This window comes from Carassius auratus, chromosome 2 (genome assembly GCF_003368295.1).
Source record: "Carassius auratus strain Wakin chromosome 2, ASM336829v1, whole genome shotgun sequence".
NCBI lineage: Eukaryota > Metazoa > Chordata > Actinopteri > Cypriniformes > Cyprinidae > Carassius > Carassius auratus.
The window spans coordinates 6,842,386-6,914,474 of record NC_039244.1 but is presented as its reverse complement, the minus strand read 5'-3'; the positions used below and the strand labels follow the sequence as shown (position 1 = coordinate 6,914,474).

The 72,089-nt window shown below is 39.6% G+C and overlaps 2 protein-coding genes across 3 annotated transcripts in view; both read right to left on the bottom strand.

Moving 5' to 3' along the window:
• LOC113114420 (phosphotriesterase-related protein-like) overlaps nt 1-681 on the bottom strand; it is a 5,101-nt gene extending 4,420 nt beyond the window's left edge. The window contains exon 1 of the mRNA XM_026281359.1: nt 627-681. The gene's annotated coding sequence lies outside the window, so the exon portion shown is untranslated. The remainder of the gene's footprint in view (nt 1-626) is intronic.
• A 16,360-nt stretch (nt 682-17,041) lies between these two features.
• LOC113114403 (matrix metalloproteinase-16-like) lies at nt 17,042-43,213 on the bottom strand. Of its 2 annotated transcripts, none has more exons than XM_026281340.1 (10): nt 42,647-42,766; nt 34,776-34,924; nt 32,286-32,405; nt 30,660-30,979; nt 22,207-22,368; nt 21,076-21,293; nt 20,858-20,996; nt 19,914-20,064; nt 19,689-19,804; nt 17,042-18,260 (listed from the first exon to the last, which is right to left on the bottom strand). In XM_026281340.1, exons 1-10 carry the CDS (start codon nt 42,764-42,766, stop codon nt 17,896-17,898), a joined length of 1,860 nt encoding a protein of 619 aa, XP_026137125.1. In that variant the 3' UTR covers nt 17,042-17,895. The 2 variants fall into 2 exon arrangements, with proteins under 2 accessions (XP_026137125.1, XP_026137132.1); XM_026281347.1 differs by having other exon boundaries at nt 17,896-18,260; nt 30,675-30,979; nt 42,647-43,213.
• Between the last annotated feature and the right edge of the window lie 28,876 nt (nt 43,214-72,089).

Below are 72,089 nucleotides of genomic sequence, written 5' to 3'. Positions count from 1 at the left end.
TGGGGTTTAAATTTAGTATATTTACATTTATGGACAAAACGTTCCAAGAAATAACAGAAGTTTATACAAAACTCCCAAAAAGAATGTGTTTATAACATAAAAAGAAATCTCATATATATATATATATATATATATATATATATATAAAACATATGCCCACTTAAGATCATAAAAAAGGTTGTTCCAATAAGAAATGGGCTTAGAATTAGAAGTAACAAGGTCCAAAAATAAAGACCTGATTTTGTGATTGGATTGTTGAACTGAGAGGTTTGGACTTTATGAGTTGATTGAAGAATAACGTTACAGACTGCATTTAATGCAGTTCACCAAATACGGAATACACGAGTAAATTTAACTTGCAATGCATTCAAACTAATGCACGTGCCGTCGAGATTGTTAACAGTTCAATATAACCATGTAACGTTAGACGTATTCACATCTAACAAGAGATTGAAATTCTGAAATTATACAGAACTACTACACAGACTGCAAGACTTCCTCGTTTAAAACGTTCGTGGCAACAGATGTTCAGCATGCAATGTAACTAGCTGCTATTTTTCAATCAAACAACGTTACGCAGTTAGTGATTCAAAATAAATAATGAAGGATAAAGTGAGAAACAAGACCTGCAGGCAAGTTCAACTTCCAATTTAGCACTGATAGCGGAGCAACAAGGTCTCGCGATTTTATGTATACATCGCGAGACCTGATACTTGATCTTTAAACTGAAGGAAACTGAAGTTTTAACACCGAAACAATTAAATTAATAAACAATTAGATTATTAAGAATGAATGCAGTACCTCTAATTCGAAGATGTGACTCGTTCGCCAGTTTTTATTCTTTGAATATGTTAAGCCACGCCCCCTTTCTGTTCACTTGCATTTGTGAGAAGTGTACTTCATTATATAAGGGCTCTGTGTGGAAATCTGGACTCGAAAAATACACCCTCACTCGAGTGAGTGCTTTAAGCAAACACAGCATTTGGAAACTATTTATTGTTACGAAGCTGAAAATCCAGTAGGCGACTATTTTTGTGATAGGTTATATGTGGAATTATTAAAAAATAAATGTTGTGCTTCCATGAGAACCGCATGGTAAAAAAAAAAACAGCTTAAGCCAGCAAGAAAAGAAAAGAAAAAAAAAAAAAGAAAGAAACATGATAAGGCTACTATAGTGTACAATGGTTACCATAATTTATCCATGCGCTAATCATACTTTAACCATGGTATTTTGTGGTTAAACTGTGATATTATAAAATGTAATGTAGGGATGTAGGGATATCATAAATCTTGATAAGTTTTATTTGTTATTAGAATCACAGCAAGTGAAGTCAAATCAAGTCAACTTTATTTGTATAGCACTTTATATAATACCGCTTGTGTCAGTGCTGCTTCACAGTGTTAAGAAGAAGAAATGTGCTGATACGACAGAAAACCGTAATTTCACTATGATTTCAATCTTTAATATGGCTTAAGTCAAGATATCAAGGTTACATTTTCACAGAATATTCTTTATGAAGGCTGATCCATATTTCCATATTGAGAAAACAATTTATGCAACAAAATGCACATGCAAAGCTTGATATAACATTTGATCTATGATTTTAAAGTGGCATGTTGAGCTGTGATACATTTTCTCTGTGCAAGTCTAATCTAACTAATAGTGACAGCCCCTGGGGAGTTATCTGACCGGGATTCGTGTACAAAATTAGTCCTGAGAGAGAGCAGGAAAGACTATTAAATATCAACCCACTGCACATTGCCAAACAGCTGTGGGCTTTCTAATGACAGTTTTAATTTATCTCCTGTGAAATATAAAAAGCCTGTTCTCACTGTTAGTAAAATATTTATTATTAATCAGTAATCTGATTTTTATTAATCTTGATTTGGCTTGTTATTAGTCTTATTTGGCTTTCTCTCTATACCTTTTATAATCAATTAACAAGAAAGCAATACACCATTTATGATGAAATTACCTCCACAGACCTTGTTGTCAATATTGTTTCTGACAGTGTACAGCCACAAAAATATATAATATTATTTTTAAAGATGTTGTTCAGCTGAACAATGGGCCAGATCAGCCATGCACTGACTCTTGTGATGTGAATTTATTCACAGAATATTCTAGATTTACTTGATATATCTGGTCCAGTATGAAGACCCCAAGACCTTATCAAAAGCAAATGGATATATAAATAGATAGATCATCCAAAAATTACAATTGTCATCATTTACTCATGCTACTTTTGTTTATATAAAAAAGGAGGTATTATTATACATATTTCTGTTTATTTTTTTATTCATTACATGGGGTTCAGTGTTGGACCCCAACAGGGCTGGGAAGGTTAAGCTTAAGCTTAAATCCTCTCATAATTAGGGTGAATTCAGGTAAAGTGGGCCACGTTTTATTAAATGTGTCATTTTGATTATCAGAAGGAAACTTTTATTTTCTTTATCACATTAGTTCTCTTTACGGTTCAGTTGTAATATTTTAATTTAAATTCAGTTATTATGATATGTTATTTAGAATGTAGGCCTACCAATAAATATTTTGAGGCCATGCACTTGCAACATGATCAAGGATGAGACGAAGCAAGAATCCATATGCAAGCACAGTTTAATTGACAAAAGCACAAACACAGAAAATTCAGACCTGAAACAAGGAGTAAATCCATAGAAGGCCATCAGGAACAAGAACACATGCAGGAACAATGACCAACAAATGACAACTGATCACAGGGATATAAATACACAGGTTAAGGCCATGTCCACACGTACACAAATCTTTTTAGCAACTGAGTTCTTCCTTGAAAAAAATATTTTGAAAAAATCTGTCTGCATGAAAACCCAAACACGTGCCTTGATGCACTGTCAAGAGCATGCCAAGCCAACAGGTGGTGATATCCATTTAGACAAACTGGGCAAGCAATGCTTAAATATCATACAAGATGTTCATATTTTATGAACAACCTTTTAATGTAGAAATGAAAATATTATTGTTAAAGGACTTACTTGAGGCAAGGATTTATTAAGGGCAAGTGTATTCATTCATTGAACAAAGTTAGTTGACAAGTTGTTCCATGTTATAGTTAGTAGAATGTCTAAATTGGACTTTCAAAAAGTGTAACCATTTAATTTATATTCTGATATTCTGTGCATACACACTGAACATAGTACAGTCAAACTTAAATGGCCCTTAAATTACCTGAATAAACCATCTATGAGATGATGTGATTTAACAAGCAAAAGTTTTATCTTTAAAGTGTTAGCTCCTTTGTACATCTCTTAAAGCTCTCCTAAAACTCACATTTATCATCACTTTGAGGCCAGTTTATATTTTCTGACCAATGTCTGTATCTCACCTGAACAAATAAATCATTTGTTTGGTGGATAAATATTATCTGGACACATCTTTGGAAGCATCAGGCAGAACATTATTCAAAGCGGACACGGATCTGCAGCTTTGGGTGTGAATTAGTTCAACATAATTTCTCTATTCTGCCTGATAGACTGTAAACCATTACAGTTTATGCAAATCAGAGATTCTTTGGCACAAGATTCATATCAGCGTGTGGTTCTCTCATAACACATCTGAAGTGTTGAGAGAGGAGTTCAATTTGTGCTGTGCCAAAAATGCTCTGGATACATTCAGGCAGAAGCTTCCTTGTACATTTGTGAGAGAAACAGGCCAGAAGAAAGCCCTTTTTTGGCCTTTTAGGTCTTTGAATAATTAACAAAACTAAATGTAAGTATTCAGTTTAAGAATGTCCTTTTGTCCCACGCTATTATGCTGTAGACATGAATTAAACCTTAAATGAAGGTCACCTAACTTTGTGTGTGTGTGTGTGTGTGTGTGTGTGTGTGTATAAGTTTGGATACACCTTCTCATTCAAAGAGCTTTCTTTATTTTCATGAATATGAAAATTGTAGATTCACACTGAAGGCATCAAAACTATGAATGAACACATGTGGAATTATATATGGAATTATATACATAACAAAAAAGTGTGAAACAACTGAAAATATGTCATATTCTAGGTTCTTCAAAGTAGCCACCCTTTGCTTTGATTACTGCTTTGCACACTCTTGGCATTCTCTTGATGAGCTTCAAGAGGTAGTCACCTGAAATGGTCTTCCAACAGTCTTGAAGGAGTTCCCTGAGAGATGCTTAGCACTTGTTGGTCCCTTTTTCCTTCTGTCTGCGGTTCAGCTCACCCTAAACCATCTGGATTGGGTTCAGGTCTGGTGACTGATGAGGACAGGTCATCTGGCGCAGCACCCCATCACTCTCCTTCTTGCTCAAATAGCCCTTGATGCCTTCAGTGTGACTCTATAGTCATGAAAATAAAGAAAACTCTTTGCATGAGAAGGTGTGTCCAAACTTTTGGTCTGTACTGTATATATGTGTGTGTGTGTGTGTGTGTGTGTGTGTGTGTGTGTGTGTGTGTGTGTGTGTGCGTGCGTGCGTGCGTGCGTGCGTGTGTGTGTGTGTGTGACGAGTGGGGCAGGGCCGAGAGATGTGGGAAAGAGGAGTGAGGCCAGGTGTAGTGATTGGAGATGAGCTACACCTGTGACCCACCACCGGTCTTGAGTCCCACGTAGGAGATGGAAAGATAAAAAAAATCTGGAGCGACGACCGTGAAGGACGAGAGAGGACCACGCCTGGGCGTTTAGTTGTGTTTTGCTTTTTATTTGAGCGCACCAGTCGTCCGTGAGGGGCTGGTGCGCTGTTTTGTGTTTATTTTGAATATTAAAATGATGTTTGATTGTGCGCCGGTTCCCGCCTCCTTCTTCCCGATGATTATGGAGTTTTTAATATTATTACAATATGTATATAAACTTGCTTTTTTTACAAAAAAGAAGGAAAATGTTGTATACCAGTAATCATTCCAGTTCAGTAAAAACCTGTGTGATGTTTTCAAGGACATTAAAACAAAACGAAAAAAAAAAAACCTGCCCTCGCTTCTGTGAAACAGACACCTGTTTGAATGCTACACATCAACTGACTAAAACAAGAATACTTTAGTTGTTCAGATGTTAAAGGACAAAAAGAGGAATAATCGACCCTAACATAAAAGGTACTCACCCTCGGGCCTTTCAGGATATCCGTGTTTATTTCTTCTTTGGAGCAAATTTGGAGAAATTTACCATTACATAACTTGCTCACTGATAGATCCTCTGCAGTGAATGGGTGCCGTCAGTATGAGAGTCCAAGCAGCTAATTAAAACATCACAATAATAATAATAATAATAATAATAATAATAATAATGATAATACAAATTATTATTAAAAATAAATAAATAAATAAAATTATTGTGGTTGACTGTCATAAATTTAAAAGTCAGCTGGTTAGTTGGATGAATTGTTTGGATGAGTTATTTATTTATTATTAATTATTATTTTTGTTTTATGCTATATATATATATATTCATTGATGAGGACACTCTTTTTGAAATCTAAAAAATGCAGAAAGTTTTCTGTGATGGGTAGGTTTAGGGTAATGGGATAGAAAATACAGTTTGTACAATATAAAAACCATTAGACCTATGGAGAGTCTTTGTATACCACATATACCAAAATTTTGTGGTGGAGGATTAGAGAATTGGGGCTGAACACCTCAGCAACCACATGCAACACTAACAATGCCATAATCAAAAGCAGTTAATTGCATAAACAAAAATATGTAATTCCATGTACATACTGTTTTGTTCAGTTGACTTTATCAGCCAACTGGTTAATGGTTATTTTCAGTGGTTTGATAAATCTTGACTATAATAAACATGGGTGTGAAATAATTTCCCAACTCTAATGAACAAAAGAAAGGTGGATACACTATATAAATGTAAGGAAGTCAATATTAAACAGGGGTTTGTTTCCCAAAAGCAACTATTGTTGTAAGTTCCATCATTACCGAGTTCAATGGAACTAAAAAGCATAGCTAACTATGCTTTTTGTATACACACCCCAAAACGTGTTTCACTCACCACTTTAGAAGTCACCTGACTGCAGTCTTTCTGAAAAAGTGCTGCTCATCTGCATTAGGGCTCTCATTACTGCTGCTGATGTGATAATTCACTCCGCTGCATGTTGTGGGGGCAAAGCAGAGTGACAGCAAAGAAGTATGAAAAAGAACTGAACGCACCTCATTCGCCATCGCAATCTCCCAGCAAGACCTCTGATTAATTTATGGAGAACCCTGCTCTCTCAGTGTGGGCTCATGACTTTGAAGGATAGGGATGAGAAATGGTGCTTTGCATCTCAATTTCAAACCTCAGAAGAATAAAGCACCCACTGTGTTGATGACAGATGTTAACATCTTGAGTCTTTGGAGAGATAAATGTCAATGACTTGTTTTATTCTTTTGTTCAAATATGAAGTAAAAACAGAAAACATGCAGCCTCAGGCAAAAGCTACATTTTCTGTTCTGCTATTAACATTTGTTACTTTTGTTGATTTTCATTGACTATCTTCATATAAAGCTATATAAAAGGGATAGTTTACTCTGCCTCATTTCATTCCAAACCTGACTGATTTTGTGTGTGTGTGTGCGTGTGTGTGTGTGTGTGTGGAACATAAAAAGATATTGTGGAAAATATTCTATCTTATTACAGTGGTTCACGGTGACAGTAGACATTTAGAGTATAATATCTGGAATATTATCTGTTTCAAATAAATACTGTTCTTTTGAACTTGCTATTTAATTAATATTATCACTGTTTGCTATTAAATATGAAGCAGAACAACTGTTTTCAAATTTAATAAAACAAATTAATTTCTGAAGGATCATGTGACACTGAAGACTGGAGTAATGGCTGCAGGGAATTTGCTATCAAAAAGAATAAATTACATTTTAAAATATATTTAAAATAGAAAACGTTAATTCTAAACTGTAATAATATTTCACAGTATTACTGTTTTTTTCAACCCCAAACACAGTAATACAGGTTAATACAGTACTTTTGACAATTATACTATAATAATGCAATCTGCATACACACAAAAGAATAAAGATGCTTTGAGAGGCTCAGTTTCAAAGTCCATTTCAGTCCTATCAAATAGCCTAATTCTCCTCCAAATTGTGGAATCTCTCAAATGCAGAGTCCCGCTGGGATGTGATTTGACATTTATGCAGCATAAGCTTTCATCCAGCACCCATTTATGAAATGCATTTACTGTTAACTCATGCACTGTTTCTCAAATCTCTGAAACTCTCAAATTTGAAGAAAAGCTCTGGGCAAATCCAGAGTTGCTCTGCTTTTTCCTGTTGAGGTTTTATGAACAAAAAGGGCTTGAACAAATGCTCAGGGAACTACTTCTGATATATGCTTTTATAGGAAGATATTTACTTTTTTTTTGCAAGGTTTGGTGATAAGCAAAGAAATTGCCTGTTGCTTCATTTGAATCACCAGCGGAAAACGTGGAATACAATCAAATAAACATGAGAATTAGAGAAGACAGACTACAGAAATAATTAAATGTTTCAAATGGGCATTAATATTTATTCAAATAAAATTTTTCATCTATTTTTTTTTTATGCCAAACGTGATTGATCGTGCAGTAAAAAGTGGGAGAGAAAATGATAGAATGGCGTCATCTGCTGGTTCTACTCAGTTACTACATATATGTTTTAGACTGCAAACAGTGGGATTATTGACATTATTGATCTGTGTGATTCTGTTATCTTATTAGGTTATTATAAAATTATCCTACAAATATCTATGTTTAAAACAAAAATAACTGGAAAATTCAAACAGCTGTTAATTTTCGTCTTTGTAGTTGTTGCAGCATCGATAAACCTCTGTGACACAGTCAAAAACCTTCTAGCCATGAGGAGAACACTGACGGTCCAGGTTTTTTTATTTTTATTCTATGAAGATACTCTTTTCAACTTCTACACTACTTCAAGATTCTCTGTAAGCTAGTGCACTCCACCAATATGGATAAACGATTTTGATGGCATCACCCTACACTTCAGCTTCTTGTCAAATGTCCTGTCCAATCAAATGCTTTTGAACAAATCAAATCAAATGTTTTTGGGGCAGACCTGACCTGTTGAAAGGAGATGGTCTCTTGGGGTGGTGCTGCTCTTTCTCTAGAAATATGGCACATAGTTTTAGAGTTTGATTAACTGGGGCCCAGGCCAGGAAGCAGACAGACTGGCTAAACTGACCGTCTGATATTAGTGTCTATTTTAGTAAATGGTAATCATTTTTTTCACCCCTTTTTATTAAAAGCTGCATGTTAAACTACATAATCATGGAAATTTATGCAAATGTGTCTTGCTTACCGCTAATGACAGGTTAACTAAGAGACTCCCAGCAAGTCATGGGGTAAAAAAATTACGCTAATTATAATTTTATATGAAATAAATAGCATTATATGCAAATAAGTGTCTAACAAAGAAGATAAATCTCTCTCATGCTATGTATGTATTAATAAGGCTTTGTATTTATTTATTTATTTTGCTATGTCACACCATAGGACAAATTTATGGCAGAGTTAAGTAAAAATGTAAAAAAAAAAAAAAAAACAAAAAAAAAAAAAACAAAGGAAAGAGTGTAAGATTTGACAAAGTTGGTAATCCTTTATACAGATATTTAGAGGGGTCATATGATGCGATTTTAATTTCCCTTTCTCTTTGGAGCATTACAAGCTCTTGGTGTCATGATCGGTGTTACAAGAAACACTGCGAGAGAACCAATTGCAGGTAAGTCATTTATTAAAGGGTAATCGAACGGGGTAAACAGTCCAGCCAGGGTCAAAACCAGAATATCCAAACATGAAAACAAGACAAGGAGACAAGGCAAGGGTAAGACTGAATTGACGGACATGAATAATCTTAAGACATTAAACAAGGACTCCGTCACACAGACTCAGACAGACCGGGTATAAATACACAGAAGGTGATGAGGGAACTGGAGACAGGTGGGGAACAATCAATTAACTCAAACAAGGAGGAAGGTGACCAAATAAGGGAACAGGAAGTTGATAAGGTGACAGACACTGTGGGAAAGGAGGACACCTAGTGGAAACCCAGGGAACACAACCCAGACACTGTGACAGTACCCCCCCCCCCCCCCCCTTCTATGGAGCAGCTCCCAGATGATCCATGACATACACAAAACAGAGACCAGGAGGGAGGCGGACAGGTGGAGGCTTGGGGGGGGGGGGGGGGGGATGGTGGGGGACGGAGGGCCAGAAAAGAAAAACATGGGAAACAGGCACCAGAAGTGTAAACACAAAACAGGGAGACCAGGAGGGAGGAGGATCGGAGGAGGTTCAGGCGGAGGGACGAGAGCCCCCCAAGGCGGAGCAGACCTCCGTGCGGCCGGACCAACGGGACGACGAAACTCTGGTAATCCCCTGGTGTCCTTACTGGACTCCAGAAGGTCGGTGCTGGCCTAACTCTGCTCGCGAAGATCATTGGTGACTGGCATTTGTTCCTGAAGACCATCGGTGACTTGCACTTGTACATGAAGATCCTTGGTGACTTGTATTTGCTCATGAAGATCAATGGTGACTTGCCTTTGTTCATGAAGATCACCGGTGACTTGACTCAGTCCTAGAAGATCACCCGTGACTTGACTCTGTCCTTGAAAATCACCAGTGACTTGACTCAGACCTTGAAGATCACCAGTGACTTGACTTGAATCTGAAAGGTCAACGGTGACCAGCCTTGTATCTGGAGAGTTCATGGTACCTAGCACTGACTCTGGAAGGTCATCAGTGACTAGCCCTGACTCTGGAAGATCAGCGGTGATTAGCCCTGATTCTGGAAGATCAGCTGTGACTAGCCCTGACTCTGGAAGGTCATCGGTGACTAGCCCTGACTCTGGAAGGTCATCGGTAACTAGCCCTGATTCTGGAGGGTCCACGATCACCTGACTCGACTCTGGAGAGTTCACAGGAACCTGACTCATGTCTAACGGGGGTCAACAGGAACCTGACTCGTCTCTGCAGGGTCAACAGGAACCTGACTCTGCTCTGGAGAGTCAACAGGAACCTGACTCGTCTCTGGAGAGTTCACTTGAACCTGACTCGACTCTGGAGAGTTCTCTTGTGCTGTGGTACTGGGCTGGCGGCCATCTTGGGTTGTGGCGCTGGACTGGCGGCCATCTTGTCTCGTGACACTGGGCTGGTGGCCATCTTAGGCAATGGGGCTGGGCTGGTAGCCATCCTGAGCAGTGGTGCTGGGCTGACGACAACCCCAACTGAAGAGACCGGAGTGGCTGGGACATCCCACGGAAGCCGATACTGCAGGTAGTGCACAAATTCCCAGAATTCCAGTGTCTCTAACTGTGCCATCTCCTCCTGAGACACTGGGTCATCCAGCCCGCCATTAAAATAGTCCTTTAGGGCCGCATCGTTATAACCCATGCCCTCGGCCAGGGACCAGAACAACTCTTGGCGGAGGGCGGTCAACCGAAGATATTTGGTTCTCCGCTCCGCCATCTTGGCTGGGGAATGGAAAAACAACAGACCGCTGGTTCCTACTGTGACGGAGTCCTTCTGTCACGATCGGTGTTACAAGAAACACGGCGAGAGAACCAATTGCAGGTAAGTCATGTATTAAAGGGTAATCCAAAGGGGTAAACAGTCCAGGCAGGGTCAAAACCAGAATATCCAAACATGAAAATAAGACAAGGGGACAAGGCAAGGGCAAGACTGAATTGACGGACATGAATAATCATAAGACATTAAACAAGGACTCAGTCACACAGACTCAGACAGACCGGGTCTAAATACACAGAAGGTGATGAGGGCACTGGAGAAAGGTGGGGAACAATCAATTAACTCAAACAAGGAGGAAGATGACCAAATAAGGGAACAGGAAGTTGATAAGGTGACAGACACTGTGGGAAAGGAGGACACCTAGTGGAAACCCAGGGAACACAACCCAGACACTGTGAACCTTGGTGCATGAAAAAGTTCTGTAAAGTTGCAAAGACTAAAGTCTCAAATCCAGAGAGAAATTCTTTATCAAAGTTAAGACTCTGCCACTCCTCCCTAAAACGGCTCGTTTTTAACATGCCCCCAAATGTTTGTCACAATGTGGAAATATTTGCAGATTTCTGCCCAAATGTTCACGCAAAGAAAGTGTTGAAGTACCAAGGCGGAAGCAAAAACACTTTATTTGGCCTTTTCGAAAGTAGATGCATTTTTAAGATTATTTACAACAGAACAGCAACGCATTTTATGAACGACCATTTCTTGAACCTAGGAGAGGAGGTAATTCTGACTTTGCTACGATGTTATGTGTGTGTGTGTGTGTGTGTGTGTGTGTGAGAGAGAGAGAGAGAGAGAGAGAGAGAGAGAGAGAGAGAGAGAGAGAGAGAGAGATAGAGAGCGAAAGAGAGAGAGGTAACTCAGTGGAGTCAGCTGTCTTAAGCGTCCGTGGCTTGTGTACTGCAAACACATATGAGCTTCATCACTGTGTCTGTCATGCCACTCTTTCCCCCTTTTGGGCTTGAACTGATGGTAAAACTAAGGACAGTATTAAATGTCTTTACATTTATTTTGAAAGATGAAGCTTGCGATTATGAAAAGGGGCATTACATTTCTGATTGTGGTGTTTGGCCAATCACAATGCACTGGGTCAGTTGGCCAATCAGAGCAAACTGTGCTTGTCAGAAGGAGGAACTTTGTAGAAACAGAAGGGGGGGGGCATAAAGGACCTACAATAATGTAGAGCATTTGAAAAATAATGGGTTTTCTGAACATTAAAGCATGTCAACATATTCTGTTACACCAAATACAGAAAATAATGATCTTTAAAAAAGCATAATATTACCCTGTGGCGGGGGAGACGTGGTTTAGCGAAGTCTGCAACGGGAGAGCGAGTGAAGAGACGAGCGGCGATAAGTGGTTCAGGTGAGAAACAAGTAACACCTGGATCTCGTTTCAGTGATTGGCGTGGGGAACTGGCATTTAAGGAGCACGACAGCCGGCGAAGTGTGAGAGAGACGGGGACTCGTCAGCGTGGGAAACTGGAGAGCGGTCGAGCCAGACAGACGCAGTAGCAAAGCCGAAGTGCATTTAGAGAGTATGCGCACCTGCCGCGCTTGTTTATTTTGTTGCCTTTTAGTGTATAAAGAAGAAAGTCTCTCATGAGCCCCGTACGCCGACTCTGTTCTCCTTCCTCTACCCTGATTGAACCATCGTTACACTGGTGCCGAAACCCGGGAGGAAGGAGAGCGTTCACCATGCAGACTCCGTCAGCTACATCAGCCTCGCCATTTGCGGACATCATTTCATCGCTCGCGGGCCTGCACCAAGAACACCACCAGGCCCTGCTGGACCTGTGGGCCGACCAAGACCACCGGTTCCAGGTGATGATGCGGGTCCAGCAGGAGGACCGCGAGCTGGTCCGGAGCTTGCTGGACCGGGAGGGTCGAATGGGGACGGCCTCCCCCAGCGCCCCGCCCCCTCACATGCTGCTCACCAAGATGGGACCCCGCTGACAACCCGGAGGCTTTCCTCGACTTGTTCAAGCGGCGGAGGCATGTGGGTGGCCGGTGGGCAGCTGGCCCATACGGGTGATACCTCTGCTGTCAGGGGAGGCCCAGAAGGCGGCCCAACAACTACCCGTCCCGAACCTCCTGGTCTACGCCGACCTCAGACGAGCAATCCTCCAGAGGGTGGGCCTCAGCCCAGAACAACATCGCCAGCGCTTCCGGTCGCTGGAGCTGGCCGAGGCGGGCCGACCCTTTGTGTTGGCGCAGCAGCTCCGGGACTCGTGCCGCAAATGGCTGTTGGCTGGGGACGGCGACGCCGAATCCATCATCAACGCGGTGGTACTGGAGCAGTTCATCTCCCGCCTTCCAAAGAAGACCGCCCAGTGGGTCCAGTGCCACCGCCCGGCGTCGCTGGATCTGGCCATCCAACTGGCGGAGGATCAGCTGGCGGCGTGCTCCGGGGTCGGCGAGCCCCTCCCTGCTGTCTCTCTCTCTCCCTCTGTTTCCCCCTCCCCCCCCACTCCGAAATCTCTTCCTCTCCCTAGGTGCCGTTGGGTGGGGCCACCGAGGGCTGCGCCCCACTGGAGGGTGGCGATGGAGCCTGCGGCCGGGGCCCGAGGTCCCGCACGAGGGATGGCCGCTCCGGCGACAGGGGAGTGAAGACCCTCCGGCTGCTTCCCCACGTCAATCCCCTGAGCCACTTCTTGCCACTAGGGCAGCGGGGAGACCCGGGCCAGCCTGCTGGTGTTGCGGGGATCCGGGCCACTTTGTGGACAGGTGCCCGATGATGGAGGTGGGGACACTGGTCCAGATCCCGGACGACCCGCAGGCTGCCCCCGATCAAACCGAGCTGTACAAAATACCCGTGAGTATTAAGGGGGGTACCTATCAGGCTCTGGTGGATTCAGGTTGTAACCAGACCTCCATCCATCAAAGCCTGATACAATCTGGGGCATTGGATACGGGCCACATGGTTAAGGTGAGGTGTGTGCACGGGGATATACGGGAATATCCATCAAAAGCCATAGGCATTAAATTTCGGCGCCATAAGCATAGTGTGGAGGTGGCCGTTAGTCCGCGCCTCCAGCATCCGCTAATTTTGGGGACGAATTGGCCAGCGTTTCAGCATTAACTAGGGTGTTTGACAGCGGGTGCCGTCGGGGTAAAGAACCGGCAGGGAGAGGGCAGGGAGAGCACTCAGGTGGGAGAATCTTTCCCGGAACCTAGCGGGGCGGTCTCAGTGGAACCGAGCGGTGTGGCGAGGCTAAACCTTGCCGGCCGTGATGACTTTCCCCTGGAACAATCCCAGGACGAGACGCTGAAGCATGCCTTCGAGCAGGTCCGCTCGATCGCGGGTCCTCCACCCTGAGCGTCCGCTATTCCACCCGTATTTTGCCGTTATTAAAGACAGGTTGACCCACGACGCTCAGACAAATGAAGATACAACCCAGCTGTTAGTACCGCGGAGCCGTCGGGAAATGCTTTTCCAGACGGCGCATTGTAATTCTATGGCAGGGCACTTAGGAGTAGCAGCAACACTAAATCGTCTAACGACCCAATTCTTTTGGCCGGGCATTCACGAGAACGTGCGCAGGTGGTGCTTGTCTTGCCGGGAATGTCAGCTGGTAAACCCACCGGCCATTCCAAAAGCGCCTTTGCACTCCCCTATTCTTCTAGTGCAGGTCCTCTTCGAGCGAATTGGTATGGACCTGATCGGGCTGTTAGAGCGATCCGCACGGGGACACCGTTTCGCGTTAGTCTTAGTGGATTACGTGACACGGTATCCTGAAGCAGTGCGCTCCGCAACATCTCAGCCAAGAGTGTGGTGGATGCCTTGTTTCGTTTAATCTCCCACGTGGGAATCCCAAAAGAGATTCTCATGGAGCAGGGCACCGCATTTATGTCACGCACGTTAAACGAATTTTACGAATTATTGGACATTAAAGCGGTGCGTACCAGCGTACCAGAATGTGGACCTCCTTCAAACGTACAACTTAATTTTTGAAACTTTGTCCATGTTTAGCATGGGAATCCAACTCTTTAACAGTGTAAAAAAACTCAGTATGCATGAAATAGCATTTCACCCCCCCCCCCTTTAAAAATAAATAGATACATAAATAGGCAGTGCAGTATCTGCACAATATTGCAGTGCAACAGGATGAATTTAAAAATTATATTCAAAAGTATATATTCATATAGACTACTATTCAAAAGTTTGGGGCCAAACTTTTTTGAAAGCTATTAATAGCAGAGCTAAGAAGTGTTTCTTGAGTAGCAAATCAGCATATTAGAATGATTTCTGAATCATGTGACACAAAATATTTTAGGATAATAAAGAGTTATTTTATGGGGAAGTCGTGGCCTAATGGTTAGAGGGTCGGCCTCCCAATCGAAGGGTTGTGAGTTCTAGTCTCGGGCCGGACGGAATTGTGGGTGGGGGGAGTGCATGTACAGCTCTCTCTCCACCTTCAATACCATGACTTAGGTGCCCTTGAGCAAGGCATCGAACCCCCAACTGCTCCCCGGGCACCGCAGCATAAATGGCTGCCCACTGCTCTGGGTGTGTGCTCACAGTGTGTGTGTGTGTGTGTGTGTTCACTGCTCTGTGTGTGTGCATTTCGGATGGGTTAAATGCAGAGCACAAATTCTGAGTATGGGTCATCATACTTGGCTGAATGTCACTTCACTTTCACTTAAAGTGAAATAATGACAGACTTCTTTCAAAAACATAAAAAATATCTTACTTTCCCTAGGATCTTACTGGTCTATTATGTTCCCCCTTAAAACATAAAGCGATATTACAGAGACAATATTTTCATGAGTCAGCAAAATGATTAAATATATAACTGTTTTATTATATCTTCCAAACAACCTTTCATGAATCTCAGTGATAAATTACATGTTAATGTCTTATGGTTGCCTGGTACATTTCGTTAACTTCTCCATTAGAGTTCACAAGAATGATTCACACGCCACATCTGATGATATCTTATTATTGATGTACTGTATAATTTGCCTTTCGTATCCGTAATAAAGACACTACATGAGATATATATACAGCATGTTCAGATACAGATCCAATACTCAAAGGTATAATGGGGCATATTCTTGAGATAATCTCCTGTTAAAAATGAAAACAACAGTTCACACATGGAAATTTATGTGCACGTCTCATGATTGTGCAACTGGAAGGCTGATGCTGATGGCAAGGTGAGAAACACCATAGTTCATCATAGATCAGTTTATAAAATGAAAAATAAAACAAGGCATATGACAATATACATCACTCCACTTCCAAAAAACACTCGATGACAACATTTGATGTGTTTAGTGATGACCATGCTAACAAACATTTTTGTATGGAAAGCATTATTTTCAACATAAATAAGCAGGAAAGCTATTTCTCTGATCGCAGTATGCAATATAGCTCAATATTGCTCCCATCACTTCCTCTAAACCTAACCCTAGCCATATTTTTTCCCTAAAATCAGAGGCAAATGATGCACCTAACCCTGGTTGCAAGCCTAAAACTGACAGTTCCTGAAATGTATTACTCAATTCTGATTGGTTGATTGGAATGTTGTTGTTTTGTTGTTGTTGTTGTTGTTTGTTTGTTTTGTTTTCAAGATCAAGGAACATTGGTACTTGGTGAAATCACATTCACCAGTGATATAAAATAATTTAAACTATTTATATTCAAATTTTAAAATAATGATGTGAAAGATAGAAATGCAATACGTGATACAATTTTGTACGTTTTATTTCCACTTGAAATGTTTTGGAACATTTTCTCTGTTTTGACAGCTGAATGATTGACAGTGAGGTACAACCCACTGAAGAGATTGTTTTATGCCCCACTGCATCTTTTTGATTTGTGTCAAATTAATTACGGTTAATTTATTGCTTAACGTTTACTTCCGTTTTTATCATGTACTGTACTAGGGTATGTGTGCAGTGCACATCTCGTAATTTCATTAGCATAGTATGCACATACTGTATGCATTCAGTCTGATTTTTCAAACCTTGGGCCTGTCCAAATACCCACAATCGCAGTCTTGGCCACTTGAGAGCATGTGCACTTCGAAGTGGTATTTGATGCTCATGTATCATGTTTAGAAACTCACTAAGGAAACTTATTAGTGTGCATGTGTCAATCACTTGTATTTATGCACAATAATGAATGGAATATGTTCAGCTGTACACATACGCTAAGCTTTCATGTAAAAAATGACTTTACACCTCAAAGACGATCTTATATTTTGGGTTGGTTCTCCAACACTGTCAAAATAAGATGCATGATGGTGCTGATAATGTAGCTTCATAAGCTAAACCAAATCTCAAAAGCTAAATTTATCCAAAACTTTATCACAGTTCTATTGCGTCCTTGAAAGCACAAGCATTTTGTTGAGGAAATGCAAATCTAGTCTTCATATCATTGCAAACTTCTAATATCAGTGTTTTTTATATACCTTTAACATTTTCATGTTATTTTTAAGGTTGATAATTTTTTTATTCTTACTGAAGTTTCATTAGGCATCAAATGATTTGATTGGAAGCGATTAACCAAAAGTCACATTTTCTATGCTGCAGCTTTGGAGTCTTTATAAAATGCAACAGTACAGAATGTGGACAGCAGCCATACAAACATTTTAAATTAAACTTTTAAACAGTAATTGGCACTTTAAATCTTACTGCAAATTTCTGTCATTCAGTAGTGTGCAAAAAAACTAAATAAAAAACAACATGATAAGCAAATGAGGAAATGGAAAGGGGTCACATTCACACAGGTGTATGTACAATAACACACAGAAAAATAAACTCAATATGTGATTAAGGCATTCAACGAAATATTGCATGTAGCCCCAATGTTATATGTCAAGGTCCTTTTGATATCCAAGCAGACAGATCCCATATAATCTGCAGATGAATGCAGCCAAATGTAACTCAATAATGATCGATAAGCTAGTCATCTCAGAATATCCCATGAGAATGAAGCAATCCTCTTTGGACACTAAGGGCATATTTGGTTTGGGTTACAGTTTTTCAACACAAGCAAGTATTTCGGAGTGACACAGATGATTCAAACCTTATAGAGTATCTAGATCAGCAGTCCAATGATAAATAATTCTCAAATCAATTGAAAAGTTGATAATTATGGTTTGTAGAGTAACAGTTTACTCCCGCATATGACTCTAGGAACCAAAATGGCCGCCCAAAGCCACACAGAGTTCCAAAACCATACAAAAACAACACATTGCCATCTTCGAAAAGCTGACAGTGGGAACAGGAAGTTGGCATGCTGTTCATTTATGTCGTTCTTCGTGTCTGCCCACAAATACTGACACAAAGTCAGTGTCTCAAGATAAGCACATTTTTTGACCTTCGACAGGATTTTAAAGATGGAAATAGTTTTAGCAGAAAGAGTGGGAGCTTTAAATCTCAGACCCACTCCTGCATGGATCGCTTGCAGTACAGTATGTGCCGCTGTGTATCCTTCCTCTTGAAGCGGAACACGGTGTAAAGCAACACCATCATGCACAGAGCCAGGACACAGGGGATGGCGATAGCCACCGCTTTCTCTGCTCCACCGCTGCTCTCTAGCTTGAGTACGATGTCAACGTCATCAGTGTCATATTGTGGAGGTTCCTCTTCCTGTGGAGGGATCCAATCCCAGTCAGGGTCGGTGGGTAAGCCATCGCAGCCCATAAAATCACGCAGGATAGACCTTGGGTACCCTGGCTCCACTCTCAGCCGCTGGTTGTTGAACTTCCAATACTCCTTCCCCTTGTAGAAGTATGTAAATCCTTAGGAGAGAAGGAAGACAGCTCATGTTGAACAGTGCATACTGGAAAACACACATAGTGTTATTCTTAGTTCAAGAATTTTAAGTCTAAGCAAGAATGTGTTCAGTTTCAACTATTTCTGCCATTTTATATTTTTGGTTAAGAATAAGAAACCCTTCTTCCGATACTTTCATTCCAGCATAAGAAAACATTTCTGGAATCTGCATCTGAAATAGCATGTATTTACACAGCTTATGTGTCTCAGAGGGGACATGGATGCATTTAAACTGCAGATACAGATGTATTAATAGGCCTCATGTTTAGTTTTTAACACAAAACATTGAAAACTGATATTTGAAATAGTTGAAACATGAAATAAATGGTTGAAATGTGAAATTTGTGAAATTTGCAAGTGATTGTTAACGAGTGAGTCATTGAGATTCAGCCGATTCAATCAAACGGCTGATTCATTCAGAAACAAACCATGTGTTAATGAGTGAATCACTGAATCATTTATTCAACAAATTCATTGAAAAAGCTGAATCATTCAATAAGGAAATACTGTCCATTGCTCAGAGACGCAAAACAGTGCTGTGATCTGTTTGGAACTAGCAAAATTTAGAGAAGAAAAAACAAGCAATATTATGTCTAAAATGTAAGTAATTTATTGCTTCACTGAACTTGCATAAAATGATTATTGAACGTGTTCATGCATCTGCGGAAACACAGCACTCTTTTTGTAAACTAGGCCTACATAAAATTATATAAATATAAAAAGCATACAGAAGGATTTTTGCTGTCTACAATTTAGAATGCTTGGAATTTTGAGTTTTAATAGACTAATAAATCAATGTGCATGTACTCTGTGTGGTTGGTGATATTTGGTGGCACATCATTACAACAAGACTTACCATATCATCACAGACAATGCTGTATCACACACCCCTGACTCGGCTTGAGTGGGAAATGAAATCATCCACGGCTGTGCGCACACTTGTTTGCACTTGAGTCTATGAGTCTAACTAGCAAACACCAGACCACTGATTCATCAAACCTGCTTTCCTGCAGTCTGTGTTGATCTGATTATTTTGTAGTAAGTAATGAATACACTTTGGGGAAATGTATCAGAGTAAAATCATACATTTTATTTAGGAAATGTAATGGAGTAAAAGTAAAAGTTGCCTGAAATATAAAAACTCATGTAAAGTACAGATAACTCCCAAAAAATACTTAAGTACTGTAACAAAGTATTTTTAATTTGTTGCATTACACCACTGTACAAATGCATATGTGGCAATTAATACATCTGAGTTCAAGCATTGTAAAGCTCAATGGCTACATTTCAAAACTAGGTTTCAAATTTTCAAAACTAGGTTTGTAGAGTGCAAATTAGTTTGGGGTCTTTTGCAAGGCATCGCATAGTAAGCTAGGATAATTTCAATGTCTCACCATTTTCTTTGTCCACAAAAGCTCCCTGTGGAGAGTCTGGGATGCCTTTCCACACAGTAATAGGTTTTGGATATCCAGGGTCCATGGTTCTCATATCCTCATTGTACCTCCAGTATCTGTAACGGTAGAAAGAGAAAAAAACGTCTCAGACATTATGAAACAGTCCAGTGAAAGCGGTATCCACTGGGTCCTATTGTACACCATAGTTTAAGCTATAAAACTGACCTGTCCCCTTTGAAGAAGTAGGTTTTGGCCACATCTTCCCACCAAACAGCTGTTTCAATGCTCTGCGTGGGCATTCCATTGCCAAAAAGAGAAATGTCCTGAGGATATGTGGGCTGCAGGGTTGTATCCTTAAACACCCAGAACCGGTTACCTTCAGAAATTCAAAGAAATGAAAAAGATTGCCTTTAGTGTTTTTAAAAAATGCATGTTCTTCTTCTAAAAATTATATGAATAGTATTGGAATTATTGATTGTAATGATGACCATTATGACTTTTTTAGACGTTTTAAGATCTGTAGATTATTTGCTTGCTTCTTGGTTTAGCTGGCTTTCACATGGCAACATTTGAAAGCATGCCAAACTCTGTCCTGTGTACACCTGTTTATGTTCTTCATAGCATCACCCATCGAAAAGTTAGCTTCACAGGTTTATTGTGAATGTAACCATCATTCCTGCTCTAACTGGTAAATCAGAGCGGGAATAAATGCCAGATTCATATCAACACATCAGTTTAAGATGAAGAGGTGCTCTTTCAACTGTGTGATTATAACTAATGTGCTCACCAACAGAATCAAACGCTGCTGCTTTTTACATAACAAATTTCCCATTATGAATGATAATACAGCTTAGTTCATTGGTCCGCTGGCTTGGATTGCTTTCTCAACACATATGAACAGTTCCAGAGTTTGTGTTCAGTCTGGTCAAGTCTGTGAAGACCTCGTTCAGATGATCTTGGACCAGTTATGTGTGATTGCTGTGTTCATTTACTGTATGTGTAAATGGACCGAACTAAGAGAGAAAACATGCCAAGTTCTGAAGCAAACTCCAAACAAACAAGGTATGGAAATGCCATCAGTAGATCCTGAAAGCTGAGCACTTTCCTTCAGATATTCACAGATATATTTAGCCTGTAAGATTTAAAAGTCAGAAGGAAAAACATGTTACCTTTGAAGAAGACAAACTTCCCCTCGCTGTTTTCGTAGACAGCATCGATCTTGGGAGGCAGACCTCTCCAGAAGTAGCTGATTTGCATCGGGTATCCAGGCACCACTGAATTATCTCGCACTCTCCAGAACCACTGATCCTAGTAAGAGTGTTCTGGTGTTAGGAAACACACAATTTATGCTGCACCAATTCTCAGTGAAGCTGTTCATCATTCATACCTTGAAGATGAACAACTCCTGTCGAAGGATTGCCAAAGTGTTGAAACCTCCGTCACAGATGTTGGGTTTGGAGTTGGGATGGGCTGGTTTCGACCTCTGTGGAGGGCGATGAGGGCGACCCTGCCGCTCATGCTTTCGAGGGTCAGTTGGTAGGTGCAAGCGAGGAGGCGTAGCAGTTGTGAGCAATCTTGTAGGCTGAGGACTTCTGTCTGGTGGACCTGCAGAATCAATGTGCTAAGTTCAAATAAGTGTTCACTTTGTAATTCATGTGATTATGCAAAACTTTTATTCAATTTTCAAGAAATGTACTGACTCTAAAAAATGTCATGAGATGAAAGTAATATTATATTTTCCTTTTTTTTTTCATGAGTGGACAAAGTCATGTAAAAAAAAAAAAAGTTTGATACAGTTCAGGTTTAATAACACATGTAACTTAACAGATATACCATGTGATTTTATTGTATTAGTAAATGTTGAAAAAAATGTACCACATGTATTTATACAGAGTTACTTGACCATAAAAGTGAGGTAACTTTTCTTTTAATAAAAAGTTAAACATTTCTGATATTTTAAGGAACTTATTGATCTCGACACAGTTATGGGGGTCTGCAGGGGTATATGATTGTATTTATGTATATATATATTTATTTATTTATTTGATCACACCAAATAAATATGATTTTGGTGAAAATAATGAGAGATTATGCCAAAATACATATGGTTTTATTCTAGTAATATTCTATTTTTTAGTTTTTATTATTAAAATAAAAAGTAGAGCATCATTACCCCTTATTTAACATTTTTGTAAATTATTACAAGGATACATTTGTTTCACTTACAGACGAAACCATTAAAAGTTTGGCTACAAATTAAAAAAAGTTAATTAAAATTATAATAATTATTATTAATCGTATGCATGTTTTTAGAGAGTTCTGGGGGTTTGCTGTAGTTCTGGTTTAAATGTAGTTGCTTACTGGCCAAATAAGTCAAATAATTCCACCCAACATGTTTCTTTAATAACTTGGTCAATATGATATGGCTGAGCTTTTGTTTTAATTTTTGATTTGTATTAATATTACCACTTTGAACAGTTCTGTAGAAGCCAGTGGATTATGGGAGGTTTAAACACACCGTATATTTTCTGGATGCCCTGTAGATCATCATGAGGCAGTTTGAAGCTCTCAGTGTCCATATACTGATAGAACGGAGCCATTATAGCCGTAGGGTCATTAGAATGCTCAAGTCCCAAAGCATGACCAAGCTCATGGACCGCCACAAGGAACAAGTCATTACCTAAGGAGTATAAAACAACAGTGAAAATACAAACACAAGATTTGCTTTGTTTTTTTGGTGTGCTTGTACTCTTGTCTATGAGAAGCATCTGGCATTATGACTCACCACTCAAGTGCCTGATCTGAGAACCATCTTAATACAGTGTGTAGGCATGACAGAAACAGTTGGAAACAGAATCCAAAACAGATCTCACATTGCTTTATATTATACAACAACAGGTACAGTAACTGGAAATATCTTCCATCATGACTTATCCTTGATATCCTTGTCAGTAAATGTGTATTTTATTAAATGTACACTTGTAGAGAAATTCTGTTTGTGTGTGTGTGTGTGTGAGTGATGAAATGATGAAATAAAAAGCTATTCAAGTCTATGTATACAGACACAATTTTAACAAGAGCACTTTGTAATGTCATTAAAATATTGAATAATCTTTTTCATGCATTAAAGAAGGACACATGGTGATTATATTTAAAGTAAATATATCTAATTTGAACTCCAGTGTTACTTAATGTAACATTAAAAGTTAATACACAGGTGCATCTCAATGAATTATAATCTTGTGAAAAACTCAAATTTTGAAACTCATGCATTAAATAAATTAAATGCACACAGCCTGAATACATTCACTGTAAATCTTTGGTTCTTTTATTTGTGATGATTTTGGATCACTTTTTATAAAAACCCACCAATTCACTATCTCAACGAATTAAAATACTTCATAAGACCAACAAAAAAAAAAAAAACATTTTTAGTGAATTGTTGGACTTCTTGAAAGTATGGTAATTTACTGTACATGGACTCAATACTTGGTAGGTGCTCCTTTTGCTTTAATTACTGCTTTAATTCCGGCAGTGTGGGCAGGTGCCAAATCCTGCTGGAAAATGAAATCAGCATCTTCAAAAAGCTAGTCAACAGAAGGCAGCATGAAGTGCTTTATAACTTCTTGGTAAACAGGCGCAGTTACTATGTTTTTCAAAAAACACAATGGACCAACATCATCAGATGATATTGGACCCCAAATCATGACAGACTGTGGAAACTTAAAACTGGACTTCAAGCAACTTGGGATATGAGCTTCTCCACTCTTCCTCCAGACTCTAGGACCTTGGTTTCCACATGAAATGCAAAACTTGGTCTCATCTGAAAAGAGGGCTTTTGAACGCTGGGCAACAGTCTGGTTCTTCTTCTCCTTAGCCGAGGTAAGATGCCTCTGACGTTGTCTGTTGTTCAGAAAATTCCTTGACATGTCTCTATGTGGTGGCTCTTGATGCCTTGACCCCACCCTCAGTCCATTCCTTGTGAAGATCACTCAATTCTTAAAATCGATTTTGCTTGACAATCCTCATAAGGCTGCGGTTCTCTTTGTTGGTAGTGCATCTTTTTCTTCCACACTTTTTCCTTCCACTCAACTCTCTGTTAACATGCTTGGATACAGCACTCTGTGAACAGCCAGCTTCTTTGGCAATGAATGTTTGTGGCTTACCCTCCTTGTGAAAGGGTGTCAGTGATTGTCTTCTGGACAACTGTCAAATCAGCAGTATTTCCCATGATTGTGTAGCCTAGTGAACCATTTTGAAGGCTCAGGAAACATTTGCAGGTGTTTTGAGTTTATTAGCTGATTGGCATGTCACCGTGTTCTAATATTCTAAGTGAATTGGTGGGTTTTCATTAAATGTGAGCCAAAATCATCAAAATTAAAAGAACCAAAGACTTAAACTACTTCAGTCTGTGTGCACTGTATTTAATACACAAGTTTTACAATTTGAGTTGAATTACTGAAATAAATGAACTTTTCCACGACATTCTAATTTACTGAGATGCACCTGTATGTTAAAATGTACAAAACTTCTAATTCATAATTACAAATCTGTAATTCCATATTTATTTAGATATATGACATACTTTACAAGGTTTAATAGAAGTTACATTAAAGGTTTTTTTTAGTTTAACATAAATGCTTGTCATTACATTCCAAAGTGCACCTAACCATATTTCAAAGATAATAGATGTAATTATGTAATTACATATAAAGATTGCATTAGTAGTTCAACTAACTGCATTTTAGGGCTGTACTAGAATAATCGAATATTCGAATATTCATTCGGTGGGGTGGCATTCGATTTTCAGTTTTGAGATTCGAATATTCTTTTTTTTTTTTCAACACGTGACTTCCGTTGCGGATTCATTCTCACTCATGCTTGAACCGCCCGTTGGCGAACGTAGTGATTTATTTCATCTCATACTGAATAGGTACAAAATGCCCAAGACCTCAGCTGTTTGGGAGCACTTTAAATTAAGTGAGGATGACAAGACAAAGGCAGTGTGTCAAATATGCGATTTGAAGCTGGCCTACCACAACAGCACCACAAGTTTGAAAAATCACCTGAGTTCTGTAAGTAGCACGCGGCAAAAAAAACAAAAAAAAAAAAAAAACCAAAAAACTGCTTTTATGCGCTTAATTTGCTATGATAAATAGGCTAATTGCAACATGCTTTCAATAAAAGCATCGCACATTTTAAAGGTTTAAATTAACAAAAAGTCAGAATAAGACAAAATAAATCCCTTATATAGAATAAAACTAATTGTAATAGATATTACATTTTGTGTCATTTTAAAAACAATTCATTTATTCTTATTCAACTGTTTATAAGCATGCTACCGTGTTCTTTATTTATTACAGAAATCACTGTGTGTTACTAATTTAATTTCTGTTTTGGGATTCATTTGTTTTAAAGAAATGTTCGTTATTAATACCTTATTAAAGTTCATGCTCTCAACAGACTTTGTGTTTTGTATCACTTGTGCACTGTCCGTTTTCGGAGCATAAACCTGCCCGTGTAATGCGCACCGGAAACTGTTCTAATTAAAAGATTATTAAATGTTCATTAATATTTAAAGAATGTGTGCCACCTGATCATATTACACCAAATGCAACACTGCACTCCACTGGGTCTGCTGCAACACATTTACGATGCTGAAGAGTGAAACGTGAAGTCGTGAAAGATGATACAAATGCAAACCGACACTATTATTATATATTTAGCCCCACCCACCGAAGCTTCGAATATTTGATATTGATTGCCACCTAAGCTTCGAAGCTCAAAAAATGGCATTCGAAATAGCCCTACTGCATTTCAATCAGGACCACTTCCGTCAAGTATGTTTATGACAATTATAATTGCATACAGTTAGTGTTGGCGGTATGGTTATGTTCTGGGCAACACTCCACACGCCTGTCCATGCAGCCATGCTTGGACAGAGCAGGGAGAGCAACAAGACAAACCCCCCTGAGGTACAGAACATAACCATTATAAGCATACATAAGTACAATTCACAATTACGTGAGTTGTAAACAAAATGTGATAGAGACTGCTTCTAATGAAGAGACTGTAAAGAAAGAACAAAGTTAGATCGGATTACAGGTTCAGTTGGGGAAGTTGGGGTTGGAGGAGGGAGTTAATTGCAAGCAGCGATACGATGGAAGAGATGCTGAAGAATGGGAAATCTAAATAGACCGCAGGTGATAGGTGTCAAGACTGGATTGGTACACGTCAGGAACAGCTGACTCTCAGCTGATGCAAGCGTGACTAACGTGGCCTGACTGAACTAACGCGATGCTCAATTTAATTTAAATTTAAACCATAATACACAGGTTTATAACTATGATATATAATAATATAATTTTCATTTAATTGCATAATTTTGTTCCTCACACAAAGCTATCGTAGGTCTCAAAATACTTCGAATATGGCGCATGAGTCATGTGGACTATTGTTATGGTGCTTTGGGACATTTTTGGAGCTTGGTACAATCTGATCTGGTAACAGTTTGTGAATGCTGTGGGAGGCATTCACTTCTAAATGACCTATTAAAAATTGGTCTCCCAGTTTATTTTATTACATGTTGAAGCCAAGCAGCCTTAACGTAAAGAAAGAAAACCACACAGTGTGTGGTCCATATAGACTGTGGTGACTCTAATGAAGCCTGAAACCACAGGAAGCTATTATGCCAGGCACGTGTAACATCAGAGACGGCAGCAAAACAAACAGCCGGGGGGCATGAGTGCAGGCGGCAGTAAAAAAAAGAAGTGAATGTAGTCGCAGCCATTCATTGTTGTCTCTGTTGAGACATTTTGTGAAAGGAGATGAGTATCTTAAAAGCTCTCTGCATCCAATAGGCCCAGGTAATTAAAGCTGAGTGCCTCTAAGTGCAGCTCGCAGTGAAGAGATGGATCTGATTACCTCTCATTTAATGGGTGCAACTGTGATGCAAATTCTACATATCAAACAAAGCTGACACCTAACATGCACAGATATTGACATGTGCACAAAAAGATGTATTCAGGGAAAAATTCCCTAAGAAACCTGATCAGCATCATTACTCTGCCCAGCTGGTCATAAATATGGCTGTAAAAGTATCATTAAACTCTTGTTAACACATTTAGAACTTTATTGTAATGTCTTAACAAATTACATACATTTAGTGGCTACTTAAGCTGGTTAAAGAATAGTGTTGAGTTTGCACTTACAGTACAGACCAAAAGTTTGGACACACCTTCTCATTCAAAGAGTTTTCTTTATTTTCATGACTATGAAAATTGTAGATTCACACTGAAGGCATCAAAACTATGAATTAACACATGTAGAATTATATATGGAATTATATACATAACAAAAAAGTGTGAAACGCCTGAAAATATGTCATATTCTAGGTTCTTCAAAGTAGCCACCCTTTTGCTTTGATTACTGCTTTGCACACTCTTGGCATTCTCTTGATGAGCTTCAAGAGGTAGTCACCTGAAATGGTCTTCCAACAGTCTTGAAGGAGTTCCCCGACAGATGCTTAGCACTTGTTGGCCCTTTTTCCTTCTGTCTGCGGTCCAGCTCACCCCTAAACCATCTCGATTGGGTTCAGGTCTGGTGACTGTGGAGGCCAGGTCATCTGGCGCAGCACCCCATCACTCTCCTTCTTGGTCAAATAGCCCTTAATGCCTTCAGTGTGACTCTACAATTTCCATAGTCATGAAAATAAATAAAACTCTTTGAATGAGAAAGGTGTGTCCAAACTTTTGGTCTGTACTGTATATATCACACGTGGATTTAAGCAGTCATATGCGGAGGATGCAGAAGATTACATCTGACAGACATTATTGGGAGTGTACGACAACTTCACTCCACCAATGCAATCTAGAACGGACTCTTTAAAGGGGGGGTGAAATTCTATTATATAGCACTGAGTTTTTTACACTGTTAAAGAGTTGGATTCCCATGCTAAACATGGGACGTTTGAAGGAGTATTTTATTAGCTGTCACAAGTTTCGGAAAGTTTTTTTCGAGTATGGCTCTGTGTGACATAAGATGGAGCAGAATTTCCTTATATGGGTCCTAAAGGCACATCTGCCGGAAGAGCGCGCGCTCCCGTATAGCAGAGCACTGAGAGCACAACAGACGTTCACTGATCAGAGCGAGAGCGTTGCGAAATGTCACAAAAGAAGTGTGTTTTTGGTTGCCAGGGCAAGACAACCCTGCACAGATTACCAAAAGAGAAACAGCATTAAGGGACCAGTGGATGGAGTTTATTTTTACAGAGCATCAACGGAGTTGTGCAAGTGTTTGTGTTTGTTCCCCTGCATTTCGAAGATGCTTGTTTTACAAACAAGGCCCAGTTTGTCGACGGATTTGCACATCGTTTATTTATTAAGGATAATGCAGTCCCAACGAAAAAGGGTCACGATCGTGTGTTGGAACCGCAGGCAGTGAGTAAAACTGCTTCAAATATTTCTGTGTTGTTAACTTAGCTATCGGCGCGTAAGCACATCAAGTAAACAACAAGAGATGTTGTCATCAAACTGCACTTTCCACATGTAAGTTACAGCTTAAAAAAAAAAAAAAAAAAAAAAGATGACAAAGTGGAACTTAGTCATTTTCCAAAACCGCTAAGCAAATATATACAGTTTCAGTACATACCACATAGAGACGTTGTTGCTGATGCTGCTCTTGTTAAATTTCAGCCTCTGGATCTGTGTCACAGCTTCCAAACGCTCTCAACGCAAAAGCTTACTCGCGCTCGTGATTCTTTAGCTCCGCCCACACGTCACGCCTCCAGCCGGTCGTGTTTTTCCGGGAAAAATCGGTACAGACTATCTTTCTCTTATGAATATAATAAAACTAAAGACTTTTTGGAGTTATGAAGGATGCAGTACTACTCTATAGGTACTCAAGATTAACAGGATATTGAGTGAAAACGAGCATTTCACCCCCCCTTTAAATGTCAACAGTGCGCTTGACTACACCACATGTCTGGATATACAACCAGCATTTACTGCCATGATCAACAGATATTTTCACAAAACATATTTTTACAGTAGAATCCAGTTTACTACATGTTTTCCATTATCAGTAACAAAAAGGTGAAATGTCTGCAGTGCAATTAATGAAAATGGCTAAATAAGGGCAGTGAATACAAAAATACATGAGCAGAGATACCAAGAAAAAACATTGATCACTGGATTTGATCCATATCAGGTTGCAGAATTTTTTTTTTCAGATATCTAATTAGAACAGATATTAATAAAGCTAACATTTAAGGATATTTCAATTATGATAACTATGAATAAATCTAAGCATGTTAATGTTAATATGAAACTGTTAATGTTTTTGGTCTTGGTGGAATATATAATATAGGTATAAATAAATCCTATAGCAGAACCAGACAGGTGGAGCTGGGGGAGGTGGAGGATTTCAGAGGAACCTGCTGCAGGACCAACTTACAGCAAACAATGAATCAGTGTTCAACCAATGATGACCAAGCAACCTTACTGGCTGCAGAAGCCAATCAGCTTATGTCATGTAGTAAATTGTGTGATCACTAACAGATTGTATGTAAAGGATCCATCAGCCTTCAACTTCTATATTTTCAAGACAGAACAATTTATTTATACATTTTCATTACCTTTACACATTTAGCAGATGCTTTTAGCCAAAGCAACTTACAGTGCATTCAGGCTATACAATTGTTTTTTTGTTTTTACCAGTGTATGTGTTCCCTGGGAATTGAACCCACAACCTTTTGCACTTCTAATGCAATGCTCTACCACTGAGCAACAGGAACAACATGCACTACTGATAAAAAATTTGTTTAAAAAAACGTTTGTTTCTTTATTTTTATATTTTTTTACCTGTTTTTAATCTTGGTAAGAATATAAAGTGTGTCTTGAACATCAAATTGGCATTTTAGAATGATTTCTGAAGGATCATGTGAAACTTAAGACTGTTGCTGAAAATTCTGATTTGCCATCACAGGAATAAATTACATTTCCAAATATATTCAAATAGAAAATAGTTTTTATTTTAATAAATGTTATAATTTTATAATTATTTAAATATTATTTCACAATATTACTGTTTTACTTCATTTTTAATCAAATAAATTGGTGGTTGCTTGGTGAGCATAAGATACTGAAAATCCCTGACCCCAAACTTTTGAATGGCAATGTATATGTAATTATCCACAAATCATCTTTGTATACTTATAGACTCTGAGTATAGTCACTGAGTGCATATATACTGTATGCAGATATGCAGTATATACTGTTTATACACAATCAAATTATCTATTATATATATATATATATATATATATATATATATATATATATATATATATATATATATATATATATATATATATATATATATATACATATATTGATGGATTGTGGATTAAGAATATACTATATTTCTGTGAATGTTAGATTCGGTAACATCTGTGATCTTAAGTTCGGTAAAATAACATTTGTACAGTATCCAGCATCATTACTCTTCCCCACTGATCATAAATATGGCTGTAAAAGTATGTTAACACATTGAATGTCACTGTAAAGTGTTAAAAAATGACATCTGGTACTAATGTCTCCAGCACATTTAGTGGCTGTCAAGCTGTTGAAAGAAGAATACAGTGCCGAGTTTGTACTTAAATACCACGCACCGGTGGTGCAGCAGTTTAGTGTATTCTCCCCTTAGTATATACAAAGCTACAAACTGCTCAGATCAATAAAGCACTCATTTCAGCATGTGAATTATAGCACTAATTACTTTAAGTGAGTCTTGTTTTGCAGAATTGCTCTTAGCTGTAGCTATTACACATTGTGAAGTAATTTATTTTTCAGCGGTGCTTGTGAAACTCTCCAGATGTCATTAATGATTTAGTTGCTTTGTTACTTTAACATTCCTGCTGAAACAGCAGCTTTGTTTCTTTGTCAGTTGTTGAAATGGAAAATGTGGCCTAACCTGCCGTTCTCTCACCATCATGGTTTGGGTTGCCCAGCGTCCAGGGTTCATCTGAGTCAAAGTGTGTGTCGCCCCCTATGCCTGGCCCTGGGAAATAAGCGTGTGCCAGGAAGCCTCCCTCTCCATCAAAAGGAGAGCTATCACCGTGGAAACCAGAGGCAAAGATGATGGTGATATCGACGTCCCGTTTGCCACTCTCCAGAGCGCTGTAGGGCACGGCCTCAAAACGTAGCGGTGTGACACCTTGCCATACGTCGAACGCCCGGCGAATGGCCTCATGCGTTTCTCGTGCTCCCACTTTTGGAGTGACATTTTTAATACTAAACACAGAAATAAAAAATATTTACTAGTAAATATAAACACCAAGCCATGGCACAGTCCAATTTATGGTTTGATTTAGGCTTGATTTTGTTTTTTATAGCTCCTCAATGCCTTAAAACTTTGTATTTCAGGAATTGAATTTGACAGGCACAGAGTGTACACAAATAACCATTTCTTTAATTTAATTCTCAAAACTGGATCAGAGAAATTATCAATAACCAAGCCACTGTAGATGTGCTCTGTTATATAAATTCTGTATTTTTTTTTCTGTAATATCAGGTCTCTAAGAGATGTAATTTACAATTTATACTATTGTTTTAAAACTATCTTAGGAAATTCACCCATAACTCTGTTTGTGATTAATTTTGTTACACAATCAGTGCATTATAAAACTCTGTACAACCTTAGATGTTTGCTCTGATAGCTAATCCATGAATTAGACAAATTTAAGTTTCTTAATGTAAAGTCTGCAAAAATAATGTTTACATTTTATGAACAATATGCAAATTAAAGCTTGTTTGAATAGCTTATTGTATTATGTTCACTTCAAACACACAGGTTACAAGTTTGAATAAACTTTTAAAAAGCCTTAAAGCTGGTTGCCTTTTTTTATTTATTTGGTATATAAACAGTGTTCTTGTTGTTCCATGTTTTGAGATTGTGTCTATGTGAGATTTAATAAGATATTAACATCAAAACCGTCACTATTATCGAAATCTACCACAATCAAATGTCACAGTAAAAACCCTAACTATTATGATGTGTTAATATCACAGAGAAGAGAAGCATTTTTAATTCTAAAGTGACTGGCATCTCTGCTGAGTTTCCCACATTGAAGTCTTTATCTTCCTCGAACAGACCGAGAGGCCCTGAAAATCTCAGCTGACTCTTCTCTATAGAGGCCAGTCACTCACTGCCAAGCTTATCTTCATTTACATACCATTTGCATAGGTGGCCCATCAATTAAAAAAAAAAGCTGGATTTGAATAAATCATTTCCGTTATCGCCCGCTGTAACCGGGAAAGTCTAAATTGAGGTGAGAGAACACTCTATTTCCACCGAGCCCTTTAGAAGGTAATCTTCTGGGAATTCAAATATGTTTCTTGAAGGTTAAAGAGTGACTGCTGGAGGTTATTATATGCTTGGCTGTCTCTTCATTGCAGAGCAGCATATATGATGGCAATGACAGGATGATTTGAGCGAGGATTTCATTTCACAGTTCTTGTCTTTTAATGTCTCTGCTATATTTATAGACCAAATTGTTAAATCATTAACACTGACAGAGGCATCCTGTCTCTGTCTAACCTGTATGTGATGTGTGCACGCTGCCACTTCTGTCCAGTTAGTGCATAGCGCTTCTTCCTTCGGGATCCAGATATGCCATCAGGCAGGTCTGGTACTCCACATCTGGGTTTCTTCATCCAGCTAGAGGAGAGAAAAGAGCAAAGGGAGGAGGCGAGAGGTTATTTTTGACCTCCGTCACATTGTAAAACTAGGTTGGCTAATGTTGCTACTTTAGGGCATAACTATAAAAGTGTTTGATTGGATTTTAAAATAACTGCTTCGGTGTTCATTCGTCAGAAAACTCATCAGACTTTTAAATTGAATCAGTGTTCTTGTGTTTAGTTCATTGTTCTGAAATACTTGAAGTCAATGCATTACAGTTCTGGAAACACATTAAAAAACACACAAACAATTAATGCACAAAAACATATATATCAGGCATTCAGCACCAAATTATATTAATCAAAATCACAGAATCCCTAGTGTCATGAAAAACCGCTCTTAGAACCCACTGTTCTATTTTATTGCAAGTAAAAGTATAGCTTACGTTAATTAGCACTTACAAACTCACTAACATAAGATGTTTAGTTAAAAAGATAATGTATTTATTTACATCATTGAATGTGAAAATCAGTGCTTCGTCTTAACTTGCATTCAATAAAAAATAACAAAGGCACAAACAGCATAAAAAGAACTTTATAACGGCAGAAAAAAATCGACTGCAAGGTCAAACAGAGACTGCTCATGCTTCCTAACACAGTGCAGTCCTCCTCGAATGACTTACACAAGCAGTAGAAAATGTTCTCAAAACATTTTAGATTGGAAAATGGCTTATAGTGTCCAAGCTAAACATCAGAGACCAGGGTTGAAACACTCAGTCCAAAGAAAAGGTGATTCATTTGAATCACACATGAAATTCTTTAATTGATGACTCATTTCTAGAAAACTGTTTCATTTGTGTGTCATTTTTTTGTGCTCAATACTTACTACTGCTATAATAACCATGGAAAATAGATACTGGACTTATATTGTTTGACAGAGCTAATGTTTGAAATTTGGAAAACCGTCCTTGTTCATAACCATTACAGTTTAATGGGTTATACAGAATTTTTATTATACTATAATTAAAATAACATGGTTTCAATACCAGAAGCAGAGAGTGCTACACGGTATCTTTATATAGCCACTGGTGCTTACTGGATGTGATGGAGGTAAACATCAAATTATGTGGACGAAATACTTCCAAGGCACTCATGTGGTTAGATAAAAAGTCTTTAAACTGGGCTTAAATCATTACAACTATGTACATTTACATTACATTTATTCATTTAGTAGACGCTTGTGTTTCGGCAAAACAGGCTTCTTCAGGACACACATAAATTGCTCAAACAGGTATTTTTAAACTAGTATTAATTAATGAATCAAAGACAGCTGATTAATATGTGGGTGTGGCTAAGACTAGCCTCTTGTTACAAAAAAATTAAAGGGGGAAGTAAAGTGGACAAAAAAAAGTAATAAAAATTAATAAGTGGGGGAAAAATAGATATAAAAATTTACAGCATTAATATTGCAAATTACAATATATATATATATATATATATATATATATATATATATATATATATATATATATATATATATATATATATATATATATATAGCAGTGCCTTGTCTGTAGTCTGTAGGCTAGAATGTGATTGTGGATTTTTTTATGTAGGTCAAACTAAGAGGAAAGTGCATTTAAGAGTGGCTGAACACAGATATGCTATATGTGTGAAAGATATGTTATATCCTATGGCGAGGCATTACAATGAGGTGGGTCATGTCACTGAGAGTTCTCTTAAAGTGATTGGAATTGAATCCATCCCATGTTTGATAAGAAGAGGAAATAGACAGAAACAGCTCCTACAACGAGAGATGTTTTGGAAGCATTTAGTCCACATAACATGGTTTCAATGTTTAATTCTTGGTTTCTGGCATAATTTCAGAGGGTGTGACGTCAAAGGGTTTTTTTTGACTAAATGTCATAATTATGTTATATATATATTATGTTCACTCGTGTGGTGTGATGATATTCCCTAGATAAGACCGTTTCTAACAGTTATAGCATTTACCTTCATCTCAGTAACGGTCAACACTGCAACATTTGGATTGTACCTGGGTCAAATAGTTATTGCACAAAACATGTTTTGTAAGAGAAATGGGTAGTTTTTTCTACATTTTAAAATATGATTTATTATAAGGTATATTAACTGAATACTAAACTAACAGAAACTACCCAGTTGTGTATTAAAATCATAAGAAGCATATATTCTAGAATTATTGCAAGTTCAAATATTAGCACTTCAAGGTTAGGTTTAGTAACAATAAATAGCAATTGGCATTTTGCAAGGACATTTTCATCCACAAGCAGCACAGTTTTATGAGAATGGGCCTGGTATGCTGTAGTCAGCATATTTGTGCATTTTATGTGTGACTTTACTGTATGTATGTGTGCTTAGGAGAACTTACTCTATAGTCGCCTTGTCTAGAGTCCCTGTGATGTTTAGTCCATACTTGTGCTGCATGGCAGCAATAGCAGAATGCATGGTTTGGGCTGATCGCAGGAAGGCCATGTTAGGTTGTGTCTGGTGGAGGTAGCCATACCTCTGTAACCACACCTGCAAAAGACAGAACAAACCTGACAATACTGTATGTCCTCAGCTCAGCTGTAGCCTGAACAACAAAACAATGAATAAGAAGCTAAACAAGGCTTAGAAAGAAGCTAAGATATTAACTGTACTGTATATGCATAAACAGCAGCAGAAGAGCAATTTACCATGCAAACAAATAGGTCAGACACTGGACTAAATATTATATTTGTATTAGCCATACCCGTGTGAAGAAATGTGCACTCCTTGTGTACCTCAAAAAACAAATGCAATATTAATTAATTAAAAGGCCACTTAAGTGTACTAAGAGAGAGATGTGTGTAAGACACTATGTTTTGTTACATTTAAAATTAATATATGTGTAATTACAAATATATGTGCATATATATTACATTTTTTAAAATAGAAATTACATTAAAGTATATTTTACCATAAATGCTTGAAAACACTTTAGCCATATTTTAAAGAAAGTAGATTTAATTATGACATTACATTCAAAGACCTAAGTCCAACATAAATGGGTAAGTAAACTGAATTTAATCAAAATGAAATAGCTTTTTGTTTCATCATAAATCACATGCAATTAGGTGTCAGAGAACATTCACACAGAGAACATCAGTTTACACTTGCATATGTTGTCTTAAAGCATATTATTTCCATAATATGTACTATTTTTCAAAAGTAGCCTATGCTAGAATGCACTTCTTTTTCACAAGTGCACCAAATGACTGGCAAAGTGCTGTCGAGTTTCACAGTGACGCATGACATTTGTCATCAACAACAAAAGATGTATTATCGTGCCTCTCTTTTGCTTAGGTTGCTACACAAACTGTACACATTATATTAACACTTAGGATTGTTTCTTTTCTTGCTCTCCATAACTGTATCACAACAGAGCTGTTGCCAATTTTAGGTCATTTAGTTGCAAAACCCTTTTTTTTAAATGAGTCGTGTTAAATAATGGACTGCAATTTTAACATGTAACACACTGACCTTCCAGAGATGCTAGCTTTGCTAGCCTCATGATTTAAATGGCTGAATTTAGAACAGCATACTAGCATTTTTACCAAATGGCAGAAATAGTAAAAGTAGTACTATATGTTAGAACATAGTTCTGAATTAATCAAAAGTCATACCTAGAGAGTGCTACTGTATATGTGAGCAAAATAACATTTTATGAACTCTCTGTTGTTACAATGAACTATAATGTTGTAATGCATCCTATTAGAGCTGTGAATCGAGGTGAGTGGTATTCCTAAGGTGCATGTTAAGATCATTTCTTCCCAAACAACATTATGCTGGAAAGAGCTTTTAAGATAATGTACTTGAGGTCAAACATACTTCGAAACAATCCATTAACAAAAAGGAAACTGAACGCTTTGGTGCTCTGCTGCCACATAAATCAATAATTCAATAGGAATGTCTGTATAATTGTACTTGTTTTATGTATAAATATATACACGTGACAGATATATAAGAAAAACATTTATTACAATATTAGTGTTTTACATATTTCTTGTAAAATGACATTCATTTATATTCTAGGCCTAGTTCTCCTTATGAGAAAGTGAAGACAGTTGAGAGCCAAATTGATTCTCTAGCACTAATCAGACCCTGCGTCTCTAACCAACATAAGGGCTGATTACTAATTTATATGATCAAAACACAGATGTGCTATAGAGCCGCAGGGGTCTGGTATGGCAGGGTGTAACCATGGTGATAAAGAGTCATAGATAGAAGCAACTTTGTCATCCTCCGGGAGTTGCAATCACTCTCTTTTAAAGCCATAATTACAGAGCACAGCCAAACTGATGCACATTAAAAATGTCAATGAAAGAAAAAAATTCTAATATACTCAGTGTGTGTCAAATAAAACCGGGGTAAATAAAACTGCGGGTTAAAACAGACTCATATTTATGCACAAATAAAGCAATGCAATGAAAAAAAGGCTTAATAGTTGAAAAATTAAGCATCTAGAAAAACATTATCGTATAATTAACATCTTCTCTGTGGTCCAAGAGTGTTCCAACATCCCCAACCAAAATAATTTCATCCAAATAAGCCAAATTATCAGATTTTTCTCAAGTGTAACTTTTTATTGAGCCAACAAAGTAAACGAAGAAATATAGAAAAACAGAAAAATAATAAAGTCCTAATCAAATTGTTTACAAAACAAGGTACTCTACCTTTCAAATTATAGTTTTTTTTTATGTTTTTGAAAGAAAAGGAAAAAAAAAAAAAAACATTATTATTGCACATGTAAAATTATTGTTTTCTATTTTAATATACTTGAAAATGTAATTTATACTTGTGATGGTTTTCAGCAGCCATTACTCCTGCCTTTAGTGTCACATGATCTTTTGGAAATCTTATATACTGATTTGCTGCTTAAGAAACATGTTTTTTTTTTTTCATCATTATCAAAGTTGAAAACAGCTGTGTTGCTTAATATGTTTTTGGAAACGATGCTACATTTTTTCAGGATTATTTGAGAAATAGATATTTCAAAAGAACAGCATTTATTTGAAACATAAATCTTTTGTAACAGTATAAATGTCTTTACTGTTGCTGAATAAAAACATTAATCATTCATACTTTATTCTATAACTTCTTAAACATAACATACTGTAACATCACTTGACAAAACCATATTTCTATATCTTTCCAAATGTCTCTGGTTGTCCAAATGTATTATACATTATTCAGTGGGTTAATGTATGTTTTTGTTTTACAGTGTTTAATAGAAAAGCTGCTTATACTTAACTGCAGTAAAAATAATATTCCTTCTCATACTTTCCAAATCATTCCGGTACTGGTAAAACCAGCTTTTCGAAGCTTTGTTAGGAAGAATGCTTTTTCATATTATTTACTCTTTTGTATATCACCCACTTCACTAATTTGCTTTATACACTCAACACTGCAAGTTGAGGGACCATTAATATTTTTCTGGGGGGAATTTCTTTTGACAGAAATACACATTTCATATTAATACTAGCCAAATGATCACTCCAAAATGTGTCTACAGTATTTACAATAATACAGACTTTCTTGATTACATGATTCCATTTTTAAAAAGACCTGAATTATCTCTGTTTGACAGAATCTGACAACAGTCTATATTACCCACAGAAAGATAAGTTGCAAAACAAAGGAATGATTTGATTCTCTGTGAAAGTCCATAACACACGTGCAAGAAGAACTTTTAAAACATGGGGTTTGATTTTAAAAGCTACCCGCTAAGACAGGTTTTCTTGATGTTCAAAGTGCTTAGTCATTAGGTGGTGGTGTGCATCCTGTCACAGTCTCACCCTACCATGACAACATGAAAATAATCATTACCCAGAAGCTGCTGCCACATATACCAGATGGCAGAAACAGACAGAAAAGGGGGCATGGCGAGATGATGATGAAAAACAACCTTCTGGTAGACTTTGGAACAACGGTGTTCCTTATGGAGACCCCTGAGTGTATCCACTTTCTTCATAAGTACATGATGTCTTGAGTGTGACATCTGATTGACTGTGTGCTTTTACATATTATTCTGGAAGTCCAGTCACATTCAAACTGTGTGTTTCATCTGCAGTTTATGTTTAGGCATTTATATCAGAGTTATTATATAACTAAAACTAAGAATGATAATAAACTTCAAACCATTAAACAAAACGTTTCATCATTACTTGAAATAAAATAAATGTTACATGAAATAAAACATTTCTCATTTTAATTTAGTTTAACTTGATGTACTAAAATAACTAAAACTGAAACAAAAATGAATAAAAACTATATGGACATAGAAAAATGCTAAAAACACAAAATTACTAAAACTTTAGCTAAAATTAAAATTGAAAATATAAAAATAAAACTACTATTTGAAATATTAATAAAAGCTATAATAGTATCTCAGTGACACTTAAATAGCTCTTTATATCTGCAGCGCTGTTCTGTAAAGGTTTTTGTTAGAAAACTTACAGCTTTGAGTGCAAACAATACTGTCTTACAGTCATTATAGAGTGGTATTTTTGACTGTACAATATATTGTTCTTAGTTGTGTGTCAAGAAATGATCAAATAAAATTTAGAGATTTTACTCTAGTCTATATTTTTTTGCATGAATATAAACTGGTCATGGCCCAACTTAAGGGAGCACGTCTTTCTTCTCTTTCCACTGCAGAATTTTCTCACTTGTTCTTTCTCTGTAGCTAAATCTCTCTCTCTCTCTCTCTCTCTCTCTCTCTCTCTCTCTCTCATACACACACACACACTTCTCTCATGTGCATCTTGCAGCAAAAGCCAATCAATTAAGTCAATTACAGGAGTCAGTATTTTGGAATGCAGTTGCATCCAAAAATGTGCTACTGTTTCCAGGCAAACAATTTGAGCAAATAAGCTGCCATATTTTCCCATGAGTGCAACGCCATCAGTTTCCTTGGGGTCCGTGGCAGAACTAACAAATGATAGAGGTAAAACCTGAAGTACTGCTATTGTAGATAGTCTGCCTACTAACCAGCAGCCAGGAATTGCTTGTCTCTATCTCGCCCTCCTTCCCTTTTCTTTCTGCAAGTTCCTGTTGAACCTAACAACCCCTTTTATCCACTTTCTATGCCTTTAATCAGCTGTAAGCACAGGAGTGTGTGTATGGTGCGCATTATGAGCTGAAACAGGTTTCAGGCCCATGAGTCAACGATATTGTGAAAACTGGTTTATTTGCAATCTCTATTAGCAAAGGAAAACTTGGGAAATATAGGAAGATAAGGAGAAATTACAGGAAAACTTAGGAAATTTAGGAAAATGTACATAGTAAAAGTTAGTTAGAAAGTTGTTGTTTTTTTTTTTTTACTTAAATGCTTATTGTTTACAGAAACTGTAAGTACTTTAGTGCATATAATCTGATTTCAAAATATAACTATGTAATGTTTTGCCTAATAGAATTGTTGTGTTAATTTGGATGATTTTGTATGAGTTTGTACAATTTGAATGTATTTTGTTTATGATGCTATTACTGAAATATTTACAAATCCCCCCATTCACTTCCATTTCATATGCAGAGAAAATGTAATTAGTTAATGTTTGGTCATGAATGCATATTAATTTGTACAATTTTGTTTAAATTGGTATGATTTTAAAACATATTGTTTATGTGGTTTTACTGAAATGGTAATGAGTATTTTAATATTTCCCATTTGTTTCCAATGTCATCCCATTGTAAGTGCTTTGAGTGATCGACCCGATCTTGGTGAATTAGTAGTGAATTTGTAAAATTGTGTGAAAACATGATTTTTAGAAGAAAAAAAGGCATAAAGGTCTACCCTTAAACCTATCATATGCAAATGTACAAAAGAGATTATATGAATGCATATGCATTTGCTTCCAATTCCCTAAAAAAAAGAAAAAGAAAGAACTGCCCTGAGAGTGTGTTGTTGGTGCACTGCTTTATAGGGACAAGTCAAAATTCATATCCATAGCACAAATGTTTAGCAAGCAGTGGTAATAATTATTACTCCTCCTCCCTTTACGACATCATGACAGATTCAAATGCATTTAAAACTTAATTTAAATCGATTAAGGTACCGTACTGTACTGTACATTCATGTCCACCTCTATCAACCACAAAATCCACAACATTTTATGCAAACCATCAATAAGATGTATGACTATTTCATCATATTTCTTGACATCTCTGTGGTCAATATTACATAGCAACAACCCCTGACTCCTTATTTCTCACATATAGAGCAAGAGCTACGTGAAATGTCATTACCAACTTAGCACCGAGCTAAGGACATTTGTAGCTGTATCTGAAAGAAGTGCATAATTAAAGCCCTGGGGGGCCCAATCTTGATTTTACCGCTGAATCCTTGAACCTTGCACTCTCTAGTCTATTCCTAGTTCAGGATCAGAGATCCCCCTCTGAGCAGTCATTACTCATCTCACACACACACACAATCTCTCTCTTCCCCAAAGACCACTGACCTGTGCACTCAACTCACAACTGCTGCCAACCACTGCAGCCCTGCCAGCTAAAAACCCACACAGGAGCTACATGGGGGGCAGAGAGCTGAAAAGAAGAAAGAGGTTACCAAAAAATGCATGAAAAAAAAAAAAAAGAAGACTACTAATTTAGCATTCAGGTGGTTCTGTCCCACTGATGTTATTATAATTTTATGAAAGAGTTTCATCAATACAGCCTGCTATAAAAGCCTCAATATTATCATGACAATACCATGTCCACCATGAGCTGATCCACTGGCACAGCTTCCTCTACAACTCTCGCCTCCCAGCCAAACAGAACTGGGTAAGTGACAAATTCTCTCAATGTCAACCAGCGTTGCAAGAGGCACTAAACAACACATTTGAGTTTGGGAGAGAGATGCTAAGCATCTTACATAATCTTTATGTGCTTCACATTTGCAAGAGTCTGCTGTTGAGTACCACTAAATGAATCAAGGTCTTGCTTCCCCTATCAACCGACTGATCGTTGCATGGCCAGTCAGAGGCGTATGATTGTCATCTCTTATAGTGAATGGATTTGGTCTGGAGGAAGGAGCAATATCTCTGATTGTTGCAGATCCCTCTCACACTAATGCCTCTGGTCCATAAGAGCTAGTTGTGCAACAGTGTACGATTAAGTATTAAGCATGTTTAAAGGTATACTTCTGATCTCATTGCTTTTCATAAATACACAGAAAGAAATTAGAATAGAATATAATAGAATAGAATTAAATGCTTACTCGGTATACAATTACAGAATAGGCTGCAATAGAATTGAATAGAATTTCTGTCTACTTACTACTAAAAATGGCAGAATATAATGGCATTCCTATTTACTTTCTTTAAAAAAAAACAGCATTCTATTATATTCTGTTTAAGTCTAATCTAATCCAATAATAACAGGAATGTTTTTCTATTTCGTTCAGTACACAGAATAACAAAGTAGATTTGTCTATATGGAACAGAATAACATTTCAGTTTACTTAGTATTACAGAACATAAATGAATTTTGTTCAGTACATCGAATTGAATAGAACAGAATAATAGAATCGAAAATAGAATAGCATAGTTCTTGTTTACTTTGTATTACAGAAGCATTCTATTCCATGAGCAAGTGTAGCCTAATCTACTTTATTCTATTTTGTAATTTGGTGTAATAAGTAGACAAGAATGAAAGTCTATACTTTTCTATTCCGTATTTCAGAATACAAGGCAGACAGGAATGATATTCTACTCTGTTCTCTTTTGTAAAAGAAATTAACAGGAATTGTATATTATTCCGTTCTGCTCTGTAATACAAAGTAAACTAATTATATTCTCTTCCATTCCAGTCTAGTGTATTTTTATGTTCTTCTATTCATTTTACTCTGCATACGGAATTACAGAATAGAACAGTATAGAATTGCATTCTTCTGTACTCATGCACATGAGTAGGCTAAACCAGACTATAGCACTTCTGTTTACTATGTATACTGAATAACAGGACAGTGTTGCATTGCTGAGTAAAGATTATAGCAACTAGACTAGACTGGAACAGAATAGCTGTATATAGTCTACCATAAAACACATTCAGAAGGCACATGGTGCAGAACCACCAGGTGATTCAATGTGCTGTCCTGATTTATGACCTGCAATATATCCCGTTCTTGTAGGTCTTGGTAAAAAACAGGACGCGTATTCTTCTCAACATACGTTTTTGTGTTGATGACTCAAGCAGAAGATGCTGATGTTGGGCCAGTCTTACCTCAACGCTGAAACGATGGTCTTCGGCCGCTGAACAACACATCCACACAGCGTGATGGAGCCACAGCAGCACTGCGTACACACAGTCCAGCCTTGGCTTTTTAAGCAACACACCGTGCATATTTGTAGTTTCGCTTGATTTTCCTTTTTCAATGACTATTTATGTCTCTATCCTCGTATGTCAGTTAAGCAAGTGGCATTTTGGACCGAAGATAAAGCCATCGGAGCGCGGAGAAGCATCGGCGTCCGCACATTTTGTCATTCGGCTGGCAATACACATTCCATCTTGAATAACAAATGCACTATTTCGCGACATTTCTTAAATTGCTTTAAAGCGTTACCTTGGCGAACAGGCAGGTTGCTTTTCTATATTGAGCAGCATCCAGAGCGTAAGCACTGCGCATGCGCTCTGATTCACTCGGCAGTGATGCTTGTTGACTAGTAGGCACCATTCATTCTGTCTTCATTCTTCTTTCTCTCCTGTCAATCACAGATCAATGAAGGTGTAAAAATGGGTCTTATGTAGGCGGGACGTTGAAACGGCTGACACTGACGGTCACCTCAGGCAAACGGCCATTAATTGGGTCAGCGTTAATATTTCAAGCGATTAAACATCCTTCTGTTTATTTCATTATTATCTATGTTTGGGTGCAACCTCCTGATTTCATTTAATCATGATTATTTTTATTATTATAATTTTCTTAGAATGGCTTAGACCTTAAATACAAATAATAATACAAATAATAATAATAATAATCAGATATGTTTTATAATTATTTTCACGAATATGGAAATGTTTCCACCCAGCTAACTATATGTGTATATATATATATATATATATATATATATATATATATATATATATATATATATATATATATATATATACACATATAGTTATACATTTCCATATTCGTGAAAATAATTATAAAACATGTCTGATTATTATTATTTGTATTATTATTTGTATTTAAGGTCTAAGCCATTCTAAGAAAAAAAAAAAAATATATATATATATATATATATATATATATATATATATATATATATATATATATATATATATATATATATATTGTATGTGTGTGTGATTGTAATTTCTCCGTATCTTCCTATATTTTTCTTTTTATCACAGAAAAAAAAATAATAATAGGGAATGCGAGATTGAAAAATGTGAGACATTTCATGCCCACCACAAGATGGGGATGGTTTGCTATGCTAGGAAATGTACAGATTAACAGTGTGTGTGTGTGTGTGTGTGTGTCCTCTTGTTTTTGTGACATATCAGGACACAACTCTGTATAAAGACATAGGTATGACACAGGTATTACAAGGAGAGGGTGATTTATGAGGACATAACCCATGTCCCCGTTTTTTAAAACGCTTATAAATCATACAGAATGATTTTTTGAGAAAGTAAAAATGCACAAAGTTTCCTGTGAGGGTTAGGTTTAGGGTTGGTGTAGGGCCATAGAATATACAGTTTGTACAGTATAAAAACCATTACGCCTATGGGATGTCCCACTTTTCACAAAAAAAAAAAAAAATGTGTGTGTGTGTGTGTGTGTGTGTGTGTGTACATGTGTACATGTTTTTCTGTCCTGGTGGGGACTTGAATACGCACCGACTCATGGTGCATCATGTCAGCATGAGGACCTAAATTGAGTTTCCCACAGGGAAACAAGTTTATAAATCATACAGAATGCATTTTCAACAAAATAAAGCGTTTGAACATTTGGACGTGTTGTGTTTTTAATACAATATAACAGCATGGCAAATTACAGCATTAGAGCAGAGACCAATAATGTCGGGGAGATCTTTGAAAGCTCAGTCATGGGAAAATGAATTCACCTGCTTCGCACATTAAGGAGTGAAGATAAAGAGGCATCTACGGTGGGCTCTGGTTTTGTGGGTATTAATAGCGCTCAATTAAAAATTAGATCAAGGTTTTAATTTTCACACAGAGGTTATGCTGGTGAAGAGGCGGTGATGAGCACTGCAATTTAGTCTGATCATCTGATCCGAAAAACAAACCAATTATGATGTTTCTTCTCTCTGCTGCACTCAGCCACTTGAAATGTGCTGTGAACTGAATGACAATAATTCAAGAATTCAAGATGTAGTGTGTGTGTGTGTGTGTGTGCGTGCATGTGTGCGTGCATGTGTCATAATTCAAATTGTCTCTGTCATCACTTTGCTTTTCAACTGAAAGAAAAAAGAAAGATATGAACTGGCATTTGAATTATAGGCATCTACATAACATGCAAAAGGTCCTTCCACCACGTTTATGTTTCTATTCTAAACTGCTAGTGTTTATGACAGTTATTAAATATTAGTTAATAACAGAATAACTATAAGAAGCTGTTCAACCCATGTTTATTATTTAATTATGTGTCATTTGCCCAGTGCTGTACTTGAGATTCAAAGTCAGGTGAAATTAGTTTACACAAATTATATTCAGCAGTAAAAACAGTGCTGAGGAATTTTAGAGTTTCTTATTTGTAAGTTGTAGCCCCAATGAAAAGTCATTTAAAAACAAAAGAGATCTAGAATATGAATAAGCTACTTATATGTGACCCTGGACTGCAAAACCTTAAGTTTATACATCATCTGAAAGCTGAATGAATAAGCTTTAAGCTTTCCATTGATGAATGGTTTATTAGGATTGGGCAATATTTGGCCGAGATACAATAATTTGAAAATCTGGAATCTGAGTGTGCAAAAAAATCTAAATGCTAAGAAAATCGCCTTTGCGATGTCCAAAGGAATACTTACCAATGCATATTACTAAACAAAAATTATGTTTTAATTATATTAACAGTAGGAAATTTACAAATTATCTTCATGGAAAATTATCTTTAATTAATATCCTAATGATTTTTGGCATTAAAAAAAAATTTTTTTTGGCCCATACAAAGTTTTTTTCTTTTTTGGCTATTGCTAAAAATAAACCCCAGCAACTTAAGTCTGGTTTTGTGGTCCAGGGTCACATATATTTCAGGGTCTATAATAGATAGAGTACTCAGATGCAGAGAAGTAAAAAAGGATACTCTTTATTCTCACCACAAAACACAAAATAACAAACAATAGTTAAATGCTGCTCAGGTGAACAGAGATTCCAGAGCCTGCCAGCACACTGTGGACCACTCGAATTGCCGGATCTCTGTACTACAAGTCCTTAAGCACGGGAGAAACAGAGGGTCAGAAACTGATGCTTGCATATATGCACAAAACACGAGTAAGGACAAAACAATCTACTCATGATGATGGAAAGAAAGGCAGTGGGGGAATAAGCGACAAGTGGCTGATAGTCAGCTGGTGATCTGCAGACCCCCGTCGCGAGATCAGCACTGATTGTCCAGGCCATGATCTACCAAACATGACAGGAAAACACAGACCACGGGGGAAGCTGAGAGGGCACCCTGCACTGTGACAATATACAGTCAACATAAAAAAGGATTTTTAAATAATCAGAGAGAGAGAGATTCCAGTGAAGTAAATGGGGTAAATGGGGCTTATTTTTGTTAATTTAAAGGTGCTGTATGTTTTTGACTATACTAAAGCACAAAAATACCATAATATGTTTGAAGATATTTAAGAAACATGCTTAATTAACATACTTGGTTCTCTGAAAAGCAATGCTACAGTCAGTTATTCTCCTTTGAAAATGAGCATTCTGGGCTGGAATATCTTTGGTTTGTGAAACCTGCCCACTGCCAGTTTATTTCAGTTGTTTTTCAGCACCCCAGGTTGCCAGTTGACGGAAAACACAGAATATTTCTTATAATTCATCATCAAGTGAGCTCGTTCCTGCTGTTGTCATCAATCTGGCAGCCTGTGTGTGCCATATATATATATATATATATATATATATATATATATATATATACTGTATATACACACACACTCACTGGCCACTTTATTAGGTACACCTTCCTAGTACCGGGTTGCACTTTTGTCATAACGGCCTTTATTCTTCGTGGCAAAGATTCAACAGTGTGATGGAAACATTCCTCAGAGAGTTTGGTCCTTATTGACATGATAGCATCACGCAGTTACTGCAGATTTGTCGGCTGCACATCCATGATGCGAATCTCCTGTTCCATCACATTTCAAAGCTTGAGATCTGGTGACTTTGGAGGCCATTTGAGTAAACTGAACTCATTGTCATGTTAAAGAAACCAGTCTGAGATGATCTGAGCTTTGTGACATGGTGCATTATCCTGCTGGAAGTAACCATCAGAAGATGGGTACACTGTAGTCATAAAGGGATTGACATCAGCAACAATACTCAGGTAATATGTGCCGTTTAAACGATGCTCAGTTTGTACTAAGGGGCCAAAAGTGTGCTAAGAAAAAAGAAAATATCCTCCACACCACTACACCACCACCACCAGTCTGAACCCTTGGACAAGGTAGGATGGATCCATGCTTTCATGTTCTTTATGCCAGATTCTGACCATACCATCTGAATGTCCCAGTAGAAATCGGGACTCATCAGACCAGGCAACGTTTTTCCAGTCTTCTATTGTCCAGTTTTGGTGAGCCTGTGTGAATTGTATCCTCCTTTTCCTGTTCTTAGCTGACAGGAGTGGCATCCAGTGTGGTCTTCTGCTGCTGTAGCCCATCTGCTTCAGGGTTTGACCTGTTGTGCATTCAGAGATGATATTTCTTGGTTGAAACCAGTGGTTATTTGAGTTACTGAAACCCTAGAGATGGCTGTTCATGAAAATCCCAGTAGATCAGCAGTTCTTGAAATACTTAGATCAGCCCGCCTGGCACCAACAACCATGGCATCTTGATCAGGGCATCTTGAATTGAGGGCTCAGAGAGACTCAGGGTGTGGGTACCGTCTCTAGGGCATATTTAGGCCAGACAATGACGAGCCCCCGATACAACCTGATAGAGATATAATGTGCGAGAAGGTTGACTAAATGGATGAGAAGGGAGGGAAGGGTGGGTTCGAGAGAATGAGACTTGCAGTGCGGTGTGACGTGGCCCGGTATATATGGAGGTTCTTAGAAGTCAGGTGATTGTTTTGGCGTGCCCCAGCCCCGAACTTTAGTTAATACCATTTAACTCCATTTCACAAGCTAGGACCATGCCACAAACAAACTAAGGAACTGGGGAAGAGTGGAAAGAGGATGCAGGGGTCGAGGGAATGGGATGAAGGGGTCAAGGGAATCGGATGATGGTCAGGTTTATCAGGGCATCTTGAATTGAGGGTTCAGAAAGACTCTAGACTCTAGACTCTAGAGGGTGGGGGTACCGTCTCTAGCATATATTTAGACCAGACAATGAAGACCCCCAAAGATGGAAAGAGCTGAGTCAAGTGTGAGCTCGGAATGCCCGATCATACAGAGAAGACGCAGAGGCTGATTAGTTTAGGTGTTAAATGGTTAAAGCAGGTTCTTGTTTTTGTAACCCTTTAGAAGTATGAATGTGTGAGAATGAGAGAAGCTGGGCAATCACAGCCAGTGGTTATTCGAAAGAATAGATGATCCCCCAAGTAGGTTTAAATGCACGTAGGGATCTGAAGAAGGAATGACTAAGATGTTAAATTGAAGATGGACGGTGAGTCGGTTGATGGGAGAGGAAGCTTTGAGACAGTTCCAGGCAGAGTGGTATCCTGGAGATCATGCTTGGAGCAAGGCAATTAAGAATGGCTTCTTGGAAAGCCTATCTGGTGTTTGGTCTGTGGTGTGACCGGCGATAGACACATTTATTCTTGAGCCAAGTCTAACTTCTGAAATGGGAAATGAGACGAAGAGCTGGTTTACGAGATTAAGGAGTCGTGATATAGGATTGCTTGGAGGAGGAATTGTTGTTGAGTAGATTAAATGGCCTATGCATGGATTGCATAACTGCCAAACATAGTCATCCTTTGTTTATGGTTTCAATTTCTACTGCATAGTCTGAGCAGATGAGCAGATTCTGACTATTCAAACCCCCAAGTATGGCTGTTATGACTATGGGATACGTTTCATAATGCTGTGGCAAATGCTCTTGACTGTGGATTGTAGCAACTGAATTCTGAAAGCTGTTCTGAATTGACCCGGCAGCCACCATATTTACTGCCGAAGTCTATTTAGGATGTTGCATCCAAATACAGTTAGATGTAGCCAGATGAGAGTTGTAGATTAGTGTGGATATCCTCATCATTGAGGTGCAAATGAAGGTGTGACTATCTGAAGTCTTCAAGGAGGTGAAGAACTTAAGGAGACTGTGGTTGTTAGTAAGAATCCTTTGTAGCTTCGGGAGAGAACAACATCCTAGGCTGCTTCTGCAAACGAATGAGGCTCACAATGAATTAACGGCAACATCCCAGAAGCCTCACCGGATTCATGATGGATATGTCAGAACCTTTGTGTTGCAATGTGTTATTTTGGCCACTAGAGGTCCCCAATGTGCACTCACGTCAACATTGTGCCTTTTGTAATCAGTGTAATTGTTTTCACATGTTTCTCATTCTGGGCTGTCTATTTAAGCTGATCACTTCCTTTGTATCTTTGCTTGGTTATTATTGTTCCTAAGCAAGTTGCTGCCGTAAGTCTGCTCTAGTTACAAGATCTATTCTTTGAAAGTATTTTTTTGAATTGTTTTCCTGAGAATAGTTTTGCAGTTTTCTCTCTGAGTTTTTGTTTTGGAGACTGTTTTACTATTTTTGACCCGTTCTGGTCTGAGGATTTTCCTGTTTTATAACCTAACTCTATACAAAGGATATTTTGTTCCCTTTTGCTGTTTTTGTTAAATAAACTCTTCTGAGTTAAGTTTACAAGGCGTCTGACTATTTGGGTTCAACTACCTCCTGTGGCTCAGCGGTAGAAATTAAGACTCTGGCATCAGAGACCCAAGTTCGAGCCCCGGTCTTGACAGAATAACCAAGCCACATTATGAACCCAGAGGCGCCAAATCCTCAAGAACTCCTTGCCACAGCTGCTCAGTATGAGTCCACAGTCCAACGCCATGAGTCAGCACTAGCTCAGCAGGAGGCTTTGATGGCTAGACACTCCCAGTTGCTGTCTGATCTCATGACTTCGGTCCGTCAGATCTTTGACCGGCTGCCCTCTACCTCAGTTACTGCTTCTCCTGCTGCCTCTGTACCCCTTCCAGATTCTCGAGTGCTCTCTCCTCTAAGTGAACCCCGCCTACCTCCACCACAACATTTCTCAGGTGACCCTAGTGCATGTGATGGGTTCCTGACTCAATGCTCTCTCACGTTTGAACTACAACCATCGTCCTTCCCCTCAGATCGAGCCAAGATAGCGTACGTCATCACCCTCCTTTCTGGCAAAGCTCTTTCTTGGGCAACCGCGGTCTGGAAGGCACAAGCCCCCTTCTGTTCAAGTTATTCCGCATTTGAAAAGGAGTTCAAGCAAGTCTTCGATCACCCCTTCAGTGGCCGACAAGCCTCAAAGAGACTTCTCACCCTCCGTCAAGGTAATGGCAGTGCAGCTGAGTATGCCATTCAGTTTCGGACCGTTGCAGCAGGGATTGGTTGGAACAATGAGGCCCTCATGGTGTGTTTCCTGAATGGTCTGTCAGAGGCAATCAAGGATGATCTGGCTACCAGAGAACCTGCTGTTGATCTGGAAACTCTCATGGATCAAGCAATCCGACTGGATAATCGCCTGAGAGAGAGAAGCCGGAACCGCCCATCTGTTTCCTCATGGTCTGCCAGTCCAGCTCTTGCTCAAATGCCACCAGTGCCCCAAGATTCTTCGGAACCCATGCAATTGGGTAGGGCTAGACTTTCCCCCTCAGAACGAGACCGTCGTATGAGAGAGCGCTGTTGTCTTTATTGTGGATTGTATGGTCATTTTCGCTCCACCTGCCCCGAGCTTTCGGGAAACGCCCAGTCCCGTACAGGCAAGGAAGGACTGTGACGGGAGTTACACGCACCACTTCACCTTCCAACTCTGGGCTGTTCCTTCCAATCACACTCACTTGGAGAGGACAAAAACACCAACTAGAGGCATTGATTGATTCTGGCGCTGCCGGGAATTTCATGGATGTTTCTCTTGCTAAGAGTCTTCAGATCTCTACTTATTCTCTTCCTGCACCCCTAACTGTGACAGCCTTGGATGGAAGACCATTGTCTCCCGGGTAACCCACCTCACCTCTCTCCTTGGTCTCACCACTTACCAGCAGCAGGAGAGAATGTGCTTTCACCTTATACAGTCTCCAGAGTTCCCTGTTATCCTCGGTCACCCATGGCTTCTCCAGCATAATCCACACGTTGACTGGTCGACTGGCACGGTTCTAGGTTGGGGTCCCACCTGTCAGACTAAATGCTTGGCCCAGAACCCCCCTGACCTTATTCTCGAGTCCCAAGAAACCATAGATCTGTCTCAAGTCCCTGCTCCATACCACCACCTCAAAGCAGTGTTCAGTAAAAGGAAGGCCACCTCCTTACCACCTCATCGGCCTTATGACTGCACCATTGAGCTACTCCCGGGTACCTGTCCCCCCAGAGGTCGTATATTCTCTTTGTCTCCCCCTGAACGAACTGCTATGGACCGATACATTAATGAAGCTCTTGTGGCAGGCATCATCCAACCATCCACTTCCCCTGCTGGAGCTGGATTCTTTTTTGTTGGGAAAAAGGATGGCGGACTTCGACCATGTATTGATTACAGGGGCCTTAATAAGATAACCATTCGAAACCGTTATCCCTTGCCACTAATGACAACTGCATTTGAAATGCTGCAAGAAGCCTCCATCTTCACTAAGCTTGACTTGCGCAACGCCTACCATCTTGTTCGCATTAGGCAAGGAGATGAGTGGAAAACTGCCTTCAACACGCCCACTGGGCACTATGAATATTTAGTTATGCCCTTTGGCCTCACTAATGCTCCCGCAGTATTTCAAGCTCTCATCAATGATGTTCTCAGAGACATGTTAAACCAATTTGTTTTTGTCTACTTAGACGATATCCTCATCTTCTCGAGTTCCCTCCAAGAGCATCTAAAACACGTCAGTAAGGTTCTGAGGCGCCTTCTTGATAACCATCTTTATGTTAAACCTGAGAAATGTGAGTTTCATGTGACCAAGGTTCAGTTCCTGGGGTTCATCATCAAGCCTGGCCAAATACAAATGGATCCTCAAAAGGTTCTAGCTGTTGTGGATTGGCCCTCCCCCTCATCGGTAAAAGAGGTACAGCGTTTCCTTGGCTTTGCCAATTTTTATCGCAAATTCATCCGGAACTTCAGTACTGTGGCGGCTCCTTTATCTGCTCTCACCAAGGGGAACACAACCAGCTTTTCTTGGGGACCTGAAGCAGAGTTGGCTTTCAACAAACTGAAGAAATATTTCACCTCTGCACCTATTCTCATTCTCCCAAACCCAGATAGACCATTCATCGTGGAAGTCGATGCTTCAGATGTAGGGGTTGGAGCTGTATTATCCCAGAGAGTAGAGGACAACAAGCTGCATCCATGTGCATTCCTTTCCCACCGCCTTACACCAACTGAAAGCAACTATCATGTAGGGGATCGAGAGTTACTGGCTGTCAAGTTAGCGCTTGAAGAGTGGAGACATTGGCTTGAGGGGGCCAAACACCCATTCCAAGTACTGACGGACCACAAGAATCTGGAATATATTCAGCAGGCAAAGCGACTCAACCCCCGCCAGGCACGTTGGTCCTTATTTTTCAATAGATTCCAGTTCATCTTGTCCTACCGCCCTGGCTCTAAGAACCTAAAGCCTGATGCCTTGTCCCGAGCATATGTTAAAACTCCACAGGAAGATTGTGTTGCACCAATTATCCCAAGTTCCAAGATATTAGCCCGTATCAGGTGGAATCTGGAAGATACAGTAAAACAAGCCCAAGCCAGAGAACCAGACCCAGGAGGGGGGCCTACCCACTGTCTGTTTGTCCCTAAAGCTGTCCGCTCTCAGATCCTCCAGTGGGGACACTCCTCTCGTCTCACTTGTCATCCTGGTACCTCACGCACTCTTGAGTTCCTCCAAAGACGATTTTGGTGGCCAACTATCAAGGAGGATGTGACCACATTTGTGAACGCATGTCCCACATGCAACCAAAATAAAATCTCTCACCGCTCTCCTCAAGGGCTATTGCACCCTCTCCCCATACCTCATAGACCTTGGTCCCATCTTTCCATGGATTTTATCACTGGTCTTCCACTATCACAAGGCAACACCACTATCATGGTCATAGTAGATAGATTTTCCAAGGCCGCCAGATTTATTCCTCTGCCTAAACTACCCACCGCAAAACAAACTGCTGAATTGGTCATAAATCATGTTTTCAGAGTCTTTGGAATTCCACAAGACATCGTCTTCGAGGACCCCAGTTTTCCTCCCGATTCTGGTGGGCTTTTTGTCAATCTCTGGGGGCTACAGTGAGCCTGTCTTCTGGGTTTCACCCAGAGTCCAATGGACAAACTGAGTGGCTTAACCAAGATCTTGAGACTACACTGAGATGTATGGCAGCTAACAGTCCTTCCTCTTGGTCTTCATTCATCATGTGGGCAGAATACGCACACAATACCCTTCGCTCCTCTGCAACAGGCATGTCCCCTTTCGAGTGCCAGTTTGGTTACACCCCTCCACTATTCCCTGAACAAGAGGTGGAGGTTGCAGTTCCCTCTGCTCATCAATTTGTTAAACGCTGCCGCCAGACATGGAAAAAAGCCAGACTCAAGCTCCTTAGGGCCTCTCAGCAATACCAGCACCAGGCAAATCGCAGACGCAGACCTGCCCCCACTTTGCGCCCTGGCCAAAGAGTCTGGCTCTCCACTAAGAACATTCCCTTGCGGGTGGAGTCCCGCAAACTTTCCCAGAGATTCATTGGCCCCTTCAGGATTGCCAGGAAAGTGAACCCAGTTACCTATCAATTGTACTTGCCTAAGTCTTTGAAAATTAATCCAACTTTTCATGTCTCCCTGTTAAAACCTGTTTTGTCTTCTCCTTTTCTTGCGACAGGAAGACCTCCTCCTCCTCGTATCATCGGGGGCCAGCCAGCTTACACAGTCCACAGAATACTAGATGTCCGTCAAGTACGTGGGTCCCGGCAGTATCTTGTGGACTGGGAAGGCTATGGTCCCGAGGAGCGCTCCTGGGTTCCTGCTAAGGACATCTTAGACCCCAAACTAGTGCAAGAATTTTACGCTCGCAAGACCAGTTGTCCTGGAGGGAACGTCAGGAGCTGTTCCTAGAGGGAGGGGTCCTGTCAGAACCTTTGTGTTGCAATGTGTTATTATGTGCACTCACGTCAACATTGTGCCTTTTGTAATCAGTGTAATTGTTTTCACATGTTTCTCATTCTGGGCTGTCTATTTAAGCTGATCACTTCCTTTGTATCTTTGCTTGGTTATTATTGTTCCTAAGCAAGTTGCTGCCGTAAGTCTGCTCTAGTTACAAGATCTATTCTTTGAAAGTATTTTTTTGAATTGTTTTCCTGAGAATAGTTTTGCAGTTTTCTCTCTGAGTTTTTGTTTTGGAGACTGTTTTACTATTTTTGACCCGTTCTGGTCTGAGGATTTTCCTGTTTTATAACCTAACTCTATACAAAGGATATTTTGTTCCCTTTTGCTGTTTTTGTTAAATAAACTCTTCTGAGTTAAGTTTACAAGGCGTCTGACTATTTGGGTTCAACTACCTCCTGTGGCTCAGCGGTAGAAATTAAGACTCTGGCATCAGAGACCCAAGTTTGAGCCCCGGTCTTGACAGGATAGGCAAGACTTGGCATTTAGTGGTATCGGCTTTGGTCGGCCAGCTCCGTGGCTTGCTAAGGGAATAAGTATTCTGTGGCTGTGTTATAGTTAATGGTTGGAATGAGAGTGTCATGGAGAAAAGATAAGTAAATTTAATTCAGTCTCTTCTGCTAGTGATCTGTCGACCATGTCAGGTTCTTGATAGGGCTGCGGAGATGCTTTGCAAGACAGTCTGCTGGTGTCGTAGGGTTATGAGAGCAGGAGTTTATTGCATGGCTCTGTCACGGAATGCACAGGTGTGAAGGTGCCTGTAGACGAGCAGCAACCCTGACAGTGGCTGAAGGAAGGGTGAAAGAAAGGATGATGGGATGGAAGGATTTCTTTGAGCGGGGGGGGGGGGTGTTTGAGGAAGAGAGGATATAGGAGGGGGAGAAAGGGTGGAAGAAGGGATGTCGGGATGAGAGGATATAGGAGGGGGAGGAGGTAGGGTGGAAGAAGGGATGTTGGGATGAAAGGATGTTTGTGAGTGGGGTGTGTTGTAAGAACGAGGGAGGGAGGGAGAGAATGAAAAGAGGTTTGGGAATAGAATTGGAGGTTGAAGGAGACCGGCTGGTCTGTGTGAGCAAACACTATAGAACATGCAATGCTCAATAGGTCGCTTAATTGCAGGAAGCCCCACCTTCTGAATGAAAGAACCGAACAGTAATTCAGAGAGTCACTGCTGCTGCCATTAGAAGCTTCCCGGTTGCTATTGAAACAGTCAGCAGTCAAAGACATGCACTTTGGACTGCGCGTTCACACGGACTGATCCTGTGGTGGTGCTGTTGTTAGCTGCAGGATGTCCAACTGAGGCCCCACCACGGTGGTGTGGTTGGCTGCGGGCTCTTCCACTGAGGTGCTGCCTTGGTGGTTGTTAACTGTATGACCGTTCGCCTAAGGTTCTGCTGTGGTGGTGCTGCTGTAGCTGTATGATCATTTCACCTAAGGTTCTGGTGGTGGTGCTGTTGTAGCTGTATGATAGTTTCACCTGAGGCGCTGGTGGGGCTGCTGTTGTAGCTGTGTGAACGTTTCACCTGAGGCACTGGTGACGGTGCTGTTGTAGCTGTATGTTAGTTTCGCCTGAGGCGCTGCTGGCGGTGCTGTTGTAGCTGTAAGATAGTTTCGCCTGAGGCGCTGGTGGCGGTGTTGTTGTAGCTGTATGATCGTTTTCGCCTGAAGCGCTGGTGGCGGTGCTGTTGTGGCTGTATGATCGTTTCGCCTGAAGCGCTGGTGGGCTGCTATTGTGGCTGTATGATCGATTCGTCTGAAGCGCTGGTGGTGGTGCTGTTGTAGCTGAATGATAATTTCGCCTGAAGCGCTGGTGGCGGTGCTGTTGTAGCTGTATGATCATTTCGCCTGAAGCGCTGGTGGTGGTGCTGTTGTAGCTGTATGATCGTTTCGCCTCAAGCGCTGGTGGCAGTGCTGTTGTAGCTGTAAGTTAGTTTCACCTGAGGCACTGCTGGCGGTGCTGTTGTAGCTGAATGATCGTCTCACCTGAGGCACTACTGGTGGTGCTGTTGTAGCTGAATGATCGTTTCACCTGAGGCGCTGCTGTTGTAGCTGAATGATCGTTTCACCTGAGGCGCTGCTGGCGGTGCTGTTGTAGCTGAATGATCATTTCACCTGAGGCGCTGCTGGCGATGCTGTTGTAGCTGAATGATCGTTCCACCTGAGGGGCTGCTGGTGGTGCTGTTGTAGCTGTATGATCATTTCACCTGAAGCGCTGGTGGCAGTGCTGTTGTAGCTGTAAGATAGTTTCACCTGAGGCACTGCTGGCGGTGCTGTTGTAGCTGAATGATCGTCTCACCTGAGGCACTACTGGTGGTGCTGTTGTAGCTGAATGATCGTTTCACCTGAGGCGCTGCTGGCGATGCTGTTGTAGCTGAATGATCGTTTCACCTGAGGCGCTGCTGGCGATGCTGTTGTAGCTGAATGATCGTTCCACCTGAGGGGCTGCTGGTGGTGCTGTTGTAGCTGTATGATCATTTCACCTGAGGCGCTGCTGGTGGTGCTGTGGTTAACTGCAGGCTCGTCGCCAGGCACTGTAGTGGTGATGCTGTTGTTAGCTGTGTGGTCATCCACTTGAGGTACCGACGTGGTGGTGAGGGTGATAGCTGCAGATTTAATAATGCTATTTGAGCAGAAGTAACAACATTGTCACACAGTGGATGTCAGATTTGTTAGAGATAATTAGAAACACAAGGCCATATTCCTGTAAACAGCTGAAGTTATTTTGGAAAAAAGGATGTTGGGATGAAAGGATGTGAGTGGGGTGTGTTGCAAGATGCGGGGAGGGAGGGAGGTTGGGAGGTAGAGAATGAAAAGAAGATTTAAATAGAATTGCAGTTTGAAGGGAGACCGGCTGGTCTGCATGAGCAAAGATTAAGGAACACACAAGACGTGTCACGTACTCCTTTAGTTTTGAATGGCGTGAGGGACGGTGAATGGGCATCTGGAATTTAGAAGTAGCTGTAGAGAATTTTTAGAAAACATGGAGCCGTATTGCTGATTGTTGTCTATTTACTTATTAAGCCATACCAGCATATGAGGTTATATGTTATGGCAAAAATCAGTTGATACATAAAATCAATCTGTGCACAAGTCTTTAATACATACGAGTCAAGGGGGGAAAAATTTAGACTGTTCAATTTGACCTGCCTGCGTGTCTTTGGGCTGTGAGCCGTATTGCTGTAATCAGTTGAAAGGAAGGGTGTAGGAATGGATGTTGGAATGAAAGGATGTTTGTGAGTGGAGTTTTATGAATGATATGTGAGCATAGAGAAGAGAGATCAGGTTGAATGAGTGCAGGTGGAATTACGTCTTGCCTGCCGCTAGGGGCGCTGCGGTTTGATGCAGTGGAGGAGAATTCCCGTGACGTCACGTGTGACGGAGAGTGGAGTTGCCGGAAGTGCTGAGGGCTCAAAGTTTGTCATGACAGAAGTTTTATTGAAACTAAATGTAGTTTAATATGTTTGTTATCTGCACGACTGAATTAGATACCTTGGATTTAAGAGCTTGTTGAAGGCGACCCGTGGTTCAGTTGTCCTCGGCTCTGGATTCTAGAAAACGTGCAATGAGAGCGCTGAGGAAGCGTGAGAGAGCGGTGTGACGTGGCCTGGTATATATGGAGGTTCTTAGAAGTCAAGTGTTTGTTTGGGCGTGCCCCAGCCTCAGAAATTCAGGATGCTGGCTCCAGAGGCGGACCAATTCCCAACCCCGGTTCCTCACTATTCGGAATTAATATTCCCGTAACTCACCCTCTAAAACCACTTCTCGAAGCATCGCTCGACTCTATTTTCCAAGCAGTTTCTCCCAGAACCCTCCAGGCATACATGACTGCATGAAGATGCTTTAAGTCATTTCACCTCACTTATAACATCCCTTTCCCTGATTTTTCCCTACTCTCTATCACCTCTTTCATTTCGTTTCTCAACGGTATCAAGGGTCTCCAAGTCAAATTCATCAAAAGCTACCTGAGCGGAGTCCAGTTTTTTCACGAACTGATGATCCAGCGCTCCTTCACCCGAAATAAACAATTCGCAAACCTCCCTCCTAATGAAAGGGATCCAGCGATCCCAGCCCACCCATCCAGACACTAGGAAACCCATAATGCTAAATATCCTCACAAAATGTATCCACACCCTCTGCACAAATTACCAACCACTCAGCATTGCCCACATGCTCAACGCCATGTTCATCTTAGCTTTTTTCTGCTTTCTTAGGTGCTCGGAGCTTACGATCTTGTCTAATTTCAATCTGAAAATCAACCCTACCGTATCAGACAAAACCATACTCGATGACAAAATTATCGCTTTTTTAATTAAACAAATCAAAACAGACCTAGCCAAGACATGTCATTTTATATATATTTTCAGTCTCCCCTCCTCAGTCCAGCCTTACCAATCTATCCTGGCATTTCTACACCTTAGGAATTCCCAGGCAAAATCTCTGCACCAACCACTATTCATCGGCGAGTCAAAAAAACCTCACTCGTTTCTGGTTCCAAAAACACCTCAGAAGCGTCCTGCAATTATCGGGCATCCCAGCAAACAATTTCTCCACCCATTCCTTTTGCATCGGGGCAGTAACTTCAGCAGCCCAAAAAGGCCTCTCCAAGCAGCAGATCCAAACTCTTGGAAGTTGGTCTTCAGAAGCGTACCAAAGATATATATCAGAACAAATCAGTTTCACATAAAGAAAGCCCACAAAACTTTCATCGGCCACCAAAATATATATATATTTTTTTTAAATTAAACAAAAATAACAAAAATAATTGTTTACTTCCAGTCAGCGACACATACCTATTGAACACCAACGAGTACATCGCAGCTAAAACAAATTTTCCCTCTAGCCATCCAATACCGCAAATTAAGCTTTCGCCGAACACCAACAGGTGCTTCGCAAATAAAACAATCTCAGTTTTCCCTCTGATGGCCGGAGAGACTACCCAAATTTTAAAAAAAAATATTAAAAAAATAAGAAATTAAAAACAAATGAATTTATAAAAATAATAATAAATAAATAAATACCCCTGATGCCGGCCACAGTCTCCCAGCCAGATAACCTTACCTTTTCTATCCTATGGCCTGCAAGGCTTCTCTCTTCAATTCCAGGAGCTCAAGCTCCCATTGGACGTAGATGAGAGCCTCCCAGCTAGACAACCTTTTTCTGTCTTTTGGCCAGCGATGCTTAACCGTTCGATTCCGGGAGCTAAGCTCCTGTCGGAAGAAGGTGGAGCTGGTGCATGCCCATCCCATGGCCGTACACCTGGGGGCCCAGAACACCGTCCAGCGTTTACGCGACCGCTTCCACTGGTCGGGCCTGGAGGCCGAAGTCAAACACTTCTGTCAGCCCTGTCCCACCTGTCAACGGACATCTCCAAGCACCCCTCCGCTCAGCTCACTGATTCCGCTGCCCATCATTGAAGTGCCCTTCGAGCGGATTAGAATGGACCTAGTTGGGCCACTGCCGAAGTCCGCCCAGGGACACGAACACATCCTGGTCATCCTGTACTACGCCACCCGCTACCCTGAGGCCATCCCCCTCCACAAAGCCACCGCGAAAGCCATCGCCCAGGAGCTCTTCCTCCTGAGTAGTCGGGTCGGCCTACAATCCCAGATACTGACTTACCAAGGCACCCCCTTCATGTCCCGGGTGATGGCTGACCTCTGCAAGCTCCTCCAAATCAATCAACTCCGCACCACCATATACCACCCGCAAACGGATGGCCTGGTCGAGCGCTTCAACCAAACGCTCAAGTAGATGCTGCATCAAGTGGCTGCTGAGGACAAGCGCGACTGGGACAAGATGCTGCCCTATGTCCTGTTCGGCATCCAAGAGGTAACCCAGGCGTCCATCGGCTTTACCCCCTTTGAGCTCCTCTTCGGCCGACAGCCCCGTGGCATGCTTGACGTCGCCAGAGAAGCCTGGGAACAACAGCCGGCCGTCCAACACTCTACGATAGAGCATGTCTGGGAGATGTGGGAAAGGATTCATGCCCATTGTCCAGGAGCACCTTGCCAAGGCCCAACAGGCCCAACAATGGCATTACAACAGAGCAGTCCAGCCACGGAAGTTTCAGCCAGGAGACCATGTCATGGTCGTAGTCCCCACCACCGCCTGTAAATTCTTGGCCAGCTGGCAAGGTCTCTACACCGTCACAGAAAGGATTGACCCTGTCACCTAAAGAATACTGTGTTGCATCCAAAGAACACCATACCTACTGTGAAGCATGAGGGTGGAAACATCATGCTTTGGGGCTGTTTTTCTGCAAAGGGACCTAGATGACTGATCCGTGTAAAGGAAAGAATGAATGGGGCCATGTATCGTGAGATTTTGAGTGGAAACCTCCTTCCATCAGCAAGGGCCATGAAAATGAAACATGGCTGGGTTTTTCAGCATGACAATGATCCCAAACACACTGCCTGGGTAACGAAGAAGTGGCTTCATAAGAAGCATTTCAAGGTCCTGGAGTGGCCTAGCCAGTCTCCAGATCTCAACCCCATAGAAAATCTTTGGAGGGATTTGAAAGTCTGTGTTGCTCTCTCTATCTAGAGGAGCTCTGCATAGAGGAATGGTCCAAATTACCATCAATTGGTAAAAACCTTGTGAAGACTCGCAGAAAATGTTTGACCTCTGTCATCGCCAAACAAAGGGTACAACGAACAGAGAGGTGAGAAATGTCTCCAGAGACTTGGCTAATGTTTCTCTGTTGTTCCCCTCCAGACAGCAGCGTGTGGCCACCAGCCCTCGACAGACATGGACTATATTAATCCTCACAGCACATGCACATTAAGAAACAATTAATGAAGCATTGCAAATTTATTTTCATTAACCTTGAAATTATATTTAGCTGAGGATATTAAAGTTAGCCATCTTAAGTAACGTTTTACATTTAATCATGTAATTATACAGCTTATTTAGGCTAACAATATCCAAAAGATAAAGGAATCATGCAATCAGGGTGTAAAAAAAAAACAAAAAAAACTCACATTTCAGTTCACCAACAACTCCACTGACCAGTAGCCACTGCACGATAAGCAAATCTCCCAGCTGGGTCCGACACTTTTTGAGGTCACCTTGAAACATTTCCATTGTGATCAGTGCTATTTGCAGCAGGATTTGCAGCGTTTCTTAATTTGCATGTGTTGTGAAGGATTTGCAGTGTGTTTTGTTATATGCATGTGTTGTGATGGATTTGCAGCACGTTTCGTTATATGCATGTGTTGTGATAATTTGCAACACTTGTGTTGTCAAATTGATCAAGATGTTTTTTTTTATTTGCAGGTGTTTTCTTAAATTGCAGCGCGATGACCTCTCTCTTGAACCTGCATTATTGCTTTTAAATAAATATTGCTTTAAAGTGCATAAAGTTAACTTGTGAAGCTGATCCTATTTAAAACGCTTCACTCAGTTACATGAGTTGCAGGTATTTATTGTTTAACCAGGAGAGGAGCCATGGTGACGCACGTGCTATGACAAGTGCACCTTGGCAGCAGTCTGATGTGGCACGCACAACACACCAACTGAAGAAAATGAGTGTTAAATTAATTTCCCATTTCCCAGTGGTAAACTTGATATACTGTATGTAGCTATATGTACATCTCTCTTCATTTTAAAGTATCCACTGACATTCTTGTGGAACCAGGAAAACTTTTGTTGTTTATAACACAATTTACTTTTAATGTAATGTTTTGCTATTGGTTACAATTTTCAGCAGAAAAGGCACTCCTTGTGAAAACAAAGTGTGCTCAATTGCACTCAACATGCACTTTTTACTTTTAAAAACATATAAAAAACATCCCGTAGACATTGCAAAGACAAGGCACTTATGAAATTATAAAGATTTAATTAAGTCCTACTTAAGTGGGTCAAAAAAAAAAAAACTGTTAAAGTCAAATAATTGTGTTTACTCTAAATTACTTTAATAGATTTCCAATTAATTGTAAATAACCTGCAGTTACGTGTCTAAAAGTATTACACTCAGTTCACACTTAAGTATATTCTTTTAAAGAACAGTATCATTTCTATAATAAGTAGCTCTATTCATTTTAAAAGTCTGCTACAGTGTACTTTTTTCACACAGGAGGCTTCAGAGGAAGGATAAGTTATTACATTTTAATTAAAGATCATGACAACAACTGGTTTCTTTCTTTGGAATAACATAAACTGATTAATTGTTGACAATGAGATCTGGAATGCACATCAAAATTGAATCAGTTTTGTTTTAATGCTGACTTTAAACTTAATAATGTCACAAATCCTCATCTTGGCAAGTGGAGTGCAGACAGCCTTAAGGAGAACAGCTGCTATATGGAATGTTATAGACATACTCCCCTTTTTAATGAAGTCTAATTATTTTTATTCTGTGTTTGCAATGCTTGCAGCAGTTTCAGCTAAAGATTCCAGCTTTCTCAAAAGAGTGTGGTGGGCACAGCTCTCCAAATCACAATAGCTACTTAATAGTTAGGGCAGAACCACTAAACAGTGTTTAATTTGTTACAGGACTGTGACTGTTTAGAGAATGACTGAATGTACTGTGGTTGTGATTAATCTATTGAACATTCATCATGACAGGTGCTCAAATGAGTCCTTGTCAAACCTTTATTGGGCAAAAATTAGTCAAACAAAGTGTAAAAAAAAAAAAAAAAATCACAAACTTTAGCAAACACAGAACAATAATGGACTAAAAGCGTTTTCATGGGTATTGGCCAAGAACAAAAAGATACATCTGTGCCTGCAATTACATAGCATATTATATGCTATTAAATGTCTTATTGAATTTATAGAAAAGCATGGTCAAAAAAAAAAAAAAAAGAAAGAAAGAAAGAAAGAAAAAACAGCATGTTTAAAGTCACATAGAAAAATAACAAACAATTTTGGTCAACAAAATTTTTAACAAAATATGATGCTGGAATTCATAAAAATATATTAATCTATAAACTATAAACTCTATTCAAATTTTTTTTGTAGCTAAAACCATGATAAAACCAAAAGGTAAAGGATAATTGGCAATAAATAAATAAACAAATACAAGTGGTTACTACCTGTGGAACAAGCATATTCAGTTAGTTAATTTTTTTTAAATGTTAGATTGAAGCAAACCAAATTTAATGACGATTATAAATAGTTATCATGTATTTAAAACACATCAGTTTATTACAACAGCAGAAATGTTTACCAGTTTATTTCCCGTTTCATTTATGTATGACAGATTTTTATCACATTAAGTTTGTCAAATCTGTATAATCCAAATGGATAGAAATATGCAATTTAATATGCAATTCAAAAACATTAATTATAAATTTATGTCGACAGACAGACAGACAGACAGACAGACAGACAGATAGATAGATACTGTAGATAGATAGATAGATAGATAGATAGATAGATTGATTTACCACTTTAATCTTTTCAGTTTGAGAAGGCACATATGTCTCTGATTAAATTTGCTTTTCCAAAATCTATTTGACTTTCACGATAATGAAAAACAGTCTTCTGATTATATGATTATACAGAACTATAAATATTTGACTTTTTGAGCATTAGACAAAAATAAAGATTCTCTAACAGTTCAGTCTGTTGTTCTTCCAGTTATTGGCAGTAGCATAGTAGGCATCGTTTTACACTGCTATACACTGTGAAGATTTATAAAAAAAAATGTTTTTAGGCACATTAAAGGCAGGGTAGGTAAAAAATTTATAAACAACTTTCTTCCAAATTCGTTTAAACTTTCTATATATATCAATGCATAATTCAAATGTAAGTACTCTGATAAAAAGAGTATAAAAGTCGAGTGACTCTAAACCGTTTAATCTGTATTAAACACAGCTCATTATTTCCATTCGGGACGAAACATAGGATTGGCTTAGGCGACTGTCACTCTCTCGCAACCATGGCAACCACACTTTTGCCACACATGACCTGCCCACTTGCGCGCGTATGTTTGATTTGAGGAATTCAAGGCACGGATCCTAGGAATACCAAAACAATGGTAGACAAACAGCAAGCTAAATTCACAGTACCGGCCTATGCAGTTAGTGAAGGCAAACCAGGCCAAAAAAGGAAGACAGTAACAGTACAAGAAAAGGCAATGAACAAAAAGTCTTTGGATAAACAAAGAAATAAAACGTGAGTTAATATCGGCGTGGCTTTCCAGCGATGCGAGAACTGAGGGAACTCAAGGGGCTGAAAAGTGACTCCTTGATGGATTTATTTCTGCTGGACAGGTAAATCTTTATTTTTGTATTTTGATCATACATATTTTTTTGTTTATTTTTTCATGAAGCATGTGTCATTAGCACACGTAGCTGCATAATATAGCTAACATAACATTACTTAGCGAGCCGTAGTAGAGACGATAAATAATCTATAGGCCTAGCTCAAGATGATAGCTATAGCGTGGCTTTGGAAGGAGCCCAGAAGGGAGGGGGTGGAGTGAATGGAAATAATGAGCTGTCTTTAAAACAGTCGTGAGAGGTCTACAGACACTCGATTTTTATACTTTCTTTTTCAGAGTACTTACATTTTAATTATGTATTGATAGATAAATAAAGTTTAAACAAATTTGGAAAAAAAGTTTTTTATATATTTTTTACCTACCCTGCCTTTAAGTGCTATTTTGAATGGCTTATATCAGAAGTATCATGCATGTGTTACTCATTTGTACAATTCTTAATTAAAGTTGCACAACTGGAGGTAAAAAGTCTTTGTTTAGTAATGTCTGCTAGATGTTTATTATAAAATTAGTTCCCTTCAAGTTGGTCACTCTTGACATTATGTCGGTGGCCATCGAAATGGGAAATCATTTCGATAGCCCAATCTACTTAGAGGATAACTAAATGCGCCAATGCAAAGCTGCAGCTGATCACAGCGTGAGTATAAGAAGGCAGCTGGCATATTGCATACCAGCTTTTCACTTCGGAGCTAAGCGACAACACCACATCCCGAGCCTACCAGGCTGGATGATTGGTTTCTTGGGGTGGCCTGCGCTGGTCCTTAGCACTGCACCTCAGTGCATGGGGGTACCTCTGGTGGAGCGGTCAGGGCACTGGAAGGGGCAGCATCTATGGCACTTTGGTAGGGAATCCCAATTCGTCAGTCACTGATGTGACATTGAGATTGATTGATTGAAAGGGAACATCTCAGTTACTTATGGTAACCCTCGTTCCATCACCTTGGCCGATGTACCACCGCTGAGCAGCTGGGTCACTGGCTCAGATCCTCAGTGAAAACCTGTTATGCATTGCATCTGCTGCCTTCTTATACGTAACGGCTCCATTGCTTACTTCAGGGAACAAGGGTTACCATACGTAACTGAGACGTTTATTATAAATTGCACCATTTTTTAGTCACTACAAGTTTCAGTGTTGGTTGCTGAATAATCCATTGCTATGTGATGTGCTAAAAGTGACTTTATGTCAAGAGACTTTTTGTTGAAACCTATTTGACTTTTTCCCCAATAAAAACAAATTGACTTTTTATCAAAATGGTAAAGCTGCTCTTTTCAATAAAACAAAAATACATGGTAAACATTGGTTTCAATTTCAGTTAAAATTTTACTTAATTCATCAAAACAGGTATAGATACAGTTTATTGAACACAATTTATCTTTAGCGATATGGTTCCTTACGGGGGTTCTTGCTCCAAAATTAATTGAATATACAAGAGCTTAAACATTAACCCCCCAGAACCATCAGCTTGGAAATACATGACAATTAAGGCACTTAATAATCTCTTTGAAAGAGAACACTGGTAATCGTGAGGTCCATGTCAAACTGGGAATGAAAGCCTTAGTGATCTGAAAAAAAGAAGATGACAACCAAAAGGTGCACAGTAATATGCTCATGCTTATAATGGGGAGGAAGGAAGGGTTGCGAGCAGTTTGAGCATACTTACTGAGCAGTAGTGCCACGTATATATGTCCCATGTCTAATAGGATAATGTTAGTGATTGGAGCGATTTGACAGCTGACATAAAAATACATTTCCACATATCTCACAAATACTTTATACGTTACATAGCCATAAAATGTGAACAATATGCTTTTAAACACATTTTTGGAGTGAAAAAAAAAAACACGTATAAAAGTTTTCTGTGTAATGTTATGACAATTAATGCCAGTTCTCTTAACATTTAAGTTTATTAAGGGAATTAATTTAAGCATTTTGTCAACAAAATCAACATTATGCCACAAATTATGTTCACTGAAAAAAATAAATTGAAAGTATTTTTCTTTCTGTGTTTAGATCTTACCTGGGCAAGGCTAGGACTGCCACTGATTCCCATGACACCACTGAGTAATATGATATATTTGATCTATTAATATATATTTTATTGTCTTGGTGTCTCGAAGGTGTGTGTACACTGCCACATTATGCAATGATTAGTTCCAGTACAGTAACATTTTTGGACAAGCAGTGTTTCTACTTGTGCAGAGTACTGATATTTCATTTCACTGAAAACTTTTATTATTTGTATTGGAGTGGTTTTGATTATCCTTCTATAAACATATCCATCATTGTTAAAAATAATACTCTTTTTAAACACTACATAATAGACTTTTTAACCCCTGAACTGTCACTCACATTTTTGAACATTGATTTTGTAGTGCACGGTCCAAACTTACATTTTTATAATTTATAAATGAAAACATTTTGTAACATGATATTGATGTACCATTTACATGGTAATGCAATGTCTGATTTTAAAATGGGTTTTAAAGGATGAATTTTGAGATTTTAAGTTTTCATTTGATAAATAATTTCTGATGATTTCTAAAATGTGATAGAGAAAAAGAAAGTCTTTTTTTAACAAAGGTCAAAACTCATGTTATGATGTAAATTTTTGAGGGTGCACTCTTGTCATAAATTAATCAATTATTTTCCTACATAATAATAAATAAAAAAAAAGCACTGGTAAAATATATATTTGAGAGTCTTAGACCTTTCCAACAATTTATATTTTGGAAAGATTAGATTAGATTTAATTGTAATATAGGGAAGTAAATGTAGGCGTCCCACAGAGGGGATGGGTGACAGTTAATTAAACTCTACCTCTGCATTTTCCATATAGGACAGAGTGTTTTTAGCCTATATTGACTATCTTGACTTTAATTCTTTCTTCTCGTGATGTCTAATTTTTTTCCTTTGGCTGGGTTGGCTGACGAAAACACTGGAACTTTCCAGCAACATATTGGTGGTACAGCCTTGCTACCACAGAATATAGATCTCAAACCACCGCCAGCCCACCTGATGCTAATTACGTTTCACTTTTTTATTTTGATGACCTGTCCTTGTCATCCATTATCAATCAAAACTCAACCACACCCCTTACATCCTGCGTGAAAACCACTTAACAAGGGATTATCTTACTATAATGCAATATTAGCTCATAAAAATGACCGGAGACATATGAGGTCTTTCACATCTGTCCCCATTCAGTCTAGCTAGCGACATTATTAAGATTTGTGGCCTTCTCGGTTTGCTGAAATGACCACTTTGAATCTCTTATTGATGTCAGCCATAATTGTTTCCCAGGTAATGTTATTGTGACATAACCTGAACAAACTAAAGACAGGATTAAAACTATTTATTAAATCCATTCCAACAGACTGATATATGCATTCAGGTTATACTGTAGATGTGAAATGTAAGAGTCAAACTTTTGTAAAAGTCTGATTTCTTTATTATTATTATTATTATTATTATTATAAAAAAAAATTGTTGTTGTTATTGTTGTTATAGATGTCAATATATAAAGGTTACATCTTTTTATATAACTTTAGACACAAATTTATTCAATAAATAAATGTAAAAGGTCAGTTTACTTAAGACAGACTTGAGTTTGAGTAGGAAACACAGGATTCTTCATGGTCAGTTGATCTTTGTTGACCTTTGGGAACACAAGCTTCTGGATGCTTCCCATCTCCAAACCACAGTCTGGCTACTGTGGCAACCCAAATGAATGCAGCCATGTGGTAATTTCTCAAAGGACTCAATGGACGATTCACAACAGACAAGGGAGGTTTCCGGACAGATAAAGAGACATCAAGAATTACGTCAAAGGACAATTTGAAGATTACACCATCTCTTCTACAACCTGTATATTTATCATGACTTTCAAATTCTTAATCTCTGTCATCCTCGTTGAAAATGCTGTATAGCAAATATTTGGCACATCTACACAAGTTTAATTGCTCAGATGATGCTTCCTCGCAGATCAGAATAATTCTCAGGTATCCTTTCAATTTCTCAGATATCTTTACAAGAATCAAATATGTTTCCGTTGTTTTTCTTTATATTTCTGTGGAAGAATAAACATAGAAACTCATTAGACAATTGTAAAAGGAATTAAAAAGATAGTTCACCCAAAAATGAAAATTCTGTCATTAATCACTCACCTTCATGTCGTTCCGAACCTGTAAGACCATCATTCATCGTCAGAACACAAATTAAGATGTTTTTGATGAAATCTGACAGTTTTCTGACCCTGCATAGACAGCAATGGAACTAACACGTTCATGCCCTAAAATTGCAGTAAGGACATTGTTAAAATAGTCCATGTGACATCATTGGTTCAACCCTAATTTTATAAAGCTACGAGAATACTTTTTGTGTGCAAAGAAAACTGAAATAATAACTTTATTCAGCAATTACTCTCTTCCGTGTCAGTCTATGCCACCATTCACGAGAGTACCATGATGCATGCGTGTGCATTTCTCTGCTTGAAAACAAGCTATAGTCGTGGTACTCATGAATGGCAGAGGAGAGAATGACATGGAAGAGAAGAATTATTGATTAAAGTCATTATTTTTTGTTTTCTTTGTGCACGAAAAGTATTCTCCTAGCTTCATAAAATTACATTTGAACCACTGATGTGACATGGACTATTTTTACAATGTCCTTACTACCTTTCTGGGCCTTAAACATGGTACATGGCTTTCTGTCAGACACAGACGAGGACACAGAGGATTCATTGATATAGTGTTTAATGTGAATCAGAGGTTTCAGACACAGGTGAATCTTGACACGTAGATGACACAGAGAATAACACAACTTTCCTTCAGGTGAATGGTGATACAGGTGGCGACTCAGACGAAGACGATGGGAACAGGAATACAGATGAGGATGAAGAGGGTTCAGTAGATCAGGTAGGTTACACGAATGGCGTTCAGGTAAGTGAGGAGATCGGTGCTAGACCAGACACTGGGTGATGGTGACTGATGGCTTTATATGTGGCACTGGTGATGATGCACAGGTGTTCAGAATTCAGGTGATTGGGGACGAGTGGGTGTGGCGTAAGTGTCCGATTCCGGGAGTGTAGAAGGTGTGGCTGTGACAGTACCCCCTCCTCCACGGGCGGCTCCTGACGGCTGGGATCTTGTGAGACGACGGGGTCTACCTCGGCCACGGGGAGCGGGGCGGTCTGGATGGTCTCGGTGAAAGTCAGTGAGAAGGCTGGGGTCCAGGATGTCGTTACGATTAACCCAGCAACGCTCCTCCGGGCCGTAGTTCTCCCAGTCTACAAGGTACTCCATTTGAGGACCCCGTCGTCGAGAGTCGAGGATAGCTCTAACCCGGAAGATGTCGTTGTCCTCTTCGATGGCTGGAGGAGGAGGTACGGCATCATCACCAGGCGGATGTCCCTCGTCGAGAGCCAGACTTGCTGTCCAGGTTGGTATTGCGGCGTAGGTCTTCGACGAGCGTCCACTTGCTCCTTATGCCTCCGCACTGCCCGCTGTAGATGCACGTGAGCCGAGTCCCAGACCCTCTCGCTCTGTCGGAACCAGTGATCTACCGCTGGGACCTCCGAGGGCTCACCTGACCATGGGAAGAGTGGAGGCTGGTATCCGAGGACACATTGGAAGGGGGTGAGCCCGGTGGTAGATTGTTGGAGGGAGTTCTGAGCGTATTCTGCCCAGGGTAGGTACTGGCTCCAACAGTCCTGGTTACGGTGGCAGTATATCCTCAGGAACCTCCCAAGCTCCTGTATCTTACGCTCCGTCTGGCCGTTGGTCTGTGGATGGTATCCTGAAGAGAGACTGACGGACACCCCTAGAAGATGGAAGAAAGCTGACCAGACTCGGGAGATGAATTGGGGACCTCTGTCGGAGACGATGTCCTCTGGAATGCCAAAGTGACGGAATACATTGTGGAATAGTGCCTCTGCCGCTTCAAACGCAGTGGGAAGTCCCTTGAGAAGGATGAGTTTACATGACTTCGAAAACCTGTCGACCACTGCCAGCACACAGGTGTAGCCTTGAGAAAGAGGGAGGTCAGTCATGAAATCAATGCCTATATGGGTCCATGGATGTTCAGGAATGGGCAGAGGCACCAGTTTACCTTCCGGGAGTCTTCTAGGGGTGTGTGATGGCGTCCACCTTCCCCTGGTCTATCTTCACGCCACGTGGGTCGATGATGTATCCCAGGAACTGGACTGAGGGCGTGTGGAACTCACACTTTTCAGATTTGAGGTATAGGTGGTGTTCCCGGAGTTTTCGGAGTATGAGTATGACATGTTGGATGTGTTCCTGCTTGGATGTGGTGTAAATGAGGATGTCGTCAATGTAGACAATGACGAACTGGTTAAGGTATTCTCTGAAGACTTCATTCATATAGTTTTGGAAGACGGATGGACTGTTGGATAACCCATACGGCATGACCCTGTATTCATAGTGCCCGGAAGGAGTGATGAAAGCAGTCTTCCATTCGTCCCCCTTCCGGATGCGGATCAGGTTGTAGGCGCTCCTCAAGTCCAGTTTAGTGAAGATTTTGGCTCCGCTTAGTTGTTCTAACGCCGCTGGGACCAGGGGAAGAGGATAACTGAATTTGACGGTTTGAGAGTTGAGATGGCGATAGTCGATGCACGGCCTCAAGCCTCCGTCCTTCTTGGCCACGAAGAAAAAGCTGGAAGCGGCAGGGGAAGTAGATGGCAGAGATGCTCACAAGTCTCTGAGCTAGAGTCCAAGTCAAGTCTCAAGTCTCTGAGCTAGAGTCCAAGTCAAGTCTCAAGTCTCTGAGCTAGAGTCCAAGTCAAGTCTCAAGTCTCTGAGCTAGAGTCCAAGTCAAGTCTCAAGCCTCTGAGCTAGAGTCCAAGTCAAGTCTCAAGTCTCTGAGCTAGAGTCCAAGTCAAGTCTCAAGTCTCTTTATTATATTAAGTCTCTGGTTATAATAAATGTTGCATCACGTACAGCGACCCATCCAAGCTGCTTAGAACACTGCATAGCTATATATAAGGAATTCAAAGCATGTAATATGTTATTATGACAACTCTATTTATTAGCATACAATATCAACTTTGATTTTGGTATATAATCAGTGTAAACAGGCTATTGCAACATGACAAAAACACCAAGAATGCTTTACTTTTAAGTTAATATCTGTATTTTGCATTTATGGATTCAGTAATGGCCTTCTGTCTGTCCTGGCTGTATAGCTGCACACCTCTTGTCTGGCTTAAGAATGAACAAAGCTATGCTGACTTATGTTATTCATACAATACCTACTCACAAATAAACATCAAAAACAAAGCCGGCTGCAATTAATTTCTGTGCAAAACAGCTTTTACTACAAACACTTCAACACAAGAACATTGTTATCACACAAGAACATTTTGATAGAGAACCAAAAATATTTAAAGTAGATAAAATTAGAATAAATAAAATGGAAATGTCTACATACTATTACTACTGTAAACTTTGCAAATAGGACATCAGCCCCTTCAAGTCAATGAACAATAACAAAGTGGGCTGCAATGAATATCTGTGCAAAACGTCATGGCTCCGCTCCTACCCAATGACAGAGGCACGCAGGTTTTTTTTCCACTGGAGTACTCACGTGAAGGATGCGTGCACAACTAATAACTAATATCATCACGCTATAAAGGGTTGGCCTGCGCTGGGTGCGCCCCTCCCCCTATAACTGTTCTGTCTCGCGGAGGAGCTCATTTGTGTGCATCTGTGTGAAACACGCGCTCTGAAACACGCATAGGAAAAAAGAGCGACAGAAAGAACGGCTCCCCTCCAGCCGTGACTCGGCTCCCATCGTTCATGTTTATGAGCCGTTCAAAAGAATCGGTTCGTTCGCGAACGTCACAACTCTAGCAGCGAGCTCATCTGACGTTTACTAAAAATTAACATTGTTCACGAGTCCCGGAGCTCGAGTCCGAGTCGAGTCTGAAGTCTTTCGAGGACGAGTCTCAAGTCGAGTCTGAAGTCACTGTTTGTGC

Bases quoted from the DNA above. Each gene is read 5' to 3' on its own strand.
- LOC113114403 (XM_026281340.1), bottom strand. From the start codon at position 42,766: ATGCACGGTGTGTTGCTTAAAAAGCCAAGGCTGGACTGTGTGTACGCA. The intron at 34,925-42,646 runs GTAAGACTGGCC...TGTCTTTTGCAG, and splicing joins ACCATCGTTTCAGCGTTGAG to GTGTGGTTACAGAGGTATGG. The intron at 20,065-20,857 runs GTAACATGTTTT...GAATTTCTGAAG, and splicing joins GAAGTTTGTCTTCTTCAAAG to GTAACCGGTTCTGGGTGTTT.